The sequence below is a fragment of the Urocitellus parryii genome, chromosome 1 (assembly GCF_045843805.1).
Source record: "Urocitellus parryii isolate mUroPar1 chromosome 1, mUroPar1.hap1, whole genome shotgun sequence".
In the NCBI taxonomy this organism is placed as follows: domain Eukaryota; kingdom Metazoa; phylum Chordata; class Mammalia; order Rodentia; family Sciuridae; genus Urocitellus; species Urocitellus parryii.
Window position 1 is genome coordinate 102295499 of NC_135531.1, and position 67870 is coordinate 102363368.

The 67870-nt window shown below is 35.6% G+C and overlaps 1 protein-coding gene across 3 annotated transcripts; it reads left to right on the top strand.

The window, feature by feature from the left end:
• The first annotated feature begins 8656 nt into the window (after window positions 1-8656).
• Fbxo38 (F-box protein 38) lies at window positions 8657-58981 on the top strand. Of its 3 annotated transcripts, none has more exons than XM_026384377.2 (22): window positions 8657-8733; window positions 17555-17744; window positions 21791-21924; window positions 25376-25539; window positions 25682-25847; window positions 28624-28761; window positions 29927-30064; window positions 32562-32655; window positions 33541-33671; window positions 37157-37327; window positions 38953-39095; window positions 40060-40273; window positions 42939-43058; window positions 44459-44638; window positions 46316-47050; window positions 51429-51529; window positions 51736-51838; window positions 54647-54813; window positions 56003-56148; window positions 56763-56866; window positions 57207-57320; window positions 58167-58981. In XM_026384377.2, the coding sequence occupies exons 2-22, from the start codon at window positions 17617-17619 to the stop codon at window positions 58343-58345; spliced, it is 3570 nt and encodes a 1189-aa protein (XP_026240162.1). In that variant the 5' UTR covers window positions 8657-8733; window positions 17555-17616; the 3' UTR covers window positions 58346-58981. The 3 variants fall into 3 exon arrangements, with proteins under 3 accessions (XP_026240162.1, XP_026240164.1, XP_026240163.1); XM_026384379.2 differs by having other exon boundaries at window positions 46316-46825; XM_026384378.2 differs by lacking the exon at window positions 8657-8733 and having other exon boundaries at window positions 17674-17744; window positions 21807-21924.
• Window positions 58982-67870: the final 8889 nt, after the last annotated feature.

Genomic DNA, 67870 nt, shown 5'->3' on the forward strand with positions numbered 1-67870 from the left:
AATAATTAATACCTGTTGTTAGGTCTCACCTGGCTCTCTATCACTCTTTGCTAAGTACTCTTCATTCTCATCCCCATTCTCGATCCCTGTCCCCTCCCCCTTAGTAAAAAGCTCAGTCTGGTCTCAAAATCTAGAAAAACAAATCCTTATCTTCTCCTTGGTCTTAAAGGATTTAAGATACTTGAATTAAATACTCAGGTAAATCCAAGTTAAGCCATTCTTGATCCAACCTGAAGATTTTTGAGTGAAATGATACTATCCTTCTAAGGGGCATTTCAGGACCTGGAAGATAATGTCTAGAATGATACTTCAGTGGAGAAAGGCCTTTCTGTACACTGGATGATCCTGCTTAGTGAAGAACTGATCTGTCCAAAATGCCAACAGTGTTCCTAAAAGAAAAAACTCACCCTTTATGGTAAGAGTCAGTTATAGCCATCTTTCCTGTTTCTCCCCACGCCCACACAAGATGACAGTAATCAATGAACATGGCCTCAAAATGTTTCTCAACATCAAAATTCAGGCACTTTTTGCCATTAGATTTGGCATGGAAGAGAAAAATGTATTTTTCATTTCTACTCTTTCTTTATTTATTGGTATTGGGGGATTGAACTCAGGGGCGCTTCACCACTGAGCCAAATCCTCAGCCCTATTTTGAATTTTATTTAGAGACAGGGTCCCATTGAGTTGCTTAGCACCTCGCTTTTTCTGAGGCTGGCTTTGAACTTGCAATCCTCCTGCCTTAGTCTCCCAAACCGCTGGGATTACAGGTATGGGTCACTGGCCCGGCTACCTTTTCCTTTTTAAGTCTAAGGAAGCTTCATGATTCTTGAGATAAAGTCTCCATCTCTCATTTTGATATGGTTCCCTTTCCTATGCGTTTAGTCATGCTTGGCCATTTTATACTGTCCTAGAAATTGGGACCTGTATTATGCCAGTAGGCCTGGGTCATGCCTACCAACATTAACTGTGTCATTGCTTGCTTCTACCACAATGAGTGAGCTACACCCTCTAGTGGGGAAACAAGTGTAATATATTGAATTTCTTTGGAACTAGACCCTGGAAACTCTGGAATCACAATTTCATTTAAGAGACCTTTCCTTTATACATGACCTGGAGTCCATGCTGTCACCAAAGAAGGAAAAACACTTGATTAATATTATGATTTGACTACAGTCTGAATGAATGCCTTGGGTTGTCGAGAACCATCCGTGGGCTGTGTGTGGACTATTGTACATCACAACCTAATGAATAGGAGAATCTGGTGTCCGGGAACTTCCAGTAGACATTTCTTCTGGTTGACTGCCCAGATATACTGTGAGCCCTATTCAAGCTCTGCCAAAGGTCTCACATGGGATGATTTGCTACAACCACCCAGCCATATAGCCCCTCTGAGATGGGTGTGACCTGCCAAGATGCCAAACAACCTGCCAAGGCGATATATCATGAAGCAAGGCTCCACCCTTAAAACATTACCCATGCCTTTGATGTACCTTCTCAAAAAAAAAAAAAAACAAAAACAAAAACCACAGGAGCCATTTTCTAACTGTCTAGCTCCAGCTCCTGTGTGGACTGGACCTATTAGGTGCTTCAATTCTTTAAACCTAATTCTGACTTTGTCTTTTGTTCTTCACTAATTATTCTAGACTTTAATTTCTCAGGTGGCTTACATCCTCCTTGGCAGGAAGAAGAATCCCCTAACAAGGCACTGGCTGCCTCCCTATACTGGGTACCTTCTCCTGTATTGAGCTGGGTGTTGACTTCCTTAAGCCTAAAGATCCATGTAAACCCTATACAGTAGCCATTCATTGACAACCTTCTCAGGTCCCTTCTCAACCACAGGAGCTTTACTTCACCTTGTTTTAATAAATTCTTTTACTTTTCTTTCTAGGAGGGGGGAGGGAGAGAGAAAGAACTTTCCTTTTCCCAAAGGAAAAGGAAATTAATTAATTAAAGTTTTGAACCTACTATACTGGTTGGAATAAGAGGTTCATTTCTGAACTACTAGTCATAACTATACGCATGCTAAACTTCCATTGAAATGGGCTGATGGACTGAATTAAAATGCCCTGTGGGAATTGGAGAGCCCCTATGATATGGACTAGAACAGATTAAAAAAAAAATTGTTCCTCAAAGGAGTATTGAATTACTGCCAGAAGGATAAATGATGTGAGTCAAGAAACAACAGCTTCCACACTAACTTTCTACATGCTATCTTTTCCTCCAGAGTGTAGGATTGTCCCTAGGCCTGCCTCAGGCTCCCCTCCTGTGCTGTTTTTCCTCCCTTACTACAATTAATGATTTTTGCCTATTTTTATCATAATAAACTATGATGCTTCCAGGGTTGAAACACTTTATATCTTGGTAAAAAGCATGGAAAATGTCACTCAGAGATCGAGGCCTTCTAAGGAATATTCTTTTGTATACAAATAAAAGTACTGACCTCCCATTCTGCAAACCCCAATTTCAGAGGAGTCCATGGTAACTCTTGCTCTGCATCCCTAATTTTATGGAGTTCTCCATCACCCCCCCCCGCCACCCATTTCACCTTCTGAGGCTTCTGCCTCACTCCCCACCAGGTTTTAGTGCATGTTAGACCCCCCATCTTCCTTCATTCCTCAAGTAAGATTATTTGAAGTAATAAATGTTTTATGAATGTTTGGCGGTGATGGATGAGGATAATGGCTGTCACAGTATGGAAAAAAATTCAGAATTCTTTTATTTAAACATGAGGAAAATCGAAGTGAAACTTAGCTTAGGCCAAATAAGAAATATGTGGGCTTATGCAGTCAGGAGGATCTAGGGTGGATCTCAATTCAGGCACAGCTATATTCAAAGACTTAAGCATTGTAAGGAGTATTCCTCTATCTCTACTCTCTGTTTCTGAATTTCATTAAATGCTGGTTTCATTAAGTCCTGTGCAAACTCCATCTGTGTGATGAGGAAATTGGCAGCTACCAAGTCATTCATGTGTTGATACTTGAGGAATGAAGGGTAAGATGAAGAGAATCTTGGGGCTCAGTCAAACATCCTCCCAATTATTACACAACCGTAACCTCAGATATGGAAAACAATGATTTTTAAGGTAATAAGTGTCTTAAAGTGTAGGCCAAAAGATCAAATTCAAGCATTGAAAATTAGATGACATTAATGTTTTCATTTCATGAAAAGAAGAAACATTTTATGAGCTGTGCATGGTGGTGCACAAATGTAATTCCATTGGCCCATGAGGCTGAGGCAGGAGGATTGTAAGTTCAAAATCAGCCTCTGCAACTTAGGCCCTAAGCAACTTAGCAAGAACCTGTTTCAAAATAAATAACAGAAAGGGGTGAGGATGTGGCTCAGTGGTGGTTAAAGTCCCTGGATTCAATCCCTGGTAATGAAATGATAATAATAATAATAATATCTATGAATAATTTACATTTAAAATATTTGCCATATTTTAAGAAACTACTGCATATTAAAGAATCTAATGGATGAATCTGATGATTCAAATTTGAAGTTTTTGAGTACTGATTTAAACTTATAATGAAGTTGAAAACATAAGAACTTTATTAAGATCAAATATTACTGGCATTAGAAGAAGTTTTTTTGCCATATTTTTATGTTTGATTTAATAGAGTCCAAGATTTATTTAATTATTTAGGAAAGTCTTATTGTTTGACAATTAAAGTACTTAAAAGGAAAAAATGAGTATATTAGATTTATCTATTCATTCATTAATTCTTTCATTCAATAAAACTGTGTGCCTACTCCTCACTTCTTTATTATTGAGAAACTGAGATACTGATAACCTAATACTAAGTTGTTGTCTCTTATCAGCAAACCAAAGATAGGAACCTTCTCACCATAACTGTTTCCTTGTACCTAACAGTGCCTGTACCTAGAGCAAGCACTCTGAAAATACTTGTCAAATGATGTAAACAGATACGTCTCAAAAAAGAAAATACGAATGGCCATAAATATATATATATATATAAAATACTCAATATCACTAGCAAACAAGGAAATGCAAATCAAAACTATGATGAGATACTTTCTGACCCTAGTTAGAAAGGCTATTATCACACACACACAAAAAAAAAAACCACAAAAAAACAGTGCTCACTTTCAGGGCACACATACTAAAACTGGCATGGCCCCTACACAAAGATGTCACACAAATTTGTGAAGCCTTTTATATTTAAAAGAAAAACAGATGCTAATAAGGATGTGGAGAAAAAGGAACTTTTATACACTGCTGGGGGGAGATGTAAATTAGTACAGCCACTATTAGAACAGGATGGAAGTTCCTCAAAAAACTCATAATAGAACTATGCTGTATGATCCAGCTCTTCCACTTCTGGATCTATATCCAAAGGAAATGAAGTCAGCATTCAAAAAAGATACCTGCACACCTATGTTTGTTACAGCACTATTCACAACATCTAAAAGGTGACATAAGCTGAAGTTCCCATCAATAGATGAATGGATAAATAAAATATGGTACATATTACACAAATGGAGTATTATCCATAAAGAAAATTGAAATCCTGTCATTTGAAAATGGATGGAACTGGACAATATTACATTGAGTGAAACAAGCCAAATACAGAAAGATAAGGGATACAAGTTCTCATACGCAGAAACTAAAAAGAAAAGTTGACCTGAGATCAGAATGGTTATTACTAGCAATTGGGGGAAGGTGCTGGCTGGAGTGGGAGAACAGTGGTTGGATATAATCAATGCATGCTGCATGTATGTATGTGAGTATCACACTGATTCTCATTAATATGTACAATTAAAGCGTTAATAAAATAGAAAATACTGAATTATGGAATAAACCATGTGAGGCTCAAAAATGAGACGTGTTTGTAAAATGCACAACTTTTTCTTCCCTGTTAGACTTAGAACATAAGAACCATCAGATTCTATCTGATGATTGGGCTTACTTCGATGGACCTGGGTCACCAACATTTTCCTCTTCTTTTCTTTGAAGAGTAGAATGAGGCTGATTCAATTTCTTCTTATAGGGGCAACTTGTTCACTCATTCTGGAGTCACAGTGTATTTGAAGGGGAAATATTGAGTCCTGTATTCAGCTGAAACATGCTATTTGTGAAGGAAAATAAGATTGAAAGGCAGGCTAGAACTTGCACATATTCAGCCTGATAATTGATTAACAAGTTAAAATGTATTTTTATAGCTTAAAACTTAAGCAAAAGCATAATTGAAAGTTTCTCTTTTTTTAGAAAAACACTTTATAGAGGTATCATTGACACATAAAAGTTATACATGTTTGATATAACAGGATGAGTTTGGAGATGCATAGGCACTCATGAAATTATTGCTACAATCTATGCCATTAACCTATCTATCATCACCAGATGTCTGTCCTCCTTTTTTTGTCCATTATTATTATTGTTGTGATAATAACACTTGGCATAAGATCAACCCTCTTAGCAAAATTTTAAGTACATGATATAAAGCTATAAATTTAGCTCATATAACCAAAAGTTTGTAATACCTCCCAGTTTTCCCTATCTCCAGTCCCTGGCAGCTACTATTCCACTGTATGCCTTTAAATTTCCATATTTTAGATTTATCATATGTGGAATATTATGTAGCATTTTTTTCTGGGTCTAGCTTATTTCAGCTAGTATAATGTTCTCTAGATTCATTAATGTTGCTACAAATGATAAGCTGAATAATATTCCATTAAATATATACATCTATTTTTTAAAATTTATTCATCCTCTAACAAATATTTAGGTTGCTTCTATGTTTTGGCTATTGGAAATTAAGTTGAAGTGTACAATTAAAATACGTTTTTGAGAACCTTATTTTAATTGGTTTGGATCTATATCCAGAAATAGGATTGCTGGATCATATGGTAGTTCTATTTTTAATATTTTGAGGAACTTCCATATTATTTTATATGGTGAATGCATAAATTTACATTCCAACCAAAAGTGTAGATTCTCTAGATCTTTGCAAATATTTGCTATCACTTTTTTTAAGTAAATGGTGAGTATACAAAAAAAATACAAGAAACATCTAAAACTCACTAGTAAAAAACAAATGAACAGCCCAATTAAAACACCAAGCATCAGGTGTGGTGGTATGTTCCTGTGATCCTAGCAGCTTGGGAAGGTGAGACAGGAGGATTTCAAGTTCATAGTTAGCCTCAAGAACTTAAAAAGGCCCTAAGCAACATATGGAGATCTTGTCTCAATATATATATATAAATGAGCTGGAGATGTGGCTCAGTAGTAAAGCATTCCTGGGTTCAATCTCTCAATCTCTCGTATCAAAAAAATTAAAAAGATTAGACCAAGCAGTTGAAAAGATATTTCCCTAAAGAAATCATACAAATGACTAACATGAATATGGAAAGCTGTTCAATATCAGTAATCATCAGAGAAATGTAAATCAAAATCACTATATGTTGTCTCCTAACACCTGCTTAGACAGGCTATGCGTTTCAAACTTTTGAGGATTTGACTTGAGGATTGACTTGACCCATACTATGCATGAACAAGATTCATCAAATTGTCACTTAGAAGAAAATATTACAAAAAGCATAATTTAATAATTAGAATTCTGGGCTTTAAAGTCAACTATATCCCAGTTTTCACAATGATTCTGCACAATTGAATAGTGTATGAACTTTGATGAAAGACCAAACCTGAATGGAGCTAGGTGTAGCTCACAGTATTCATAGGAGTTAAATATGATGATGTATTTTAAATGACTGGTGGAGTTAATGATTTAATACCATGATTTAAAGAATGCAAAGGAAAAACATTTTTAAAAAACACTATGAAAATATGTTTTTCCTCTTACCCTACTGCCTTGAATTTGTTTTGAAATGGCAATTCTCCATGTTTTATACCTACATATAGCATCTTTTCACTGGATTTCATTATGCAATCTGGGAAAATTTAGGGCACTTTGAAAGTGAACTTCAGAAATATATGCCAAGAAATCAGCCCCTGACTCTTTAACTACCAGAAATAACTAAAAAAGGAGGAGGGAGGAGGAGGAAAGAAGGACAAGAGACTACTAAACAATCAAATAACTGCTAACCTTTGTAGACTGTTTGCTTCAATGGCAGGCACTGTTTTGAACGGATTATAAACATTAAGTCATATGAAACAAATGAGAAAGGATGCAGAGAAACTGGAAATTTTGTGTATTTTTCGTTATTGTAGAGAAAATATCTCTAATAAACATTTTTACAATGTTTTTTAAGATATGATTTAGTTTCCTTTACTGAACTAGGGAACTTACCTTATTCCTATGAGTATTTCTACCCCTGCCTCGGTGCTTTTAAAAAAGGAATAATGTTAATCAAAAGAAAATATTCAATTAAATAAAAAATTCAAAAATTCAACTGTGCTGAAATAAACTTTATGAAATACCTTCTATATATGCCAGCTTCTGCACTAGACACTTTCATATACCATTGCTATTTGTTTTTCATAACACTCTAGGAAACAGGAAAAAAACACCATTATATCTATATCTCATTTGTTAGAGTTTAAACACAATATTGACAAAAACCAGTATGAGAATAGAATTATATTCACTCAGAGGAAGAATCAATATGAAAGCTAGGATGAAATGAATACTATTTGAATATGATGACATTTTGCTCTTCTCTTTATCCTCCTATAGCCTGGAAACAAGCAAGGCATATAGTTTGGCACTGAACCTATAGCCAGAACTGTAACTGCCTAAGGCAAGCTGAAACCTCAGGCTACACACCTCATAGGGAAGGGAAAGAACCAAAAGGCTTGGTATCAATGAATAAAAGGATTAAAAAAAAAAAAAAAAAGCAGTTCCCTAAGCTATGTTTAGTCCTTTCTTCTCCAACTCCATGGACTATTTACTCTTGTATCGTCAAATTGTATCTTATATGGCTTCCATAAACACTAATTTCCCTTATGGTTATCTGTATCTACTTAAACCTAGGTATTTTAGCCCATATCAGTTACATGCATGTAAGGCCAAAACATAGATTTGGAAGGTAAAAATCAGGATTTCAGTTCTGCTGTGCGACATGGTGAAAGGCGATTGTCCTCTATGAAGGTAATTCCCTATCCATTAAATAAAGAAAAAAAAAGAATGATTGAACTGATCCTTGTCCATATGACTGAGGTAGAAAGTTTTTAATGAGACTCTGATGTGAAAGCCCTTTGAACTGTAAAATACTAGTAATTAAACTTAAGACAATGTCTCAAAATCACAAAGGGATCACTTAACATTAACCTCAAGTACCTCAGACCTCCTACCCCCCCAAAAAAAAAATTTCCATTAAAAAAAAAAAACACCACCAACAAAAAAACTCCATTAGGACCTTTTCATTTTGCAAATGACAAAGATGAGGTCCACCGGCTTATTGAAGGCCACAGCGATCAGACAAGTTGAAAATCAACCTAGCTGAAGAGCAACCACGACTCTGTCACATCTGACTCAGGGCGCTTCTGGCCAGGCATTTCAGGGTTAGGTGAAAACGACCAGTAGTAGGCTTTTGGGGAAAATGCCACGTTTAACATGGCTGTCTCACCAGGACGCAATAATCCACACCCAATATGGACACCAAGCAAGCCCAGCCCCAGCCCCGGATGACAACACTCCGGAATGCCGGAGCAGCGGCGGAAGCGGAAGCACCTAGGCGGTGGGGGCCGCGGGAAGTGTCTGTCGGGTTTCTCCCTCCCTCTCAACCACAATAACAGACTGAGGGCCGGCGTAGGTGAGGCGGCGGCCGAGGGGCTCGGGGAATGCTAGGCGGGAGGCAAAGCCGGGGATGCGTGAGGCAGGGCAGCGGCGGCCGGATGAGCGATTCCGGGGCTCCCAACTGCCTGGACTCTCGGTCTCTGGGCCCCTTAGGGCCTAGAGCTCCCGGGAGAGCTGGGGACGAACATAGGCCTTGCTTGCGGGGTTTGCACCTGGCCCAAGATTCCAGCTTGCGGAGCCTTATGTGGGCCTCAATTTCCTCCACTAAGTGGGAGACTTAGACTGGTCAACTTTTGCCCTCCCCCTTCCCCTGGGCATCACGAATTCCACGATTTTAATCTTAAATCGGTATTTAGGCTTGTAAATTGTGAAAGGCCTATCGTCAGTGTATTGAGGGGATGCACCTGAGCCGGATGCAAGGAATAAATCTTTGAGAGTCTGTCACGTCCGAGGTTCAGAAGCCCCGAGTTCTAGTTTTACCTGGTCCTCTTGCTCACTTTGTGACCTTGTCCAGGTCCATTACCACTGTTCGCTTATCTCTAAAAATGAATGCGTTGGGTGTCTGATGTCCCTGTCAGCTCTGAAAATCATATTCTCAGTTCCTCTTTCATGGAATTTTAGACCTGGAAAGCATCTCCTTCCTGCACCCGGCTGGCCAAAGAGTTAAAACTGATAAGAGATGTCTATAGCGTTTCTTTCCAGATTCCAAGGGGATAAAAGCTGCTGGGCATTTAAGAAGGATCACATGCATTGGGAAGCTCTGTCGTGTAAACCTAAACCAGCAATGTAATCACTACAGAGTGAAAAATAGGAGAACTTGGTTTTTGTCCTAAAGTTACTTTATATTTGATGGTTAACTTTGGTCAAATCCTTTCTCGACTTGAGATTTCTTATCTGTTAAAGGAAAGTGTTGGATAGGTCGCTGGTTCTTAACATTCCTTTCTCATTCCCTGTAGCACAACTGAAGAACAAAATAATGGCTTTATAAAGCTATGATTTTCTGGCGGATGGAGAAATTGGAGTGTGGAGGGAATGAATTATGTAGTTATAGATTGAAAAAGATCTGTGCTTGTAATTTTCAACTTTTATTTTGGGAATACTAGTTTAGGTGATCCATAAGTCTCCAACCTCTCTAAAAATTGTAATAGTGCACTTTTAATGTGCTCTTTGGTGAAGACTACAGATAATGTTTACTGACTGTGTTCAAAGTATATATTTTTATCTTTAGTCAAAAAGGAACTAATGCATAGTGTAAGAGAAAAAGAAAAAAAAGCTAGGTTTTGGTAAAGTTAGTTGGTATAATGAAGTGAAATAAAATTGAACTGGTGTTGAAGGCTTTTCTTCAGCAGTGATCCATTATGTCTCTGTGGCTTTGGATAAGTAGCCTCCACATCTCTGGCCTCACTTTCCTTATCTATAAAATGAAAGATTGAACTGGATGATTACTAGGCCTTTTCAGCACTATAATTCTGTGTTGTTGTTTGTTGTTCTTGTTGTTTGTTTTGTTTTTATTTCAGCAGCTCAATGAATGTGGTTTGGCTTTTCTGTAGGCAAAAGAGTATGCTCTAGGTAATACTTATGTAAGATATTCTGTTAATATTAATTCAGTAACATGCAAGATTACTTTGATATAATAAATTGAAGCTAAGAGAAACTAAAGAGAGACATTAGAAACCTGAAGGACTGGGAAGCCCCTCAAAGGGATCATTGAGGATACTGAAAAGTTTTACATGAGACATGTGTTTTTTTTGTTGTTGTTGTTGAGGATAATGAAAAGTAATTTTGGGTTGTAGTGAATTGAAATGACTGGTAGAATCTCTTCCCACTTTGAGGTTGTCACCTTCCTGGGGAGAAAGACTTTGTATGGGCTAGTACTTGATAGACAGTAAAAATTTAAATAAATAAATGAGTGAGGGGGTGAATAGATGATTAAATAATAGTAATCAAGAAAAGTTGCTCCCCCCCCCAATCGTCATTGATTACATACAAAATGAGAAATTGTGAAAATTTTACAAGAGATCCCTGAATTTCTGGTGCATTATAAGATAAGTTGCTTTAGTTCTTCTTTTGAAGTGCTAGTAAGAGACAAACATGGGTTTGTCTGAGGAAAGGAATAATTAATAGAATAAGTTAGGGATGGAGGTAGTTGTTGACAAGAGAACAGATATAGCAAGATTTTTAGTTGTAATGGTTTGGGGGAGTATAAGAGAAGAGACAGTGTTTTCATAGGAATCAAGAGATTTTCAGGATTATGAACCATAAGAGTTCTAACATTTTTTATGGAAATAGAGTTTTAAAAAGAGGAGATTGATTTTACAAGCCAGGAAATGTTGGGAGATAGCTTTAATCATGAAGGGGTAAAAGACATGTAATTTTGGGAGCAAACTAAGTGAATCTATAGGTGTATTATAGTTTTGAGATAAGGAAGATATTTGAACAGGCAAAATGGAAGGAGAAGAGCACTCTCTAGAAACATATTTTTTAAGAACCCTGGTTTAAAAAATATTTACCAACTTATGTGTAAGAATGTATTTGGGATACTAGGATAAAATTGAAGCTTTCTGTTGCTAAAGGCTGCTGAACAGGCAACCATGGAATGATTCTAGCCTATCCAGGTAGCAGAGGCTACTGAATGTGGGAGCCTAAATTAGATGGACCACAAACCCCAAGTTGGGAAGGAGGGTGTGGTCAGAGGTATTTCTATAAGAGCATCCTGAAGCCCATCTCCAAGCATTGGGACATAGCTCTGGAATGCTGGGAGACAACTATTGTGGCACAGGACTGACTTGATGATAGGGTGTGTAGTATAGGCTGGAAAGTTTGAATCCCAGCCTGTGTTCTGACATTTACTATGTGACCCTAGGCAAGTAACTTATTGACTTATCCTCTCTAGTTCTGTTTGTCCATTTGAAAATTTAGAGAACCAGTCTTGGATATAGATCTCTAGATGTCTGTGGATTGCCCGAAATTGTATTTGTAATTCTGCTTGCATTGAGCCTGGGGAGAGAGAGAATGTGCCACTTTTGTCATATTCTCACATGGGTTTGTAACCCATAAAAAATTAACTGTGTGCCTAAGTAAGGGTCCTTCAACTTTTAACATTTGGATTGACTATAATTCTTCAGAATGACATTTCTTTGAGGTTTAGAACCCAAGCCTCCAGAACTTGGCTTGCCCTACAAATAGCACTTGGTACTGCAAAACAGAATCTTCACCTATATATAGTCACCTGTTATTTCTACCCACCTGTTCCTTACCCTCCATAACTCCTCTACTAGCCTTCCTTCAACTCATCATCTATCTCTGCTGCTGGAATTTTCCTTCTTTACTCTTGTTCTTTTAACCTTTTACTGTGTTGATTCTTCCTTACTTACCTTGTTGAATTTAAGTGAGGACAGAATGGTTAGTGGTATGTTTTGGAAGAAGGGGTGGGAAGGAACGAACAGAGGGTTGTCATTGGCAGTTTTCTCCATTTACATGCCTCTTTATCCCTTTTCCCACTGACAGGAAAAGCTGTTAAGAGATAGGGTATACTTCTGAGAGACACTGTCACCACTTGGAACTTTGCAAGAGTTGCATGGTGTTTTCTTATACAGGAAAACCATACCCCTATTCCTCAGTACCTAGAATGAAATGCTCAGCATATCCTAGCTGGGAGTTTCACAGTAAAGGTGATTCTACTTTGGTGTTCATTTTAAGACTGAGTAAGGGTAGCAGAAAATAAACTATTTCTTTTATTTTCTGAACATTTTCAGAGACGCCTACCTGGAAGGTGTCTGAAGAGGGCTGGTGGTTTTCCTCCTGGTTATATAGGTCCTCACCTGTCAACCTCCTTAATTTTTGTGGCATAAAGATCTTATCCTTTACCCCTGTTTTCATCTTCACTGTCCTCTTCCCCATCAGAGGTTTACAACAGAGGAGTCCCTACTCTACCTGCCAACTATGTAGCTATAAGACCAAGCCTTCAGTTCTAGGCATAATACAGGAAATAGGAATGCTGTTTTACTTAAAATTTTATTAGTCCTGTTAAATTTAGGTTTTTTGGTAGTTAATGTAAATGCAGACTATAGGTTAAATAGACTTTTGTGGTTTTGCTGGAGACCTAATCTCCTAATGTTGTGTAACATGATTTCTGTGAGTGAATATTTTGAGTTCTAGAAAAACAAAATTTTGTAAATATAATGATATTTAAGATGGGGGCTATTTAATTTAAACATTTAAGTGTGGGTTGTACATTGGGGCTACTAAATATGACTCACAAAACTATAGTTTTGCAAAATTACAAGGAACAATCAAAGATTTATAATCTTAAGGGGGAAGGTGTGAGTTAAATGACATGGATTTGGTGAAGCAAAAGAAGAAGGGCTAACAAAGAATCAAGAGCATGGTCTCTGAAGGGTTAAGAGTCTTAAAGCTGAATCCTGTGCTAACTGGAGGATTGATCTGAACAAGTGGGTAATCCATAAGTGGATTGGTCTATGCTGGCTAGTAGTTGAGGCTTTTGCATGTTAAAGGGTAGCTGCAAGTTGTGCGTGTCCTTATTGGAGTAAAATCTGATTGTATTATCACCTGTGTTATAGGCTTGTTGCTGAGATCATCAAATGCTGTGGTAGCAAACAGTGCTCATAGGAGCGTGAAATAGTTCTTAGCAGCAGCCTTGGAGCTATTGTGGATGCATATGGAATACTGGAAAGACTGATGGATATTCATACACCAGACATATTTGAGGATTTATTATGAACAAAGACTTCGTTATTCCTAGAGGCAAGCCTGAGATAATTTTCCTGGCAGAAACATGGCTGATAAAACACTTCACAGATTATTATTGAAGTTTAAGTTAAGTTCCACAGGGAGCTCAGATGAAGGAGTATGTAGAAGTTTTCACAGAAGACAACAGTTAAGCTAGATTTTGACATCTGGCTAATAGTTTTCTAGACAGTAAGGGAAAGGAAAGGCATTCCAGCCAGAGTTAATAGCATACTGGAAAAGAAAGACCAATGTTTGGGGGAACTGAGAAGATACCAATTCTGCTGCAGTTGGGTATATATACACCAAGGAGCAAGTGTTGAGAGTTGGAAAGATGAGTTTGGGAAGGTGATTTGAAACTAGTTTAAGAGGATTTTATCCTCTAGGAACTCTAGGATTTCATGTAGACTGCTTCTTTGTTGTCATTAACGTTTTGTTTGTGTTTTAGGAAACATAATATTTGTAGCTAATCTGAAATTTTCGAAAAATGGAGGAGAATGTGGAGTTCAAAATAAAAGTTTCTTGGGCTGGGGATGTGGCTCAAGCGGTAGCGTGCTCGCCTGGCATGCGTGCGGCCCAGGTTCGATCCTCAGCACCACATACAAACAAAGATGTTGTGTCTGCCAAAAACTAAAAAAAATAAAAAATTTTAAAAAAATAAAATAAATAAATAAAAGTTTCTTTCCCACTTTTTCTAAACCTCTATTACTCCCCAGGGGTAATCTCTGTTAATATTTTGCCATGGATCCTTTCAAAAATGGCATGTACAAATATATCTTTTATATTTGTCTTTCTTTTATACAAATGGGATCATACTTTATATAATTTGATTTATATAGTCTTTATATAACTTGATTTTATTTTTCACTTTATGAAATCAGAGAAATGTTTTAAAAAGATAGCTCTAGCTTTGGTGTGGAATATGTCATGCTAAGCATTTACTTACTCAGTAAATTGCTTACTGCTTGTCTGATCTATGCTCGGCTTTTGGCTAGGATCTGGGGACACAGTAGTGGATATTATTTAAGAAGCCATCACAACAGCCTAGATGAGGGTTGATAGACTTCTGAAAGCCAGGGACAATGGATACAAGAACAGTATTGTGGTAAAATTGATAAGTATAACTCATCAAGTGGTAAATGGGAGATCAGAGTATATTTTTGATGATTTTAAAGTTTATAATTTAGAAATATAGTAAACTACATTATGGAAGAAAGGTTGTTTGTGTTGTGTTTGGGAGGGGAATTTGTGGTTGTGTAGAGCGTTCAGTTTAGATATGTATTTGAAGGATGTTCAAGGTACAAGTTGAACGTTTCTGATAGGTACAGGAAACATAAAGGTCATAGCTCAGAAGAAAAAGGAGGTAATGTTGGGAAAGGATACAGTTGGCCAGAAAGAAGAAGGCTTGTGGATAATTGTTAAAGGAGACTCGGGAGTACCATAGAAGAATAAAGAAGACCTGAGAGCCAAAGGATGAGAAAGAAGGAGTGGTTAGCAGCACCCCATTATGACAGGTCAGGTGAGGAGCACTGAAGAGGAAGTACTGACTTTGATAGCAAGTTTAAAATGACCACAGAGCAGTTCCAAAATCTCTCACAAGATGGGAAGATTAATTTGGAATAGGGAGGGCAGTAAACAGAAAGAGATGGGTTGTGATATAATCAAAAGCAAGTGAGTATATTTATAATGTTTTTGTAGGTAGTTTCTGAGTATAATCTTTTTTTTTTCTCCAGAGGTGTGTTAGCCAGAATGTGATAACATAAGTCAGTTTCTGAGAAGTGAAAATAGATGTCACAGATTCAGTGTATCATAACTTGTAAGCCTATTCCTTACAGAATTCTTTAGGCCCATATGCTGTTAGATGCCTAATGACACACATCTATACACAATTCTAAAATCTTATTTCTCTGACTTCTTAGGCCACAGCTCAATAGAAACAACAAATTAGAGGTGTTTGATTGAAGTAAGTATGGGATTCAGGAGAGGCAAGCACGTTGACACCTGTAAGAAGTAATAACACATAATCTTTCATTGAGAGAAGAAGAGATCAGGACACAGGCATGCTGGCAGGCACAAGAAATTTGAGTATTTACTTAGCTCATCAGTTTGCTCCACTTTCCTGCTGAAGCAAAGGAACCCCAGGAATCCATGTATTCAGTAATCCCTGCCCAGCTGGTGCCCTTTTCCCCTTTGAGGTGCTTGAGCTCTCTTGAGTGTAGCTCATTCCCCTCTCACTTCCAGAGCTCTTTAGTGGTTTTCCCTCCTTAAGGATCAAGAGTGCTTCTAGCAGGCTAGGGATGTGGCTCAAGCGATAGTGTGCTTGCCTGGCCTGGCATGCGCGGGGCACTGGGTTCGATCCTCAGAACCACATAAAAATAAAAAATAAAGATGTTGTGTCCACCGAAAACTAAAAAATAAATATTAAAAAATTCTCTCTCTCTCTCTCTCTCTCTCTCTCTCTCTCTCAAAAAAAAAAAAAAAAAGTGCTGCTAGCAATTCACCCTCCTCTTACTTCCTTTTTCTTATAACCCTCTGTACCCTAACACCTTTGGGTTCAAAGAGTTCCTTCTTACTGTCAGGCACCTGCTATTTGCACCTTCAAGAATGCTTTTCTTCCCTCTCTACTTCCTTTTTTTAGTGTTAATTCCTGCTCTTCCTTCAGATACCAGTTCCATTGTCCCTTAGAAATAGCATTAGTGACTCAGGCTTTCTTGTTGTATGCTGCTTTACAACTGTGTTTACTTTCTTTACAGCACTTATTTATAATTCCAGGTTCACTTGCATGGTTATTTGATTATTTGTTTTCATTTGTCTCCAGAGTCCTTTGTTCACAAAGCTAGACACATATAACAGGCATTCAAAATAAATGTCTTTAGACATGTTGAAGTCATGTCTGAATTAATGTGTATGTGAATGTACCTCCTTTCAGCTGTCAACCTGTGCCGTCATCTCTATGTACATTAATACTACAAAAATCAACATTTACTATAAACTGTTCTATACCTGGACCACCATTAGTAAAAACATTTGTTGACAAGACAGTTTGACAGGCTGTTACTCCCATGTGCTGATCAACAAACAAAACATCTGGGTGCTCATTCATCCTTCTCTCCTGCCCTCTATTTTCTCCCTTCCTTTCTTTTTCTTCTTCCTCTCTCACTAGGGCTTATTTTAAAGAGAGAGAAAGCCTACTCCAACCTCTGAAATTGTATACTTTTTGAGGAGAAGGTCTATAATTTTTATCAGATTACAAAGTGTTCTGTGACTGATTCGTGTAGTCTCACCCCCTCAGTTTATAGGTAGGAAAATGAAAAATTTAAAAGGTTCATTCACATTCATAGAAATAATATGTGACAAATCCAGAATGGGAGCCCCAGAGTCTCTCTGCATTCCTCCTGTTATTTTAGGGACAACTTTTACAAAATGTTGGTCTCCTTAGTACTGATGGCATTGTAGGTGGAGGATGTGGCATAGGTTTACAGCTGAAAGAAGGTTTATTAGCTTATTTATAAATTTAGACACACCCTCTCACATTTATTTTGAATGCATATTGATAATCACAAACTTACAGAGTTAGAAAGGGTTTTGTGTTTCCTAGTTTAATGATCTTACTGTGAAGAATTAGGTGCTTGAAGAAATTAGGTGAATTAGCTAGAGAACAACAGAATACAAATTCAAAAATGAGTCAATTTCTGGATTTTTGATTATTCTAAATAATGAATATTTATAATTTAATTTCTCTTTTAGAAAAAGATGTTCTGTACCTTTAGTATAAAACAGATTAATTTTCTTAATCTGAATATGGTGTATATCAGTATAGTAGGTTTGCCTGTTAGTATTTTAAAATAAATGTCATTTTATCTAGCTTTCTTTTTTTTTTTTTGTGGTTATAGATAGACAACATGCCTTTATTTATTTGGTAATTTTTTTGTGTGGTGCTAAGGATTGAACCTAGTGTTTCACACATGCTAGGTAAGTGCTCTGCCACTGAGCTACAGCCCTAGCCCTTACGTAGCTTTTAATAGGGATAATTCTGTGTCTGGATTTGGTATACTTCTTTAATCTACTCCTCTTCTCCGCTTGCTTTTCAGGTGCTTTGAATTTAAATAAACAAAAGGGGAGATTTATTTTTTGATACTGGGACAACATAGCAATGGGACCACGAAAGAAAAGTGTTAAAACATGTCTCATGGACAATGAAATCCCAGAGGAAACTATATCAGATGAAACAAAGGACTATATGAATCAACTTTCACATGAAGTACTTTGTCACATTTTTAGGTAAGATTTTATTTAGTTGACTTCCATGTACTTGGATATAAACGTTTAGCAAACCTTAGTGCTGTGTTGTTTAATATGATAGTTTCTAGCAACATGGGGCAAGTAGATTTAAATAAAGTGAAAATTCAGTTTCTCAGTTGCAGTAACTACATTTCAGGTGTTTAGTGGCTATATATGGCTAGTGGCTACTATATAGGACAGCACAGGACCACTAGCCACATAATAGAACTTTCCTAAGTTCTATTAGAAAACCTTTCCTTTTCTGGATTAACATGTCTAGGCTTCTAGGAATTTTTATTGACAGATTTATTGGCTTATGTAACCACCATGCATGTACAACATAAGGCAGTGTTTCTGACTTTGATTGTCACCTGCAGTGATACTGTGCCTTATGCTCAGTATACACATATATGTAAGTGATGAAAACAAAAGTTTTGTGAAAAAGTACCCATAATACTATATGCAGTACACACCTTAAAGTTGTTTTGTGATTAACATAACAAAGTTTTCTTTAACCAAAACTTTTTAACGTTTCAGATTATTACTCAGGCTACATCATAACAATAATCAAATAAACAAACATAAAAATGTCATTCCATTTCCATCACTTTCTTCTTTGAGGAATTGTACTTTTTACATTATTCAAATAAACAAATTTTAACATATTTCCTCTGTGGAGCTAGAGACTCAAGTTAGAATCCTAGGTCCATGATTTACTAACTGTGGACCATAATAGATATAAAGATGTTTACCGTAAGTATTTGGTGAAATAGTGATTTTAAAACACTCATTGCATTTTATGGCATAAACCCTTGGTCAGTGTAATGATTATTGTGTTCTGTCTTTTCATATAATGCTACATGATTTTTATTATTATTTTAGTCATTGCTTTCTATGCCTTCAAATGTATATTTGACATAAAATGATTTTTCTTATTGTCCAACATCTAGATTGTTTCCAATTTTCTCTTTTCTGCAAAAATAATTGCAATTAACTTTTCTAAGTAACTTGGTTTTCCTTTATATCACATTATTTACCTAGAAAAAAAAAATGTTCATATATGAAGGTCTAAGAAATGTTGTTGAATTTTTATAAATTACTGAATATTTGCAGATTACAAAGTTTTTAAATAATGATTTTAAGGAATTGTGTACTTTATTTTTCTTCTCTATTGTAAATTTGTATTAGTCTTTGAGTAAGCAGTTTGTTACTCTATGACACAATACAGCTTTTGTTAATTCTGTCTAGTATTAAAAGACCCAATTAAAATAATAGATTTTTTTTTTAATAAAGTAAAATGATACTAAGGTTCATCTGTTGGAGTAGCCAAAAATTTTAGAAAAATCTAGCCATATAAGATGTTTAAGTACATTCTAATATATATAATAGATTTGGTGCTGATGAATATAGCCAGACAGTTGGGCAAAACAGGCAAACATAGACTCTATATGTAGATTCAAATTCATGTGGAGAACTAATTTGTGATAAAATTAATATTCACATCAATGAGGAAAGACTAATAAGTATTATTCACTGATGTCACAACCTGTAAACTACCCTATTAACAGCCTATAAACCCTACACAAACCTATAAAATAAAAGCATATCCTGATCTCTCATATTTTAAAACAAATTCTAAATGGATCAAAGAATTAAACAATAAGCCATTAAAATTCTAAAGGAAAGCATAGATAAAATTATTTCTGGGGATGGATATTGGATTTGGTTGGATAAATATTACTATATATATGTGTCTCTCTCTCTCTCTCTCTCTCTCTCTCTCTCTCTCTCTCTATATATATATATATATATATATATATATATATAATTATCATATTGAATTCCATAAAGATACATAAATACTGTGTGTCAGGTGTAAAGTGCTAGAATGTATTATGAACAAATTAAATTATGTTTTAAATTATAAGTAAATAGGTAACATTTTGCATTTCAACAGACCCCTTTCAAATGAAGGGGTAGAATCAAGTAGAAGTATCTTACCCAGGTTCTGATGAAGAAAATACTTAGCAAATTGACTGAATGTAAGAAGAACCATGGACTGAGCTAAGTTCTTGAACTTGGTATGATATGTTTATTCTAAAAATAAATAGATTGTTTTGTTTTATTTTTAGGCTCCTATTTTTTTTTTTTTTTTTTTTAAATTTGAGGACTTCTGTTATAGTGGTGTGGTAACAACTTAACACATGTTCATGAAACAGGAAAACTTTTGGCCTTCCTTAAAAAAAAAAAAAAAAAAGCAAAACAAAACAAAAAGACCCCCTATGCTGTATCTGTTAACAGCATTTTTTCTAAAATGTGAAATGTAGTATTTATATGCCTTTTAATTCCTCTAGTTTTTTAAAGATCTGTGAAGAAAAAAAATATATTTTCTTTTTAGGGCAAATGTGATATTAAAACATTTTGATATTGATTTTTTTAGTACTGATCTGTTTTTTTTTTTTTTAAAGGGAGCATACAATTAACCCAGACAGGTATTTTTGATGACAATTATTTAGGAAAAAAGTATTGAGGTGGCAAAATTTGACATAGAAGAATGTTGTTTTTCATTATTTATAAAATGTGTAGTCATGTAGTTTCTTATAATTCTCCTTAGGTCTAAGTTATAGAGACTGTAAATTAAGTTGTGGCAAACTAATGTTTTATGGTAGGAAATTTGATTTGATATGATTCTCTTTATTTAAATAGCATTAAGGGGGAAGGGAGAGAGGCCAGATGTAGAGAGCAGTGGAACAGAGAAATATTCAGCTTACATATGTGCACTTTCCCTCTAGAATTGGCATAATTTTTAGAAATTAGAGTTTGATCAAACCATGTTGACATCCCTGCCCTTTCTCCTTCTTACCTAGTTCTGTAACTTTTTGCAGGTTTAACTTATTTGGGCCAATTTCATCACTTATAAAATGGCATAATAACAGCATTTACCAGATCAGTGAGGATTCCAGGAAATAGAAAAAGATATACTCAACTGATAGTTTAATGAATAATGAAGGTCATATTTATAGTGGTGTAGATAAGGTTGAAGGAACCAGTAAGGGATGTTGTAGAATTCAGCTAGCAGCAGCAGAAAGCCAGCTAGCACCTTGAATTGGCCAAAGGCATCTATTAGCCAGAGGACCAGAGAATATAGCAGGACAGAAAGGGGAAGAAAATGGCCTGTGGGGAGAGCCATGTAGCAAAGCCAGCTACTTAGCTTGTAAGATCATTGTGAAACAGTAATCAGAGCACAGTGTGTGTGACCCAGTATAATATTGACTCAATAGGATGACTTCCGCTTTTTAATAAATATTAATTAGGTGTGTAAGGGTGGTAAGAGAGAGTCATGAGATTTTCTGATCTGTCAAAATGTGTATTGGTTTTTGAAAACAGAAATAGAGGTTAGTTGAAAAGTTTCAGGAAGAAAGAGATAAGATTGGGAAAGAGGAAATTGTGATTAAGATGAGGTGTCCTCACTTAATATTCATGCAATACCCTTATCAATGTATGTCACCTTAAAGATAAAAGATCTAGGAAAAGAAATTGTATACAGGTAAATTAGTGTACATGTTTGTTTATAAAAAAAATAGAGTTCAATGAGTGGGGATAGTTGAAAGGGAACAGAGTAACTACATGAAATGGGTTTGTCAAAGTTGCCAAATAATATTGGCCTTGTTCAAGTTAATTGGTTCTTTATGATCTTTCCCTTCCCTTAGCATACCTTTAAATACACTGAGGTTTTTTTCTTGCATTCTTTCTTTTTTTGTTTGTTTATAAATATTTTTTGTATATAGAAACTTAAGAAGAAAGACAGGTTTTATCAAATGACCCATGGAGAGAGCTTAATACTTTATTTGCATACTTTAATATTTGCTGACTTACCTGTTTTTCAGTAAGAAGCTTTATGACTTTATGGATGTTAACCTCAGAGTCCTACAAATTTCCAATTATGTTTGAAGGGTAGGAGATTGGTGGAAGGAAAAAAGTTACTTTTTTCAAAGGAAGAAAATATTTACCTATTTGATAAAAGTGAGTTTCTTTCTCTCACAAAGGTACCTCCCTCTGCAGGATATTATGTGTATGGAATGTCTTTCCCGGAAGCTAAAGGAAGCAGTGACCCTATATCTGAGAGTTGTGAGGGTTGTGGATCTCTGTGCAGGGCGGTGGTGGGAATACATGCCAAGTGGTAAGTACATTTAGCTGTAGATACTGGAAAGTATAACAGTGATTCCATGAAATGTGACTTCTTGTCTTAAGAAAAGCAATTTAAGTAACCTTGTATATGGAGAGGTAGGATTTTATATAAATTATTTACATTTATTTTAGGTTTGTGAGATGCATTTGCCTGAAGTTTTACTGTTTTAGTGATCTGCTTTTTCATTTTCTGCTCCTTGAGGAACTATACCAGCCTGCTTCACACATGAATGGAGAACACATTACTGAGCTCTTAATAAGTATCATATGTGTTATGTTAGGTGATGTGTCATTTATTCTATATTGTAGGCTTTGGTGAGTGGTGACCTTCTCTATCGTCATTCCCCCCCCCCCCATCTTAACTGCACTCTCTAGTTAAGCAAATATTTATCTATTTTTACAAAACTGCTCAAGTAAGCCACAGAAATTATACTTCTGGAACGAACTTTCAGTTCTTTAGTAGTTTCAAAGGCCAATTCTAGGTTTTACAGATTCTCAAATCTGAGTTCTTCACGTGTAACTCAGAATTAGCAGCCTAACTATAATAAATTGATCTCAGATAGAGACAGCTGGAAAACAGCTGATGACTTTAGCTTAGCAAAGCATATCTAAAAAGAACGTATTAAAATGAAAGTCTAGTCAAGGCTCTTTTCAGTTAGCCCCAGTCCATTAATTAGTATACTTTACTGTTGTTTTGGTTTTGAAACTTTTCCTATGATAGCCAGATCATGAGACTTTGAAAATATGATGAGGCCGAGGAGAACAGCAACACAAAAAGCCATAATAGAAGTAAAGAGCTAATTGTCTTATTCTTTTCTGTGATACAGAGCAGGCTACCTCCGAAATGCTAGAATATTGTGCAATTTGGGATGCTTCAAGAGTCAACTGATACCTCTTATAAGTTGGCAGGAATAGTTATCAATATGCACCTTCTCGTGAAGAACATTACAAAGACCTGAGACTAGAACTTAGCTTGGTAGAGGCAAGCCATAGTTGTTTTCAAATACTCAAAAAAGCTATCCAAAGGGAAAAGGACTTACTCACTCCAGAGAATGATTATTTGTAATGAAAGAAAAAAAATAGGGCAGCATGAAAATGATTGTCTTATTCTTTTTAATATTTTTTAGGTGTTGATGGACTTTATTTTTATTTATTTTTATGTGGTGCTGAGGATCAAACCCAGTCCCTCACACATGCTAGGCAATTGCTCTAGCACTGAGCCACAACCCAGCCCCATGATTGTCTTATTCTTCTGTTAGATTTGTTTTTATAGGGATTAGGCCAGCAGGAATTCTAGAGATGAGATTAATGTGTTAATGGAGTTAGGATAGCAGAGCTGCCATTCTATGCAATCTTTGCATTAACCTCTATGCTTCTTATCAAATTAGAGAGGAATTTATGAGCAGGTTACTGTCTTTAAAGTGATGATAAATACCTGGGAGCTCAAGGTTTCTTATCTCTGCAGTGAGTATCAGAGAGAATGGAAGCAGTCTATAGCCTAGGATAAGTTCACCCCACCTGTTCTCACTATTGCCACTCTAGCTTATGTGAAATTTAAATTCTGATTCTTTATATAAGAATACTTTGTGGTTTCTAAATGAGATTTCTGTATAATATAGTCTTATACCATCTCTGTAAAGAAGATAGAACTTTCTTCATTTATGGAGTAAGTCATCATGTAATACATGACAAGAGGATAGGCATTGAGTTTTGAATTCCAGCACTGCCACTTGGTCACTCTTAAACTCAATTCAGTTTTTACATTTGTAAGTGGGATGATAGCTTTTTTTGTTGTGTTGTGAGAAAACATAAAATGGTTAACATGTTGAATGGTTAAATCAGTAAAAGTTACTTTATACGAGATTAATAAGAACTGTTGTAAGTGTAGACACCAAGTAATCTCCCAGGTCCCCCCTTAGTCTTCACTTTTGTGACTCTAAAATTAGCATATCTCAATTAGCCCTGAACAAGCAGAATAACTATTGACACCTGGTATTTGGAGCTTCATTTTATTTTATTTTTGTACTGTAGATTTAACTGAGGGGCACTTTACCATTGAGCTATATCCCCAGCCCTTTCTATTTTTTATTTTGAGAAGAGGTCTCATTAGTTGTTTAGGGCCTCACTAAATTGCTGAGGCTTGCCTCAAACTTGAAATTTTTCTGCCTTAGCCTCCTGAGTCACTGAAATTACAGGTGTGTTCCACCATGCCTTGTTTCATTTTATTTTTGAGAGTTAAAACTTTTATCATTAGTGAGTAGATAGTTGGCATTCACCCACCTTCCAAGGCTTAGTAATAAAACATCATCTTTATGTCACTGTCTCCCTACTATTGATCAATAACTTCTGCTATTGACTTCACTTACCTTTCTCTTTTCCTATATTGTTGATTCCTACTACAAAGCACAACTGGCTTCTCAGTTAGTTAGCTCAGGAACCTGTCAGTTTGGATCACTCTTATTCACATAGCCAACTTTCATCTGTCTTTTTATCCAAAGTACAGATATGAAGACACAAATTGGTGTGAATATACTACGTATACAACCAGAGATATGAAAAATTGTGCTCTATATATGTAATAAGAATTGTAATACATTCTGCTGTCATATATAAATTAAAAAAATTTCAGAAAACAAAAAGAATGAACTGTCTTAAATGGTAGGGGAGTGATAGTGATTATTAGAGTAAATAAGATAATCAAGTTTGAGATGGGAATTAGATTCAAACTGTGAACTTCCTAAAGGTGGGAATCTTATCCTATTTATTATATTTTTAGTGTTCTGAAGACCCCTGAGGGCTTGACAGACCAGAACACCTTGCAAGAAGGGGGAAGGAGGAGGGTAGTGGTGATCACGTAGTTGGACTCTTTCCTTCTACCAGTCAAATAGGTCCATGACATCAGAGTAAAATGTATTTTTACTTGAAGGTTTCTTTGCCTCATGCAGTGGCGTACGCCTGTAATCCCAGCAGCTTGGAAGGCAGAGGCAGGAGGATCTCCAGTTCAAAGCCAGCCTCAGCTAAAGTGAGGCACTAAGCAACTCAGTGAGACCCTGTCTCTAATAAAATACAAAAGTAGGGCTACGGTTGATATTCAGTTGTCGAGTGTCCCTGAGTACAATCCCTGATACCCCAAAACAAAAATTAAAAAAAAAAGAAAAGAAAAGGCACCCACAGATAAAAAAGGCAAGAAATGGAAAGCCTCAGCTACAAAGTATTCAATCAGATTAAGTGGACTGTCTGACACATTCACATTCCCTCTGTTACTCTAGGATTGCATCTTCTGTTGTAACCATTCATTTAGCTATACTATTAGTGTGTTAGCCTTAGGAAAATGTTAAAACCTTTTGTAAAAGTTTTGGTTTTTTTAATAAAAATTTAATCGCCTAATAAATATTCATGAACAGAAAGATGAACCTGACTCTAAATATTTCCTGATTTCTCAGGATTCACAGATTCCAGTTTTCTAACACTTTTAAAGAAGATGCCAGACGTTGAACAGCTATATGGCCTTCATCCTCGGTACCTTGAGAGGCGAAGAGTAAGGGGCCATGAGGCTTTTAGCATTCCAGGAGTTCTAGAAGCTTTACAGGCATGCCCAAACTTGGTGGTGAGTATATCTGGTCAAACATTCTATGTTCATGCAGTTTCATCTAAAAGTTCCAGTGCATAGTTGGTGTCTTGATACAAAAGGAAAAGTATTGTTATAAATTAAAAGCGTTTCTTGTGCTTGCTTTGACATTATCTTCTAGGGTGTGGAAACATCTCATCTGGAATTGGTAGAATCCATTTGGACATATATGCCACATGTTCATATTTTGGGGAAATTTCGTAATCGTAATGGAGCATTTCCAATTCCTCCTGAAAATAAACTGAAAATTCCCATAGGAGCCAAAATTCAGACTTTACATTTAGTTGGTAAGTACTTATAATTCATGGGTCATTTGTAACTCTTTGAAATTCCTTGTAACTGAATACTCATTGAAAGGAAATAATGAGAATTTTAGAGTTGCCTTTCTTGATTGATGATGGCAAATGAAATGCTTGTGAGACTTGTACAAAAATTCAAACTTCACATTGAAGATCCTTTGGGAGGAATACTACTCCATAAGTGATCTGTCCCCTTTTTAAAGATCTTTTGAATAGTTTTGAGAGTTTTGTTTTGTTTTAAATTTTTTTGCCATAGAGTCAGAACCCTGCTCTTGATCTCTCTAATATCTACCTGTGGTCCTGGTTTTGCTCTCTAGAGGAGGCCTTTACAATATAGCGTTTTGGAGAGGATGAATTTGTTCTATATTTGTATTGTCCCGGGGGTATGCAGTGTCTCTAGTGAAACTGAAGAACTGAATTTTTTATTTATTTTATGTTAGTTTATTTAAATTTAAACAGCCAAGTATAGCTAGTGGCTACTTTGTTACAGAGCTAAGTCACAAACATCACAAATAAAAAATTCTAGGTAGTCATTAGATTACCTGTGTCTTTTCCAAGCAGAAAATTACCATATATTCTTCAACAAAAGCAAAGGAAAACTCTGCTATTTATCTATTTCTCTGAAAAAATTGAAATGGATTTCTCTTTTTCCAATAGCACTGTATTTGCATTGGTCACACTATGCATTCCCCATCTAAATATTCTTTGAATTATAGTCCCATAATTTCAACCCAAATAAATAGTGGCAGGTGTTTTCTGAAATTTAATTTTCCATCTTTGGCTTAGTTAGAGTATTGAAAAGAATCTGGAGTGATCCCTGATAATATAGCCTGACCTTTAATATCTCATTTATAAAATTTTTATTTATTATATGCATATTGAATGTAAACTTGTGATAGACATTATTCTAAGTATTGGGGATGGTCCAAAGAACTAAAATTTCTGAAACTGGATCATATAGGAAGGGAAAGTAACAGATATGATTTGGAGTACAATTATGGAAGAAGGGTAAAGATCTTTAGCAGCTCTTTATTTTTGGGATCCAGGAGTGATTCTGATTAGGGATTTGCATATCTAATTTGAATTTGAGTTTTTAGATAATAAAATATTAATACCTGAATTTATGATATAAACTTCTTAAGGTCAAAGACTGTTTCTGTAACTTTGTATTTTTTTTGCAGTACCTGTCTCAGTATATTGCAAATATAGGTACTTTTGGTTTTATTTGAAATATATTAATTCATGTGATTCATTGACCAGGTTAAAACTGTATGGTGATATAATAGTGAATAAACATGAATGGGAAGTGGGTAATTGTGTCCTTTGTAGAGTGGGGTTGGGGAATAATGTGGATCAAGCCTAGGGTATCTGTCTAACCTTTGCTATATTGGGTTTCCTATGTAGTATAGCCAGTGTACTACCTTCATAGTAGATGCTAACCTCAACTTTATGAATTCTGATTCTAATTTCCTCTGCTTTTCTTCCTTTGGTCTCTTTCACAATTTTACTTCCCATCTGTGGCCATATATATACAGTTCAAGCTAAAGTCATGTTGTTTTAAGGGGACTTGGTTAAAAAGTAATCCTGGTAGGTGGGAACATTCTGTTACAGGTCAGCTTTTTCAAGAACCACACCATTCAAGTATTCTTAATTTTGCTTCTTCTAATTCTTCTTAACAAGGCTTTTACATCTCAAATTTGAAAGTTGTTATCAAGCTGGTTCTGCCACGTACTATTTATTAAATGCCATTTAATCCTAAATCCTTGGATTTGTGTCACAGACTTGTTCCTGGGCTTTTCTGTATCCTACGGGGTTTAGACACTTCAGGCAAGTTCCTCAATTGCTTCTCCTCATTTAGGATTTACAAGTAATTGATCCTTTTTTCTTTCATATCTTCTGAATTTCTCTCCTGTTTTATACTAATCTTTTTCCTAAATATAATCCTGTGTGGGTATGATTCTGATGTTAAGGATCAGAGGCATAAAATACCCTTGTCAATTTGAAATATTAAATAAAACACTGTTAGATTTCTCACTTTCCCAGAGCCATGCATTATTCAACTACATTATTTACAAATTCTTAAGATTCTTATATGTAGAAATGAATTTTCAAGCTTTGTATTGGCCCTCTTCTAGAAATGTAATATTTAAACCTAGCTAGCTAGACCTTGTGCTGAGAAATTTAGTTTTTTTTATTGGTGGGGCAGTTTAGGTATTGATAGTTGTATAACATGTAAATTAGTGTGTTTCATTTCTATCTTCACAATTTTGCTTTCAGGAACCTACTTTCATTTTTTATCTACTGGATAATCATTTCTTAGAAGAATTATAGGGTTATGAGAAAGATTTGCATATATTAAATGTGACAGTACTTTTAAAATCCTGTCTTTCTAAAAAATTAACAAAGAAATTTGTTTATGATTTGCGTAAATTTTTTCTTTACAAGCTGTTTTTAAGTAAGCCACATTTGATGGACTTTAATTATGTTATTTGTTCTGATAAAGATCCCTTTGAAGGATAAATTGTTGGTTTGAAAATAAACTCAGGGCTGGGGTTGTGGCTCAGTGGTAGAGTGCTTGCCTAGCACATGTGAGGCCCTGGGTTCGATCCTCAGCACCACATAAAAATAAATAAATAAAATAAAGGTATTGTGTCCAACTACAACTAAAAAATAAATATTTAATTTTAAAAAACTCAAACTTATGTATAGAGTACCAAGTATTTTTGTGATTTTTCTTGTTTTTTTTTTGGTATATGTGCTTTAGGGGTGAATGTTCCTGAAATTCCTTGTATCCCAATGTTAAGGCATCTTTATATGAAGTGGGTAAGACTCACTAAACCACAGCCGTTTAAAGACTTTCTTTGCATCAGCTTAAGAACTTTTGTCATGAGGAACTGTGCAGGTAATGATACACAGTTATGGTAGAAGTAAACATATGCTATTCTGAAAACATTCTATAGCAATTCATAGCTACATTTGTTATAAAATTATATGATGCTGTTACTGTTTGTTTTATTATTCATCTTCTGGAGAAATGTATTTCTTATTTTAACTACATTAGAGACAAGATTTGTGTTTGATTTTAGCAAAAACCAAAAGAGAAAACAGCAGCAAAAAAGGCGACTATCTCTGTGTATACCTTATAAGCACTTTTTACATTTGCTGTTTTATTTTAATAATTTCAATCTGCTTGCTTCGTCTCTCTCTCTCTGGTTCCCAATCATCTGCATGTAAAGAACTGTGTAACCTAGTCTACTTTAAGCCTTGTTTTTATATTACCTGAAGAGAATCCTGTGGTGTCCCTAGTGCCCTAGAATATCAAGTGGTAATTACTGTGCTTCAAAGTTCATAATAATCAGGGCCCCTTTTGATATCCTTTTCTAACTGTTTTTACATAACTTCCTTTCTGGTCATATCTGCCTATTCACTGTCCAACACAACTGTACAGCTTTCAGTGCCTGTTTGTTATCTGACCCAACTGTATGACTTTCACCTCAGTGTCTTTCTTTATACTATATTATTTTTTTTCAAACCTGAAGCATATACTACTTCTTTACTTACATATATCCTTCAGGGTTTGTCTTTTCCAGCCTAATTTTCTCCCCATTCTTTTTTTTTTTTTTTTTTTTTTTTTTAATGAAATGTAGCGGATCTTATTCTGGGACTTGATATTTTCTGCTTTTTGTACTTTTGTAATTTTCATGTTCTATTTCTCTGTCAATTTCAGGCTCTTTGATGGACAGGACCATGTCTTTTGTGGTCTTCCATAGTACCTAATATAAAACTAGTCACATGAAGAAATATTTAAATGGTTGAGCTCTTTACTTGAGGGAAGGATCAAGTTTTCATCTTGGTTTCTTCCTCTTTGTTATTTTGAGCTCAAAATTATTCAGAATTTGGGGTATTCACAAGAACTACTGCATATATCTCCATTGTTACTGAAAATCTTAATGCTTAATAAATATTTTTAACAGATTGACTTTGTAATAAGAACTACAGATTGCAGAACTATAGTTTGGCTTTCCTTTTAAGACATAGAATTTATAAGTTCATTTGTTTGTTTCTAGGGCCCACAAATTCCTTGAAATATGTCCCTTTAGTAACAGGCTTAGCATCTGCCCGAAACTTGGAACACTTAGAAATGGTTCGAGTTCCTTTCCTTGGAGGTCTTATCCAACATGTAGTTGAAGACAGTTGGAGATCAGGTATTCGTTTTCTTCAGTTACTCATTATTTTAAAAATGAATTTTGCTTTTTTTTTTTTTAAGCTTCTCTTACAAGTCTTTTGGAAAGAAAATACTTGTCACTAATTGCACTTTCTGGTGTATTTGATGGAGAATACATGTCTAGGAGCATTGGCTAATGTTCATTTCTTTTTAATGCATGTTCAGCTTTCTCAAACATTAGAGTGAAAGGGCATGTGTTTTTGACTTGTTATTATTTAGTTAATATATTTCCAGTTATATTTTCTTAGAATATTGAAAATATGGAATATTTTCTTAGAAATGTTGACAGGGGTTCTTGTGCTCTTTGGTTATGAGAGATATTTTATGAGTTGGACACCCTACGCCTACAAAAGTACTTGGGAATTACTGATGTTGATGTCCAATTTTTTTTTAGTACTTTATGATATGTAAAATGCTTCCATGCCTATCATTGGATATTATCAGATCCATCCATTATATGATTTTTTTTATTGTTAGAAGAAAATATACAGCATTTATATGTTTATTTTTCAGTGTAGGGAAGATCGCCTCAAACAAGATGCACATTCAGAAAGCATACTACTGAGACACTTGGTTTTATGGTAAACATTGTACAGAACATTAGAACACAAATAAAAACCTGACTCTAGTATATGATGGCTTTTAAAAGAAAAAAATTCACTCTTTAGATCCCTTAACTGCAGCTAAATAATGATAAGTAACAGAAATGCTTTATGCTAATCTTATCATTGCAAGAGAAAGAGATTTTTCTGGATAGATATATAATTAGAAACTAAAACTTCAAATATCTAAAATAAAATGGAAAGTCCTCAAGCACTATTGGTAACAAATACACATTGTAATTAATACCTCTAAAAATATAATGAAGAGTACCATATTACATGCATAGACATTCAGTCACTTAATAAAGTCCAGTATAAGTATACTTAGTTTCATTGAGTTAAAGGAATGGAATAGGTTCCCTTCAGACCAACAGCATTATTTTTATTCATGGTTAAAATTATTAGGGTAAAATTCAGAAGGGAAAAGAAGTCCATAGTCCATTCACTAGAGAAAAGTCCCAGAGAGAGATGTCAAAAGCTGAGCTTATATATAAAGCTTCTGAAAGAGAAGTAGACGTCTAGTTAGTATTTGAGGATGACCCTCCCTCTTATTTGCCCAGGAAGTTGGTACTTCTGTAATTCCATATGGATCATAGAACTGAATGTGAAAAGCCAAAACTTATATTTTTTAGAGTGTCATACTTAACTTCAGTAGGCAAAGATTTCTTAAACAGGATACCACAAAGCACATACCATTAAAAGAAAGTTGATCCTGGACCAAATTTAGATTAAAATTTTTTTGTATCAAAGGCATGATTAAGAGTAAAAAGCTAAGCTATAGATTGGGAAAAGCTTATCACAATACAGAGCACAGATAATGGATTTGTATTGAGAATAAATAAGGAAGTCCTGAAATTAATAAGAAAAAGGTGAGTAGCTCAATAGGATAGAAATAAGAAAAGACTTGAGTAGAAAATCCTTTACACTGAAAATATCTGTAAACATGAAAAAGTGGTAAATTACACTGAAAGTTAGAGAAATGCAAATTAAAACCACAATGTAGCTCACACTAAAAAAAAAAAAAAAAAGAGTAGTATTGTTACTGTAACAGGGCCTTTCATATATATAGCTGATGAAAGTGTAAATTGATACAGCTTCTTTATAACATATACTGTTTGGCAATTTCTAGTAACATTGATCCTACACATAACAACAGTTGTATTCCTGGCTTTAAACCTAATAGAAATGTATTCACTTGTTCATCAGAAGATATTTACAAGATTGTTCTTAGAACCACTGTTCCTAACAACTCAAATTCCTTGTAGCAGTAAAATGGGTAATTACAATATGGCCATAGAATACTATGCAGCGATACTAGTGAACAAACCCATAGCTACTGGCAAGAGATAACTTTCATGAACAAAATATTTAGTTAAAGAAACCAGACCAAAAAGTGTGCATACTTGCTGATTTTATTTATAAGAGTTCAAAATAGATAAATCATTGAGCTACACAATAATTTGTGTTCCCAACCCACCCCCACCCCCTTTTTTTTTTTGGTATGTTGATACGTTTTAAAAACGTGAAAAACAGTTGAAGGGCTCTTATTCCTTGATATATTAGATATTGAAAATTCAAACAGAAAATGTCAAAGTTACTTCTTATCTCATGAGCTTGTAGGTTTCTTAAAATTCTTACTCAGTTTAAATCTTTTGGAGTTTTCAGATGCCATCAGTTTTCAGATGTATCTTCTCTAAGATATGAGTATGTTTTAATTTCTTTTTAGGGAACAACTAGTAGTTGTAATTTATGTTGAGATACTAATTTGAATATAAAAACAAATGATTAATTATTGTGTAATATTTGTACAAAAGCTTTACTGAAAGTACTGTGTCAAAAGAAATGCTTATTTTGTTCTTTTTCTCCTTTAACTAGGTGGTTTTAGAAATTTGCACACTATTGTTTTGGGAGCTTGCAAAAATGCTCTTGAAGTAGATCTCGGTTACCTCATCATCACTGCTGCCCGTAGGTGTGTTTCCTGTTTCCTTTGTGTTTTTTGTCTTAGAATTATGTTTTTTTCTGTTTTTGGTGGTAGTGGGATATGAATGTATGCGTTGTGTATTAAGTGTAATAATGCCTTGTTTAGATTTAAAATATAAGAAGTTATTAATATAACAGATGATTATCCCTTAATTTTAGCTTAAATTATCCCTTAGTTTAGCCTTAATTTTAGAACTGTTGACTGGTTAATCCAGACCCAGCCAGCTCTGGGAAGGTGTGGTGTAATGGTCTCATATCGGAGTAGAGCAGTTAACTTATCTTGAAGTACCTGAGTCCAACAGAAGTTGGCACTGAAACTCTGGTGTCTGAAGCCCTCTCAGAACCATCAACTCAATCTGAGGATGGTTTTCTGAATTATTTATTTGGTAATAATATCTGCTATTCAGAAATCAGTGTTGTAATTGGCTTTTGAAATAAAATCTTCATGTTTTAAGTCACATCTTATATCACTTTATACTACATTTACTGTTTTCTATTTTTCAGATATCTACTTTGCTTTTAATTTTATATTTCCTTTAACTTGAATTAACTACTCTTTATTTTATAACATGTTCATTTTTCATCAATAGAATATTGATTATTAGTATAATGTTTCTAAATTTAAGTAGGTATTGTTGTCTGCTAGAGTAGTATATATAAATGAAACAGTAACAGCTAGCAGCATAAGAAAAAAAAAACTGTTAAAGAAATACCAGCACTATGTGCAAACTGTTACTTTAATTAGGCTTAAGAAATCACATAGAAAGTATATAGTTCATTGTTGTGTAATGTATAGTGTAATATACTGCCTCAGATGCCCTTAAACTTTGCAAATACTCTTATAATAGAAAATCTCTTGATCGTTTCTTTCTAGGTTACATGAAGTTCGGATCCAGCCCTCTCTAACCAAAGATGGTGTCTTTTCTGCCTTAAAGATGGCAGAATTGGAGTTTCCCCAGTTTGAAACACTTCATCTTGGATATGTAGATGAGTTTTTGCTGCAGAGTAAGACTCTCTCACTTTATCCCTAGGATTCCTATAGGAAACTTACTGGAAAATCTGAATAGGGATGTGCCAAGTTTTTTTGATATAACTTAAAATCTTAGGCACTTTAATTCTTAGAAAAGAAACTTTTAACTCAAAATATCAGTGATTTTTCTTCCATATTGTCTCAGATGTTAGCATATTATTGAAAATGTGGTGATTAACAGTACACCAAAATGATCTTTATCTAGATTATATATTGTCTCCACTTTACTGCCCAAGTTTCTTTTCCATTCTGCTTCATTTTTTTCACAGAATGTCATCCTTGGTTCCATTTGTTGAATTCGATCTGCCATGATTCTTAAAGCTTTTGATGGTCCTCTCAGACGAGGTCCCATTCCCTGCCCATACTCTTCATTTCCATAATAAGCCTTCTGTGGTTCTGGATTTTCCAGATAGTATGAACACATAATGGTCAGTATTCATTTAATGATAATTGCTGTTTGCTTGTTCACAGCATTTTTTAGTATGCTACAGTTGGGAAATCATTCCTTTGAGTTCAAATGTGTATCAGTCAATCCATTATTCAAACTTTTTTCCATATGATATTAATAAGACATGTAAAAAAATTTCCACCACCCAACATGTTTTTAGTTTTACAGGATTAGTTTCTTCTCCGTGTAATTAGCAACAATTCTTGGACTCTCAGTCATACCAGATGGTATTTTTTTCTTTTAATCTAATTGTATTATAGAAGAACATAAGAAGGCTTAATTTCTCTGATCAGGACAGTGCAGATCAAAAACATGACTTCTCATTTTTTACTTGTAATATATATCAAAGTAGTAGTTTGAGGGTTTTTTTCCTTTCTTTTTCTGTTTTGGTTTGGCTTTTTTGTCATTTGGTTGTTTCAGTGTGGCAGTTCTCATTAGTTTATTTGCAGATTATTTAAAAACATCCTGTTATCCTTTTGAAGCCAATGTAATACAGAAATCACATTAAATCTGTATAGCTTTGAAAGTAGTCAGCCTTTTTCAAAACAGCTTTAAAATGCTAAGAGCAGTTTCATAAAACATTTATGTATTTGATATGAAGTATTTTGGTTTATGAACAATGAAGGTAGTATTCCCTATATTTTCACAGTATCTGTGAAGTAACTTACAAATTAACTTAGGCATTAATAATTCTATAAATTTGTTTTCTGTTTTTTCAAAAGCTCAAAACTTGAAAAATTTTATACCCTCAGGGTGGCCACCTGTAGGTCTCCTGAAGGGTTATCTTTGAGTGGTATGTGTGTGGGCTTCCGGAGATAGGTACATATTTAATATCCAGATAATCAGTTGTTTCCCTGTAGTGTTTCTTTCCCCCTAATCACAAATTTTTAATAGCATGAAAACACTTTACCTGCTTGTCTACCATTATCTAATGCTTTTCAATATGACTTATTTCATAATCTCTTTCATATTTAGCAGTCTCTTAGTGTTAACCTTTTTTATAAGCCATTTTCTTCTTCCTCACTACAGTTCAGCTCTTTCTTCCATGTACCTGCTGACTTCTGTTCTACCAACGAATGCCTAGGGTTCTCTGTTTCAGATAGTTACTGGAGAAGAGGTCAGAGCTCACCCATTCTCATTTACTTCATCTTCCCCTTCTCAATAATTTTTTGAAACATCTCTTCAAGGGGTGCAGGGCATTGTAGCCTCTGTAAACCCTGAGCCACTGTCTCTGACAAAAATCTAAAAATCTCACCTTTCTCTCCTAACATGTATGAATGACAAGAAAAGGGAATGCTGTGTATCAGTAATAAAGAGAAATGACTGGGATAGCTGACTTGCTGACATGGGTTGAGATCCTGATGATAGTGTGGGAGAAAAATCATTGACCCAAAGATGAATAGTAGAGAAGGTTCTTTGTTTACATGGGTTTATTAACTCAGAGCTCCATATGAAGATGTTAAGGATGTAAAACTCAGTAAATACTTAAGAAGGAACATTTTCTTGAGTCCTAGGGCTGGAAGACAGATGGAGTTAGGACCTGCCAGTTATTAATCATGGGACCTCATCAAGTAACTTAAATCCATGTTTTTTTTTTTTTCATTTTTAAAATGGGAGATAAGAGTAGCTCTGAGAAATTAATGAAAAAAATGGTATATACGTTTACAACAATCTGCTGCCTAGGCATATTTAGTAAGTGTAGCTTTTACTTTTAGCTGTTCTTTTGAGCTGTAGAGAGAGAGGAAAAAACATAAATGAATTGCAGATGGTATTATTAGGGTTTGGAGGAATTGTGGTAAGCAGGAAACCTCATGAGTAGGAGAGGGTGATAATGGTAAAGGACTGAAGGCGTGACATGGATTTGTCTTGTTAGGCTGTAGCATTTATGTACATACTACTTGGGAACAGTGTCTGTTCAAGATTTATGCCATCTTAAGGAAAAAGGTAAATTTTATTTCAAGTCTAAAGGGCAGGAATAAGATCCTTATGAGGAGGTTAATGTTTGACTAAATTACAAAGAATGGATTAAGGTGAAATCTTTAAGAAATGCCAGCAGATACCAAAGTTGGCCACTAGTAGGAGAGAATATAAACTGTATGAAAGCAAAATAGGAAGAATTTGGAGTAAAGCATATTCCAAGCAAAAGGTATAAACCGTTTTTTAATACTCAAAGTGGCTTCACCACTGCAAGAGTTTTCTTTGGGCTGAGAGTCAGTTGACCATAAGGACTGGGGGAAGCATTTATTCAGCTCTTAGATCCGCAGCACAGTGTTGAACACTGAAGATATAACTGAACTAACTAAACAGTCCCATTTGTCCTTCAAGGAGCTCTCAAGTCATGTGAACCATCTTAGAGAGTGAAAGGAAGGCAGATGGAAGAAATGGTGATAAAAAGGCAAGGCCTTTTGTGATTACAAGTGGTATGATCTAGGATGGAGAATCCTTTTTTATTTACACCCACCCCTGCTTGTTTGTGACTCAGACCATACTAACTAGAGCCCAGCAATGTGTTCCTGAGTTAGAAGTCCACTTTAGGGAATATGTAGATATTTACTAACAGTGCTGTGGGCTCTTAAACTGAAACCAAATTCTCAAGAGTTTTTCCTTCTCAACACATGTATTCACCACACTCCACAAACATAATTCTTACAATTTGAGGGAATTTCAGTTTTAGGACTTTATTTCCCTTGTTACAATAAAACCAAAACTTCACAATGGTATGAACCAATACAGTTGTACTTTAAGAATTTTTGCTCTGTCTTCTAAACAATTTAAGATTTTTTTTTAACTACCTACCCTTGAATTGTAAAATCTAAATTCTTGTTTCGTATAAGAAAGGCTACCATATGCTCAGAATAGCTAATTTAAAGTTATACCTGAATCCAAACCTGATGATGAAAGTATGAAACAGAATGATGGAGACCAGTCACACTGAAGGCTGAGATACAAAACTAGCAGCAATCATGACATTTTCAAGAATTTTAACTTTCTCTGAAATTTCTCTCTCTCTAGGCAGAATGGCTAATGCAGATTTGGTGAAATATGGTTTGGCTGATGTGGTAGAAAATCCTGGCATCATCACTGATATAGGGATGAAGGCAGTCAATGAAGTGTTTTCCTGTATCAAGTATCTGGCAATTTACAATTGCCCTCATCTACATAACCCATTCAATTGGATCTCAGGTACTGTAGGCTTAGAAATGCTATATTGATAAGTGAAATAATATGTGACTTTGTTCTCTTTATGATTATATTCCTAATGTAAAAAATTTATATGAATTGTATATTCAAGATCTGGGAACCTTTGATAATTGAGTTGGAAATATATTCAATGCTTCTTTAAACTTTCTAAGTTCTTTTCCTTGAAATTTGCACTGTTCAGGTTATAAATTCAAGTTACCTAATCTTTAAATGCACTTCTTTGGTTGACACACATAAAAGTAAAGTTACAAATGATAACCTAGGATGTTAAAGTTTTTTTCTCTAAATTACTTTCAAAATGGCACATCATTTGAAAGGACAAAGTAGGTGTGGTGTGTATAGCTAAAAACTATAATTAGGTGACATCATCAACCTGAGGTAAAATTTTTTGTTGAGTAGAAATCCTATTCTTATTTCAGACCTCTGCTCCCCTGTCTGCAGAAGAGTGACTTTTCTATATATTTATTTCTAATGGCAGGAATTCATTTTCCTTTCTGAAAGTATGCTACTACTTGTTATTTTAGATGCCCTTCTTAAATACCTAAATTCACAAACCTTTAAATAAATTTAGAGCTAGAGAAAGTTTTTCTTGTGAAATCAACTTTAAGCAAACAAAGTACCTCACTGACACTTAGAAAAAAGCCTCCTCCTCTTCTGTGGAGTCAGTCACCTTGCAGGGATCTGTGTCTTCTCACAAAGCTACTGTCAAGCCTGTTTTGGGGTGGCCTCTTCTGAGAGTGTTCACTAGAACAACCTGTATGCACCTGCCAGAAGTTAAATTCTGTCAATGGCCCAGCTGGACCAAGAAGTTATTGGGAATATGAACTTTAGGATATAGCAAGTATAGATCACTTTAAAAAAATAACATTTATTGGGTTTTTGGTTTGTTTGTTTTCTTAAATACAGAAGAGTATAAAGAAGAAAACAAAACAAAAAAAATGGCCTATAATCCCATCACTCAGAACTTCTGTTAACACTTAAAAAATAAAAGTAATATATGCACTTGATAAATTTCAAACAGTACAGAAAGGTACAAAATGAAAAGTCACCTCTTCTCAAGGTAACCATCATCAACAGTTTCTTATATATGCTTCTGGGCAAGTTAGTTTGTACATATTACAGCCTAAATGTGTAAAGTTTTAGAAAATGACTTATGTATACAAAAGGATCTTACTATGTATACATTGTCCTCTACCTTATTTTTTGCATTAAGTATAATTCAGAGAGCTATCCATATGAGCAAGCATATTCAACTCTTTTTCAGTCTTTAGAAATAGCTGCATGATATTCTGTTAAACAAATGTGCCATGATTTCCTTATTTAGTGTCCTTTAGTGTCCTATCGTTGAAATGCATGTAGATTGTTAAGTGGGTCACAATTAAATTGGGGTTGACTTGGCTTCAAGTTAATACTTACCAGGCCATCAAGTTCTCAAAACAGAATTAGGTGCAGGAACATCATGATAATATGAGTTCTCGTATTTTAGGAATCATGAAATAAGGGAAAAGTTGGAAAAGAATTTGAAAGTCTTTGTGACCTCTCACAAAATTCATCAATAATCGGAAAAGTTACTTAAATTCTCTCTTGTCCTGTCATTTCTTCAACAGACCACTCAAGATGGACTCGACTGGTTGATATCAACCTTGTCCGGTGCCATGCTTTGAAGCTGGACTCCTTTGGCCAATTTATTGAATTGTTGCCTAGCCTGGAATTTATTTCACTAGACCAAATGTTTCGTGAACCACCCAAAGTAAGCACCTTTTTTAAAATATTTTTTCTTTTGGTTGTTAATCGAGCCCTGTGCCTCACACGTATTAGGCAAGTGCTCTACCACTGAGCCATAACCTCAGCCCCCAAATAAGCATCTTTTAAATTAGGGTTTTTATGTATTTATTTTAATACTCAAGGAAAAAAATAGAATAACTTGTGAATTTTTCTTTTAAACCTTTTTAATAAAATGCCCTTCTGTTGTTACTTTTCACTGTCAGCCTCAAAGAAGGCATAAAATTTATTATAATGTATGGCCTATTACTGTTCTTTTCATTGAATATTAAGTGTGTCTGGAGAAAGGAAAGAAAAAAAAATCAGTGTAAGCTATTTCTATCAGTTGTATGAACTAAAGGTAAAGAGAGGCTAGAAATTTAGGCTAAGATAGGTTTTATTACTTAGAGGTATTTGTTGGGAGATTAAATCAAGAATGCAAAGTCTAAAGGATTAAGAACTTATTTTGAAAATGTTTTACTTTGCTGCTATCTCTTCTATTAAGTTTCATATCCTGGGAAATCTGAAGTTGCTCAGTTGTTATTTTAAAACTGCTTAACAGAACTCTATACTTTTCACAGTAATACAAACATAATCCTCCAACAAATTCTGTTCTCCCCTGTCAGTTACTAATGGTTACAGTTCTGCTATTGAAACAGTGCAGTACAGTGGGGGAAATTCAAGATTTGAAGTCAGAATGCTCTAGCACTTAACTGCTCCGCTCCTAGGCTATAGTACAAATGTCCCATTGTGTACCTTGTCCTTTCAATCAGTCTAGGAATGCTTTATCTTGTTTGAAGTGTTGTGAGCCTTAAATGCATATGTGAAAGCATTTCATAAATGCATGCTACCTAAATGCTAGTACTTACATAAAGATGAAATGAAGGCATATTAGAAGTGAAGTGTTGTATATTAACCCAAATTGATAAACACGTGGTTTGGTTTTGCCTTAGGGCTGTGCTCGAGTTGGTCTGAGTGCAGGCACAGGAATTGGGGTTTCCTCAGCCCTTGTTAGCAACCAGAACTCCAATAATGACAATGATAATAATGCCCAAAACAACAATGCCAACATCCATGACAATAATCACCATCACCCAGATGACTCCGATGAGGAGAATGATTTTCGGCAAGACCTGCAGCCGGGGGAGCAGCAGTTTGCAGCCGACGGTAACCCAGATCTTTTGTGAGCTTCAGATAGAAATGATTTTTCCTTTGACTCCATCCCTTTCCCTTTTATCCCCTGTTTCAACTTGTCACTTTCCACATTGAGGGGAGCTAGCTAATAAGGAAGATGGGTGGTGGGGGTTGAATTTTTTCTATTTATCTGTTTTCAAATCTGGCCCTATCTGCAGAATCTAAGAGAATACTAACAGAATGGGAATGACTGGTTGGTGCCATAGGGGTTAGGATATACTGATAGCATTTTATGCTTGGTTTAACTAAGATAAAACTTTGAATATTTAGGCAAAGGAACCTCTCTTTAATATCTCCCTGACCAATGGATAAGTACATTTAGCATAAATGTAGAAGATATTTTTGGATATTCTGAGAACTCAAAAAAATAAATAACTATGTGTGCTAGATAAATTGGCATCTTTCACATACCTTTAATCAATAAGTGGTCACTACCACCTAGCAAATTAAGTACTTTAGCTAATAAAGACTTATTGGGTTTCAATTATGTAATACTCTGTCCACTTTTTAAATATTTACTGAACATCTGTTGCATTCCAACCCATGTGTTAACAGGCTCCATCTTGCCCTTCTATTGGTGAGTGAGCATGGAGTGAGATTATTTCCTTAACAGCTATTTCTGTTTCCCAGTTGACCCATAAGAATTCAAAAAGGAATTTTTTCTAGACATCTTTTTGTTGTTACCCCTTTGTAAACTGTGGTAGACCCAATAATTAATGAGATACAGGATTCCCTAATGTTAGGTAACTGCTTATGTAATGAAGGCAAACTGTGAATATACTGGTCCTGACCAAAGACTCACCGATAGGCATTGTCTTAAACCATTTATTTCTCTTCACATTTTCTCTATAGAACTGTTTTGGCTCTTATCAGAGTCACCACTACTGTTTTATCAAATCTGGTGGTCATTTCTCTACTTTTATTTTGTTTGGCATCTGAGCAGTATTGCACATTGTTGCCTACTTCTACCTTGAGATGCTTTTGTCTCTTGGCAGCTTTGGAACTATTTTTATGATTTTACCCTACTTGATTTGACATGTCTTTCCTTTGTTTGCACCACCTTCTCTATTACACTCTTGACCTTGATCTTTTTTTTTTTTTTTAATATTTACTTTTCAGTGTTAGGTGGACACATGTATTTATTTTATTTTTATGTGGTGCTGAGCATCTAACCCAGTGCCTCATGCATGCTAGGTGAGCACTCTACCACTGAGCCACATCCCCAGCCCTTTGATCTCTTTTTTTTTTTTCCTTTACATGTTTTCTCTTAGATTCATGGCATTTGTGCCAACTTTTTGCTGTTACATTTTACATGTTCATTTCCAGGCTTGACCTTTCTATATTAACTAAATGCAGCTGTGTCTACTTTCATATTTTCTTTTTTCCACATGAATTCTCTTAGACATTTCAAACTTGGGGTTAAATCTCTCCCTTGGCACTCACCCCAAAAGATAACAAAAGTGCAGAGCCAGCAGGTACTAGTGATGAGAGAAGAGGATGTGAAGTCCGATATTGTCTTTTTGTTCCAAATGTCGTTAGACAAGGTACACATAAAGATCCGAACTTTTGACAGCATAGCCCATTCTTGGAAGCTATTACATCAGATAAAATGCAGAACTACCCAATCCTGTAAACCCAGTTGTGTTTAGAGGGTATGTATTGGGCATTTACACTGGGAAGTTAGAAGGCTATAGGTTTTTTTTTTTTTTTTCAGTACAGAGTTCAGGGTACCTTTTATTTTGAAATCACATATTAAATATGAAGGATTAGCACTGGTATTATCCTGACTCAAATTGAGATCGGTCAGGTGCTTGGGAAGAAGGGACTAGATAGAGTGTCTGGAATATTGACTGAAAAGGTTAGGATTTAATTTTGTAAAAAGCTGATGAAGCCAAGTGCCATTTTATTTACTGTCCTTTGGAAAGTGATCATTTTTACCTTAAGAAGGTATAATAAATGATGTCTGAAATTTTCATGAAATTTACACTGTAGAATAAGGAGAATAAAATCACTGTTCTTATTTGTTGATTGCCAGTGAGAATAATATTGAAGACTTTGAAGCACATCAACCATTTAAATGATGTTAAAATGTTTAAAAAGGTACTTAGTATCAATCCTCATTACATATTAGTCAATAAATGATAACTTAACCTCTAAAAAGGAGGAAGAGAAAGGTACAATTTGAGCTTTCCTGCACAGTATATCCTGATATAGCTGGCAGATACCATGAGACTTGTTGCTTATAAGGTGATCATAGGTCTTCTAATAGCTGGCTTCCACCATCTTCAAGCAAATGGCTTAGAAGGGATAGATCAAACAGCTATACTTGGTAACATCTTCTGGGAGCAACATTGGTACTTTCTTTTTAGCTGTGCCACTTTCTCCCTACTTTGAATTTCCAGTGGTGTACTTCCTTCACCAAGTGATCTTTTCTCGTCTATGATTTCCTCTTCTATAAATTATCGGAACTTTTTGTTAATATGTCTATATTAAAGCATAGTTATAGGCTCTTTTTCTAGAGTGGACTAATGATCAATGACGCTGTTGAGTCCTCACAGCTGCCACAGTTTTGCCTACCATTGTGCTTTTTTTATGTTCCTTTTGGCATTTATTTTGACTCTCTTTATTTTTATTTAAGCATTGAATGAGATGGAAGACATGGTGCAAGAAGATGGAGAGGTAGTGGCTGAGAGTGGAAATGATACACCTGCTCACAATCAGGCAGTCATCCCTGTAGATGTCGATGAGGAGCAAGCAGGTAATCAATCATATGACTCTTCACTTGTCATCCTGAAACCTGGAGCCTAGATTGTAATGAAGAACAAGAAACTCCAAGAATGGTTGTTTTCTGCCCTTACAGCTTCTAGTGTATTGTTGTTTTGTGATGGAGGCCTATAACTTTGGCATCCTCCTCACTGCATGTATGTATCTCTTACCAAATATTTTTTTTATTAACTTTAATTACAGCAACAAATATGTGTAGTTGCACTCATTATGTGTGTACATGTGTATTAAAAAAGAAATCACTTGGATAGTTAATGGGAAAACAAACAACCTGGTTAAATTTTTTGCTTATACTCTCCTCATTTCAGTGGGGAAGAAGAGCAGACGTGAGTTTGACCTGGCTTAGTAAATAGATCAAAATCTTCTCTCTGTTAGTGGGTGACTGATGGCAGCCTTAGATTCATAGCCCTTTAAAGATTACCTAATACCAACCTTCATATTATAATTGGAGAATCTGATGGTGTTTCAAAAGTTTGAGTGATATGCTCAACACTACTGAGTCAGTGTGACAAATGAGATTAGAACTCATGTTCTTACTACTAATCTATTGGAAAGTTACTTTGTCTTTGAATTGGAAATACCTTTACCCTTGTTTTAAGTGTCTTACAGATGCAGTCATTTATTCAACAAATACTCATTGAATGCTGACTTTGTGCCAGGCATTGTACATTATAACAGGAAGAAGATAAAATTTTTTGAAGCTTACTTAATAATATTAATCACTTATCAGAGAAAATTGGGTCAGAAGAGCTAAAGATTTAATGGCTGTACTATCAAAACAAGGCATTTTTTACATGAATACACGTACTCATAACCAAAATGTAATATTCATCTAGCCTTTAAGACAGACCTGTAGTCAATTAAAGAATGCAGAGAATTGCTCACTGGTCCCATATATGTTTGAGATTTATCTTTACTTGCTTTGCCTTGACTTAGGCTACATATTTTCCCAGGTTTGTAAATGTATAAGTCAAGGCAAAGCAAGTAAAGATAAATCTCAAACATATATGGGACCATATTTTTTAAATGATTATAACTTATTTTGATTATTTTTATGATAATTTCTTCTACTTTTTGGAATAGTTAGGATCCTAGGGTAAGGGCCATATTATCTTCTATTTTAATTTTCCATTAGGAATGTGTAAGGTTTATTGACATACTAGTCGTATTTAATACATACATAGTGCTTTAGAGTTAAAACACTCCTCATGGTACCTCATCTAGGGGTATAGATAAGATCCACTAAAGTGAGTGACAGGTGAGGCTCCACAGAGCAAAAATGACATCTGTGACAATGATCCCTAGAAATAATACTTTGTGTGAGTTCTTTTTTTAGGCAAAGAGTAACTGTTAGTCCTGTGATTTTTGTTTTAGGACCCAGTGGTCTTCAGCGTGTAGTTAAACCAACCCCAATTACTGTTCATGATTCAGAGAGTGATGATGAGGAGGACAGTCTGGAACTCCAAGAAGTTTGGATTCCTAAGAGCGGACCTCGGCGTTACTCTGATCGCGAAGAAAAAACTGGAGAGCAGTTGCAGTCCAGGGAATTGTCAGGTGAGAGGTGATGTCTTACTCTGACCTGTCAGTGAGAGTCATCATCATAACTGACCAATTGGTCTTTGAATTTGTCCGTACCACAGCTTGTGGTGTATTTAACATAGTTTTTATGAATTGTGATAGGAAGCAAGAAAGGCAGTAGGCCAACTAAGAGGAGAATCTGGGTAGTGCTATTGTGAGCAAGTGCAGCACAGCAGAAATTGATGATGAGGGCTCAAGGAAGAGAAGAAGTAAGAATCCTGTGGAGGTTTTAGGTAGTTTATGGCATCAAAGTTATCAAGAATTGCCAGGAGGCCTGTGTCCCATTTAAGGATTAGCTCCTGAGTCATCCAAAGCTCCCCAGCTAATACTCTGTCCACTTGTACTTGGTGAATGTTGGTGGCTAGTTTAGTGCTTCAAGGAGCTCTAAAGTTTGTTTTAATAATCCCTTGCCTCCCTTTAAATAACTTTTAGGTTTATTATTTCTTTGTCTTGCCTTCCCTTTCATTTCTCAGAACTATATGCTCACCACTTTTAGCAGAGGGTGGTTTGTTTTTTATTTTTAATACTGAGAATTGAATCCAGGAGCACTCAATCACTGAGCCACATCCCCAGCCCTTTTCATTTTTAATTTTGAGACAGGGTCTCATTAAATTGCTTAGAGTTTTGCTAAGTAGTTGAGGCTCGTCTCAAACTTGCAATCCTCCTATCTCAGCCTTCCACGTTGCTGGGATTATAGGCATATGCCACATGCCCGTCACAAAGGGTATTTGTTATTATTGTTGTTGTTCTAATTGTCCACTTTTCATAAGGTGCCCTCCTCACTCCTTAATATGTTTAAATGTTATACATTTAACTCTGCACCTAAAATATGTGTACACATCTGTGTATGGAAAGCTTAGTTATTTTGGATTTTAAATAATTTACTAACTATTCACTGACTGTTCAATTTTTAGTTTATGCCTTTTATAAAGAAATTCAGATAACAATGTTGTGGTTGAAAAGAGCCTTTATGGAAATTAAAATTTAGGCAAAATAATGTGACCAGCTTACTAACCTAATGTTTCCTAGAGTTTGTTTTCTAAAAGTAGCAACTATAGTTTCCATTGATCAAACAAAACCTTATTTGTTAATTCCTTTCTGTATTTATTGAGCCTTACTATACCCCAGCTATAGCATTAGGCACCATTCGGGGTACAGAGATGAACAACTCATGGTCTCTTTGTCTTTATGGAACCTCTAATCTAGTCAAAGATCAGGTCAAAAACATAGATAACAGTATTGCCAGGCATATGCTACAGAAGTTTTTTGGGGAGCAAATGCAGAAGAGATTGTATAGAGGTCCCAGTCGGATGAATTGGGAAAAAGAAAGGCCCTGAAGTATACTAAGTGAAGCAGAGGTATACTGAGAGAAAAGGTTGGGGCTGGAGTGTAAAATACAGATAGAGGAGACTAAATGAAAAAACAATTTGGAATCATATCATGGCAAGTCTTGAAGGCTGAGCTAAAGAATATACAAGGTAGGCATGAGGAAGTCATAGAGATTTTATAGTAGTTCAATGATGTGATCACAGTTATACTTTAGGAAAACTAGTGTACATTGTTTCCTGTTCCAAATTTACTCTTGCCTTTTGTCCAGAATTTGTACTGAAATCTTTTCTTTTCCTCGGGCCATTCTTCTTTTTCTGTAAGCAGTAAGTGGAAAAGGCAAGACTCCACTTCGAAAGAGGTACAACTCCCATCAGATGGGCCAGTCGAAGCAGTTTCCCCTCGAGGAAAGCAGCTGTGAGAAAGGCTGTCAGGTCACCAGTGAGCAGATCAAAGCCGATATGAAAGCAGCTAGGGATATTCCTGAAAAGAAAAAAAACAAGGATGTTTATCCCAGCTGCAGCAGCACCACCGCCAGCACAGTGGGAAACTCCAGCTCTCACAACACTGCTTCTCAAAGCCCCGACTTTGTAAGGACGGTGAACAGCGGCGGCTCTTCCGAGCCTAGCCCTACAGAAGTGGATGTGTCCAGGCAGTGTGTCTGCTCCCCCGGTGGGTCAGAGGACTCTGAGGCCATGGAGGAGGGAGATGCAGAGAGTTCTGTCTGCCCCAGATGCTGCTGTCACAGGCCCCAGGAATCCCAAAGGAGAACTAGCAGGTGTTCTGATGAGGAACGTCCTTCAACCAGCCGAGCCTGTGTTGTGAATGGCCCGGATGGTACGAGATCCGCCTTTTCCTTTAGGACTCTGCCACAAGGGGGGTCTTCAGGCCCAGCACATGATGAGAGGACTAATGTGAGTGGCTCTGGGGCTACAGGTGAGGACAGGAGGGGGAGCTCCCAGCCTGAGAGCTGTGACGTGCAGTCTAATGAAGACTACCCTCGGAGGCCCCTTACCAGGGCCAGGAGCAGACTGTCCCATGTACCGCTGGTATCTGAGTCAGGTATGACAATGCTCCCAGGATTAGCAACTGCAGGGTAGGGCTGGAGAAAGGCATACTCTTGTTCATAAGTATCCTCACAAAAAGCCAATTTGGCAAATTAAATTCTGTTTGGGGGTTCTGTTAATCATACAGATTTTAAACTAATTTTCAGGAATGTTTTAGAGGGTGGGGGTATAAAACATTTTGTAAAATATTCAGCCCAGAAATCTCAAAATAGTTCAGCTTTAAAAAATATATGTAACTTTGTATTTGCCCTAAATCCAATATTGCTTCTGATGTCTAAGCCCCAGTAGATAAAACTCTGCTCCCACACTTAGGGAGGTCTTAGAAAATGTTATACCTTGGCCAAAAGTTGCCAGGGTTGTGGAAACACTGAGCTCAGGGCAGCTTCCTGGGTAGACCCCTTAAAAGGACCTACCTCTGCAGTATTTGGTCTTTTTTTTCTGAAATCTACTTTTGTTTCCAGTTATATTTGCCAGGAGTTAAGCAGGTAAGTAAGTAGTTTTGCTGGGAATTACTTGGGTGAAGGTATACTCAAAGCACGTATATGTTTAATTTCATTAATAGTTATAATATATATATATACCAAGACATTGGATTGAGCAAAAGTAAGCATGTTTCTTAATCACAATTCTGTTTTACTAAGTATCCTCCTTTACTATGTTATTAATACCTATCAGAGAATTATTTTATCCAAGTGTCCCTCTGTTTTAAAATCAGCCCTCCAGCATAGGCAGGGTCAGTGCTTTTTACATACTAATTAGAGCTAGTTGGATTGTGTGGAGTTAAACTAAGAAAAAGAAGCTTTCAGTAAGATAGATATGAGACCTTAATTATTTGTAAATCATCCTAGATTGTAACATAAACTTATATTAAAATACATGAGTTCTGAGTTCTCATTATGCTTTGCAAACACTAGCTCTGTCATATGGTGAAAATAAGTCTCCCTGCTTGAATTTTAAATGTCTTATGATACCTTTGTTTAAATTGTGGTAAAGTATACATAACAAAAATAATTTACCATTTTGAAGTGTGCAGTTCAATAGCATTAATGTTGTACAGCTGTCACCACCATCCAGCTGAACTTTTGCATCATCCCAAACTGATATTCTTAAACAAGTAACTCTTCATTATGAGACCTTTTGTTACTTTTGTTTTTCATATTTGAAAGTCAAATCTGCCTGTTTTCCTTTTTTTTACCTTTATGCCACAAAAGAGCTTCCATACTTTTTTCAGACAAATGTTCACATCTTCTCATTCTTTTATTCATTTATTTTATTTTACTTCTTTAGTTTAGTCAGTTCAGAATTGCATTAAATTGACAACTGAAAAGAAAATTTATCATTTTTATAGCACTGAATCCTCCCTTTTAGGAAATAATGCTAAAGTTCTATAGGGTTTTTTGTTGTTTTTATTTATTTATTGTAGTTGTAGATGAATAGCATATCTTTATTTTATTAGTTTCTTTTAATGCTGTGCTAAGGATTGAACCCAGTGCCTCACATGTGCTAGGCAAGTGCTCTGCCACTGAGCCACCACTCCAGCCCTCTACAGACGGCTTTTTTGATGGTTATTTTATTAACTATTGGGATTTTCACGTTTTAACTTTTTGCTTTGTGTTTTGCTTATACCCTTTACCATTTTGTTCTGACTTGTTTCATGACTAAAGTTTTTTTTTTTTTTTTTTTTTTTTTTTTAGGTTAAATAACTCCCTGGATTAACAAAGAAAATTTCATTTGTGTTATGCTTTTTACTGTTGACATTCTTTGCTTTGTTTTTGTTTTGTTTTTTAATTTGAGTAGACTCTTTATGTCTATGTGTTTTACTAGGTAAATTATTTCTTAATAATTTTTAAATACCATACACATGTATGTTTACTTTCAATAATACATTTTCTGGAGAAATGTCAAAGCACTGATAGTAATATTATTACTCAGGTTTCTTTTGGAAGGAGCAAGTTTCCTGAATGGTTTATAAATTATTTTTAATCTAGCATGTTTTTGATATCTATTAAAAGCCATTCTTCCTTAACAGTTTTAATGATAGAACTCTAATACAGGAAGACATTTGATTCTTGGGAATTGTTTAATCAGTTCAGAAATAACATTTGAGTTCTTTGATTTTTGATTTGTGACCTTGTAGAGTGTTGAAGTCATGTTAGAAGCGTGATTTCCAATTTGTGCGATTTCTAATTTGGGGAATAGAGACTTGTAAGTGTGCAGTTCAGTGGCATTCATGTTGTATAGCTGTCACCACCATCCAGCTGAACTTTTTCATCATCCCAAACTGATATTCTTAAACAAGTCGTTTTATCTGCGTATAATAATTTATAAAATAAGTATCACCAAAATATTTAGTTTGGTATTCAGAGAATAGCACTTAGGATTAATATAGTTCTCATAAATACTAAACTCTTTCTTTCCTGACACCCCAAGATCAGTTTCTGTAGCATCTTTGACACTAATATGAACCACACTATATTTAATTCTGTGTTTTATTACCTGTCTTTGCAGTTGCCTGACCTTTTGAGTGCAGGGACAGTGTCTACTTGTCTACTATATTCCTAGCTTCTAGCACCACGTATTTCACATGATATAGGGCTTAGTGAATAGTTGTGAACTTAATAAGGGTAGAAATCATATTTTTTTCAGTGTCCTTGAGAAAAGTGTGATCGGTAGAACTCCTTTTTGCCTTCAACCAAAGCAGCTCCTGTCAATTGTTTTTGCATAGAAGAATTTTACAAAAACTCCAGAGGATGTAGAAAAGGGTTCTAGTTTGTAAAATACCACCTGGACTAGATCTCTAGATTTTTGTCTAAAACCAAACCTTTGGGAATTGTCAGTATTTGCCTCTCACTTTTCTATCTTTCTTTGTAATCTTTGGTTTGAGTTTATAGGGGAGTGTTTATCACCTAACCATTGTATCTTAAGTGGGATGTATGATGGGGGTTTGTTTATAAAAGTCAACCATATTTCATTCAGTATATACTTTGCAACAGTATGATTTAAAAATGAATACAATCATATCTTTTCCTTAAATAGAATATAAGTGGTTTTAAGTTTGAGAAAACAAGTTTTAATAAGACTGGAATATTTTCATTTATAATTGTAATGTTTTAGAAAATGAAAAAGATTGCAAGTTTTCTAGCATAGCGACTGATGGCAGATTGCCCAAGTTTGCCTCCTGGTTCTCACTTCGTATATTGACAAGCCATTTTACCTTTCCATGTCTAGCTTCCTCATATATTAAATGAGGAGAATAATAAATCTAATTCAGGGGACTGCTTTAAGGATTAAATGAGTTAATACAAGTAAAACTTTTAGAACAGTGCCTGACACATAGTAAGTGGTTAGTATATTTACTGTTATGTACCTGTGATGTGTTCATTCATTCAAGTGCCATGTCATTCAGGAAATGTTCACGTTAGCTAATTGCTGGTGGCTGACATTAAAGCAAAGATGAAATAAGATGGTGCTTCAAGGATCTTTTACTTTAAATTTGGAAACAAAACAAGTATGTGGGGAACTACAGAATAGTATACCATGTTTGGGGGTCCAGGATAATTTTTAGCAAGTGGCAGTTGAGCTGAACCTTTCAGGGATGGGTAGTATTTCAAAAGGTAAATTCAGAAAAGATGTTCTGGGCAAAGGGAGCTAGAGTGATTAATGGCTTCAGAGACATTGGCAATGAGAGAGAACAAGGATATGGAGATAACTAGCAAATCCCCACCCCCACAACCCGCCAATGTCAGGCATTAAAACATATTCACTAAACAGCAGTCAGTAACTTGAAGTTTTTTTTCAAATGTTATTTTATTTTTGATACTGGGGATTGAACCCAGGGGCACTTTCCACTGAGCTATATCACCAGCTCTTTTTATTTTTTATTTTAAGAAAGAGTCTCTCTAAGTTGCTTAGGCCTCACTAAATTGCTGAGGCTGTCCTCAAAACTTGTGATCCTCCTACCTCAGCCTCCCAAGTCACTGGGTTACAGGTATGTGCCACCATCACTGAGCAGTAATTTGAATTTCTTTAGAAGGAAAGTCATAAGTTGTAAGTTAATCCATTGAAGTACTTAGGATGGGGTGAGTCAGAGAGACCATAGATTGGGGATGTTGATTATATTGTTGGAGTGGCCCAAGTATGGAAAACTCTTTTAAGTTTGATGTAGATATGTTTGAGATACTGGAGGGTACTACTAATTTACAGCAGTCCCTTAGACATACTAATCTATTGGATTCCATTGGGAAACAAATTGAGATTTGGGAGTTGCCTTGATGGAGTTTGTACATATGCATTTGAATGTTCTCTATTGAAGGAAAAAAAAAGCAAAGCTAATATTTGGGTTTTTTTTTTTTTTTTTTTTTTGCCTTTTCTAGAGGTTACCAAAACAAAGCCACGTCAGGCCATGAAACGGAAGCGGACAGCAGATAAGTCCACCAGTACCAGTGATCCTGTGATTGAGGATGACCATGTGCAGGTAAACAAAAAGCCTTCACTTACCTTTCATAATCCAACCCAGTTCTTGAGTAGTGCAAAGAAACTGAAATCCTTAGTTTCTTTACCTCAAAGAAAAAAATTAGTAACAGCTACTTCTCGGTTATACCCATGAAACATTTAAGCTCTAAAAATAAAAAGAACAGAAAAATCCACTTAAATGTAACTTATGTTTTTTTATCATTGTAGGTTCTTGTTTTGAAATCCAAAAATCTTGTTGGAGTCACTATGACCAATTGTGGAATCACAGATCTAGTACTGAAAGACTGTCCCAAGATGATGTTCATCCATGGTATGTATTTGATTATATAGTATAAGACCATCATGAATGACTTTAAAGAATTAAGAATTCATAAATACTACAATAACATTAGTACATTATTTGTTCTTTTAATGTCGGATTACCTTTAATTTTGTCCTTTTTTTTTCCTTTGGTTCTCAAATAATTTGTTCATAATAAGGATCCATGTGCCAAAACTTGGTTCATTTGGTAAATAGCATCTCCTCTGAAAGATAATTGCTTCCTGATCTCAAAGAGTGGATTGAAAGCATGGGTGGGTGCTAGAGTCAGATCCACGTTAGTTTGAATCCTAACTCAGCCATCTTTTGCTGTGTTCTTTCATATGTCTTATGTGTAAATGTTTTTGAAGAGAGCTTACCAGTTCTGCATTGACTGAGATCATCAGTCTTGTCCTCAGTCATAATTCATGACACAGTGTATTTAATCCAAGCCACTTTTTCTATCAGCCACATTTGTGTCTTGTTGCAACTACCTCTATTCCGTCCTCTATGCTCAGGTATTTTATGTGTTCTTCCTGTATACTTTTCATGTCTTTACTTATTTATAATGTCTGTCTCAAATATAAGATGTTGCTTTTTGTGAGCTTTTAAAATTTTAGGTACATAGTCTGTTTATTTTTTCCTTTTCACTCAAAATTATATTTTTGATATCCATACATGTAAAATTAAGCATATCTGACTTGTTCCTCGCCTTGCCTTGGGCGAGTTATATATTCTGTGTCCATTTTGCTTAGTCTATAAAATGTGCACAGTTATGCTTAACTCGTGAAGCATTCATGAAAGTTAAATGTAGTAACTGATGTATCCGGCATATGTGTGTGTGCGTGGTTACGTATCTATACATATCATGGTATGGGATCTGACCCCTAGTAAACATTAATCTAGTAAATATTAATCTGTGTTATATAAGTATTACAAAACACATTGGCTTTTCTTTGTATGTCTCTGACAATATTGATAGTAAACAAATTCCATGAAAAGATGCTTAGTAAACATTTTGTCAGAAATGAGGTGAATCCCAGAAAGGAGATTCATACACTACCTCTCCCTTGCATTCTATAAGACTCCAGACCCTGGGGACCCTAGGTTCTGTGTTCACTCTGAAGAGGTAGTACTTTTCTCTAACCCAACCAAAGAGTTTGTTGGTCCTAAAACATCTAATAAATCACTATTTTAATTTCTTATTAAAATAGAAAACGTGAGCTCTTCAAAAATCTCAGCTATCATACAACAAGATTCTTTTGAGCCATTCTGTCAGCATTTCACCCTCCAACTCTGAGCTTATCTAAGCATTCCTCTAAAAGGAATAAGAAAGTTTCTGAGAATCTGGTTGATTTCCACTTCTGCACTTGACTCTTGAGTCTTCTCTAACCTGTTAATGAGTCACATGGCCTCATCCCCAGCCTTTTGCTCCTTTAAGCAAGTTGTTTAGTTCAGTTTATCATGGGACAAAAGATGTTAAATAAATAGCTCAGTCTTTAGTTACTTGCTAAATTAGTGACAGGTGAGATTAACCTTAACCATGTTTGGTTTTATTGCAGAACCATTTGATCTTTATCACCATCTAATCCCCTTTCTCTATCCTCCCAGTCTTCAACACCAGTTCCCATTCTTTGCATCACATCACAGAGGAGAAAATGAGCCTAAAAGGCAGGGCACTGGCTCCGTGTTTAAATAGCAAAGTTAGTTACAGGGAAGACTTACAGGGGAATATGGTATTTGTGTCAGGTATCTTACACCTGTATTTATGGAATGTTAAAAACATCAGGCAAATCAATCTTCTGGTTTCATAATCTGTTTCATTTAATACTGTCTCTTGAGTTGGATCAGGCCGAAATTTGTGATTTAATAAAGGATATATGGCTGGGGATATATCTACAAGGGTAGAGTGCTTGCTTAGCATGTGCAAGCCCCGGAGTTTGATTCCCAGCACCATACACACACACAAACACAAAAAAGAAAGATGATACTTTCTTAAGTTGATGTACTAGTATAGTTAAGTGCATTTATTATATCAGTTATTTTTTTCTATTACCTCATGTTCCATATTATAAACAGGAACACTGCTTAATCATGTTGTAGACCAGCATTTTCAATAGTACTTTTTGTAATGTGTATATGTTCTGTGTCCAAACTGTTTAATGTGATAAACACTAGCACATGTGGCTGTTGAACACTTGAGCTCATGCTTGAAGAATTGTAGTTTAATTTTCTCATATTTTAGCTTATTTAAATTTAAATAGTTCCTGATAGCTGATGGTTACCAAATTGTACTATACAGCCTTAGACTAAACTACTCAGGTATTTCTGGGCCTTTTCTTCCCTTGACCCAAGGTTCTGTTTCTGTACTTGTGATGGAATTAAAACCAGCTTTGCTCTTACCTGTGAGTGAATGTAAGATAAGATGTGCTAATTCCAGATTTATTTGACCATTTACCACAAGATTGTATAAATTAATAGTTATAATTCATTCTATTCAATAAATATTTTCTTAACAATTCCTGTGTGGGCAAGTCATTTTTTAGTACTTGGTTTATTTGACAGTAAATTCATAGAAAAAAAAGGCACTTTAACATTGCCTCTAGTAGCTTGAGGGCAACCAGCTTCTTTTGAACTGAACACAGTGAACTTTCAAATCCTTTTGTTAACTGTTATTTGTACTCTATCATAATACTTGACTCATGTTAAAGATGTTTAGAACTGCAACATCATCTGCTAATAATATCTAGGCCAGTCCTCCAAAGATGCTAGATGTTTGTACAAATTACTTATAGAACTTGCCATTGTTTTCATTTTGTAGCTACCAGGTGCAGGGTACTGAAACATTTAAAAGTTGAAAATGCACCAATTGTAAACCGGTTTGACTATGCACAATGCAAGAAACTGAATATGGATCAGGTATTAGACCAGATACTAAGGATGCCTCCTGAGAGAAACCGTATCATATACCTCCGCCCAATGCAGCAGGTAACAAGCTATGCTCCTTTCTAATGATACATGTATTGTGGTTGACATTTTATTTATTTTATCTTCAACCTTTTGGACTCAGCATTTATTCATTTGCTCAACCCACAGTAATGGTTCTTGAGATTCTGCAGAGTTCTTTTAACCAATCTAGACTGTCTTTGCTAATCCTCATTAATGCTTCTCTACTAGATTTTTATAAAGTTTTTAGCAAGTTATATAGGGACATTGTCATTCAACAAGTTTGTATACTTATTAATAGTTACCTACGACTAAGAGCATAGACTCAGAGTTCAAACTGCCTGATTTATATTCTGGCTTTCTGACCTATAGCAGATTTCTTAACTTCTGTGTCTTAATTTCTTAATTTGTAAAATTAAAATACAAGAATATACCTAGAGTTATTGTTATATTTCAGCTAATATATGTGATATATTGTAACAGTTGCTTGTATATGGTAAGCAATAATGTGATAGCTACATTTATTATTTTTATTGTTATTAAAAGCAAATTTTTATATGAAATTATGCTTGATGCCAAAAGAGAGTTTAAAAAAAAAAAAAAAAAAACAGTTGAGAACCCCTGGGATCAGTGTGAGAGCTAGAGCCCAGAACAATCAATTCAACAAATAAATTTTTGAGTGACTCAGTATTAAAAATTTGCTGTATGCTATAAAATCCAGAGAACACTTCCTTCCCCAAAAGGAAATAAACTTGTGTACCACTGAGATGGCCAGGTGGGATTTCATATTAGAGATTGGTAAGAGGGTGTTCCATGAGAAGTAAACAATGTAAACAGAGGCTACAAGGTGGAGAAGTGTGTTCTATCCTTAAGAAGACTTGTGATTTAGGTCAAATGGGTGTGTGCATTCAGATATAGTCAGTACTAAAACCTGTAAAAGCCTTTCTCAGTAGTGACTTCTGGGTTGATTGAGATCAGTTACCCAAATCAGGATTCTCTGGCTTTCTGGGTACTTACATAACAGTGAGAGATAAATCCATGAGTCTGCTGATCAGAGACTTGCCCCCCATTGTAGCAGGCTGTGTTCAGATTCACATATGACTATTTGATTTTCAAATCAGCCGAAGATTTTGATACTGAGAGGACCCAAGGAAACTCATTCAAGCACTGGGACATAGATCCCTAAGACCTTCTTTCTTGGTCCAAGACCTCTTTATGATATCTCCCACAGGTGGACACACTAACTTTGGAGCAGAAGCTGTTTAGTGGTCCATATCCCTATCACATCTGTATTATTCATGAATTCAGTAACCCTCCCAATGTACGGAACAAAGTGCGCATTCGCAGCTGGATGGACACTATAGCAAACATCAATCAGTAAGTAACTCTGACTCTGAAAAGCCTTTTCAGTCATTTCTCATAGTGGAGGGTCCATGAAGCAAATCTCAATTATTCCTCCTTTTAAATCATTCCATCTGAGCTTTACAGGCAAGCATGTCATGAAATTAACATTTGTGAAAAACTGAGGGAAATGAGAACTTAAAACTAAAGAGCGTGCATGTATATATGTAGCTTTTTATTTTCAAACTTACAGTTATACAAGAACAGACTAATTGTATGTTTGACTATTTCTTTGGTTATGGGACATGCAAAAGAGATCAAGTTGAAGAAAATAATAAGACTGCTATTTTACATTATCAGAAAATTAGACTTTCTATGTATTTGCTATATAAATGTATTAAGCATTCTCTATACTCAAAATATTTGCTAAGAGAATGGTTTTCTTTCACCAGTAGGGCTTTGAAAATAGTAAAAAAGTAACTTTGACCTGATTAGACTTAACATTCTCTAGTTTGAGTGCTATTAGAGTCAATATTTTGTCTGAGTTGTTTGTAGAATCTGGCCTAGAACATTTTGATGGCTTCTTTCTACTCAACACCCTAACATTTTCAGTTTTCCAATTTTTGTTTAATTTTACCTGTTTCCTCTAGGGAGCTCATTAAGTATGAATTCTTCCCTGAAGCCACTCGAAGTGAAGAAGACTTGAAGAAATACCCCAAATACCCTTGGGGGAGAGAAATCTATACTTTAGAGGGTAATGTATTTACCAATGATTAGAAAGCTAAATAGCTGTGAGCTGGATGGAAGGACATGACTTGGAGAAAATATGAATGGGAATCTCTGAATACCTGCAAGAAGCAGGAACCAAATAAATATTGCTCTGTCCGTATAAGTCTTGCTATCTAGAACAAACAGAGTAATGATGAAAGACAGAAAGTGGTGAAAATTTAATGTGATTTGAGAGTTAGAAGTAACTTGAAGCACCTGGCTCAATCTCTGTTTTGCATTAAAATGCTACTTAAGGAAAGTACAGAGTTTAACCTTATCAGCACTTCCATACCAATAACACTTTTGCCTCTGTCTTCTAATTTTAGGTGTTGTGGACGGAGCTCCATATTCCATGATTTCTGACTTCCCTTGGCTAAGATCACTGAGGGCAGCAGAGCCCAACAGCTTTGCCAGATATGATTTTGAAGATGATGAAGAAAGTAATTATGACCTGACTTGATTTGCATTGTGTAGTTTGGGTATATCCTACTAAATAGTTAATATTTTGTTTGAAAAAGAACAGGGAAACTTTTAAATGGTTTTCCATATAAATATTTTATCCCTCATCTCCAAAAAATAACTCTGAATTTGTACATTATAGATGCTCAATAGACTCACTATGTGTATGTGACAGGGAAGATTCCTTCAGATAGATTTTCCTATTAGATTTCTTTGTATTATATAAATTTTTAATTTTGTTGTTGTTCTGGTTGAACCCAGGACCTTGTACATACATATGGTGCATACACTATAGCACTGAGCTCCATCCCCAGCAAATTACCTAAATATTTATAATCTTGTTACTCTTTATTGAAGTATTTATCAACAATACTGTTACAAAATTGTTCTCCTACAACTTATGAGCTCTTTGATGCATGGCACATGGGAACTATGATAATTTAGGTACAGAAATTTAGGGAGAAGTTTTTAATAGAGTCCCCAGGTATTAAGGCACTTGTATATTCATTTGTAGCTACATTTTTTAAAGAACTATTTTATAGGGGAATTAAGTTTTATGAACTACACATACATGTATATGACCTACCTGTCTGGTGTGTCATTAGTTGACCAGGGGGTTTCAAGCATATCTTCTCAGGCATCAAACATGGTATAAAACTAAAGCGATAAGGACTCATTCCATGAACTCTTCATACATCATTATGTTATATTGTCATGTGTAGGAGTATTTTCTGGACCAGCATATCAAATTGACTTTCTAAATGATTCTGATTCTGTTTATTGTATGTGTCTTCCCTTCTCTCTCTCTCTCTTTCTCTCATTTCCAGGTACTATCTATGCTCCTCGACGGAAAGGACAGCTATCTGCAGACATCTGTATGGAAACAATAGGGGAAGAAATCTCAGAGATGCGGCAGATGAAGAAGGGTGTGTTTCAGCGAGTAGTGGCAATTTTTATCCACTATTGTGATGTTAATGGAGAACCAGTTGAAGATGACTACATTTGATTGGTTCTTCCTCCTTTCCAACTATTCTGACAGAAAGCAGCTAGGGTCATCCAGTTGCCAGAATGCTTCACGGGGTCATGGGGCATGGAGGTTGGAGGCCCTGGCTCAGTTTGGTTTATAGGAAATGTATAACGAACATTGAAATTGTATACAAAGATTTGTAAATAGCAGAAATATACAGACACTTCCTAAAGTACCAACTTTATATCATATGTTTATACAATTTAATTTAAAAATTTACTTTAATGAAGGCAGATAATTTGAGAGTTCATTTTGTTCTTTTGTTTCCTGACTTAGTTCATTAAAGTGTCATTTTTTGACTGAGCCCCCATTTACTATATTCTTAATAATCACCGTCATCCCCTTAAATCTGTGCCTTTTTCTTCTCGAGCAATGCTGTTTGAGTAAATCTGTTGAAGAGTGTGTCTTGTGTGCTTTTTTTGTTATTAAAATACAACTAAACTGTATAGTCAAAAAGGCTATATGTTTCTGTACAAAAATGTGGTTCTTTTTTTCCCTTGATATTATAGTTGCCATGTTTCTTTAAATAAAGACTCATGTGCTTAAAAAAAATGAATTTGAGGGAGAAATGGAAAAGTTTCCAAAGCATTTCTAGTTATTTATTTCCACATTCAATTGTGTATATGCTTTATCTTGAATATAAAATAAAAGTTTATTAAAAACTTTTTTTTTTTTTTGCCTTGGACCTGAGTCCCTTTTTTTAAGGAAGAGTAGCAAATACTGCACAAAATAGTGATATATAGAGTTGTCTAAATAAGTTTCCACAGTTGTCCAGTTTGAATAGTGTTTGTGCCACCATGCCTGGCTGCAGTTCTTAATTCGTTTAAAGTTTCATGACTGCAAGAGCTTCAACTCAGAACTCTGTATAATACAATCTTGGGATCAGCAAAATTTCCCAGAATTCCTGGTCATCAGAAGATGGCCTTTGTCCTTTCCAAAGAACAGAAATTATCCTGATGTGGCATGATGTATATTGTATTATAGTGTCAGGAGTCAGAGCAAGAACTTTAGAGCAACACCTGTCTTCTAGGTATGGCTTTGCCACTTGGGAGCTGAGTAAAGTTAGCAAGGTACATCAGCTGAAGTTCTTCAGAAAAAATTTCAAAACCCTCCCCTGATGGAATCACAGTGAAACAAATTGTTTGTCATGAGTGACTGTCTTGTGGGAAGTAGCATACTGGAAAAAGGGTTATATTAGATCAAAGGAAGTTATGATTAAAAACATAATAACATGCTGCACATAGCAAAAACTTAGATCTGAGTTCTGCAAACAGAATATTCCAGAAAATTAGAACATACCCTGGGGGAGAAGTTATTAATTACAGAATAAAAACACTGTACTGATAAAATAGAATTCCTGCTTACTGGCATGTTAAGCTACTTGCTGATGAAAACAATATGAGGAGCCAAACTCAAGCAGCTCAGCTTGAGTATCTGTTTCAGATACTGGCGGTTGAGAAACAAACAGGAGCACACAGTGTCTCAGGATGTCTGTAGGACAGGTTACATTAAAACATTTGTATGGAATCAATGCCTATTAAATATCCAACCAATCCAAAATGGAGACATCAACTCTTACTCTCCTGTCTCCTGATAAACCACTTCCTTAAGCTTCTGAGTATGAGGAACCTAGATTAAATGAGGACATCCCCCTAACACCTTTGGGAGATTTCCCACTACCACCACCCTTTTTCTAATAACTTCTAAAAAGAGTGATTTTAAGTGGGAACCTGCACTATAATGTTGTATAGAGGAGGCCAAACAATTGGGTGAAATGCTGAAAATTTTTCCAGTGCTAAGACAAAATAACCATAATCTAGCACATGATGGCTTACCTTTTGCATCTTTTAAGGAGATGCAAAAGTCTGTAATGGAAAATGGGGTACAGTGCCATTTCTATCAGAGGTTTAACTGAAGGCATTGCCAAAGCATATGAAATGATTACACGGGATAGGAGACGCTAATGAGAACAATACTTAGAACTTCCTGATAGAACCTCTGGTTCCAAGAATGGCGAGATGACCTTAATATTTTTGCAGTTAATAATCTCAATAATGGGGTCCCCATAATTTTTGGTCAACTTACAGGCCAAAGGAACTCTAGTATTGTAGGCCAACCAGTAATGACTTGGGGCGCAGTCTTCTCAGGCTGCAGTTAGAACCTGGCATAGATGCCTGATATGAAAACTCCCACTGGCTCTTTTTCACAAATCTTCCAGGGAGCCACAGAGCCATATGTGGGTTTTGTCAACAAGATGCAAAATGGAGATTAAACAATGGAGAATGGAGGGAAGGAGATAGGAAAAGGAAAGGCAGTGGAATGAATCATATAATTTTCCCATGTATATATGTGAAAACAACAGTGAATTCCACCATCATAAATATCCATAAGAATGGGACCCTAACTAGAAAAAATATACATATTCCATACTTGCATAATTATATAAAAATGGATTCTGCTGTCATGTATAACCAAAAAGAACCAATTAAAAAAAAATTGAAAGCACTGAAGCTGCTAATGTGTTGGCCCTTACTGTGGCTTATGAGAATGCTAATCAAGATTGTAAGAAAGTTCTAGTTCCTCTTGCCTTTTGGAGAACTAGAATACATTCATGTACATTCTCTAATATCTAGGTGCATGCAACAGCTCAATCCAGAGAAATTTTGCACTGTTAGACAACACTTTCTGTCAGTATTTGCTACTATAGATGCCCTACTACTATTAGAACTAATAATGGCCCAGCCTACATTTCCACTGCTTTTCAATCCTTTTGTACTCAAGGGAACATCAATCTCAAACATGGTATTCCTTATAACCCTCAAGAACAAGCTATCATTGAAAGAACACAACAATCCTTAATAAATATGTCATTTAAGCTTAAGAAGGGGGGAATATACATCTACCATGTATACCTCAAGAGCAACTAATGCAAGCTTCATTAACTAAATTTTTTAAATCAAATGAACGGGCTAACTGCCACACAGTGACACTTCTTTTACACGTCCCTGTCTGTTTTGGAACAAATGCATCTTCGAGTTCTATATAGGTTACCCGAACAGGGTCTGAAATAATAGGATCCTGCTTTACTGATAACATGGGGATGAGGCTATGTGCTATTTCACTACCATCTGGTACTGTCTGGATTTCTTATCAAACCCTATTATGAGTTGACTCAATCAGAAGGATCCTTTTTTCCATCTTCAAGGTCATAATCAGCCTTCCTCCGTATATGACTCCTCCCCTGAGACCCTGTCCACTACCCTTTCCAGCCTTTTACGAATCATTCAACTTGGGGAGACTTTAAAGGCCGCTAAGACACCAAAAATCTTATTTTTTATTATGATCTCTATGATTACTATCAATTCATCTAAACAGGTAGTAATAATCAGGGAAGTTGGATACTTATAATTTTGCTCATTCTTTCCATTCCCATGGGGAAAGCCTATATATATTGGGCACGTGTTCTGAATTCACTTTATTTTAGTGCTGTAGATTCATCCTGAGTTTCCCATTAATGCCAATGATTACTGTTGGGCTAAATTTAAATCCAACTCAACTCTTTCAGGAACTCGCTACATCTATGGATAATTATTTGATTTGGCATAAAATGTCTAGAGATTGGAGTGTACGTAGTCCTAGTCTTCCCATCTACTATCAATAGTATACCATGTGCTCAAATAACAGAACAATGGTACATAAATCATACTTAACAAAATAAATCTCACATGAGTGACATGAAATATCAGAGGTTAATGAAAAAGATAGGGTTTACAGGGATGACCTAATTCCCAACACCATTACCACTCAAAATGCTCTATTCCTATTTGCCATGACCTAGATCTCCCAGACTTATCCAGGAGCATTTGCAGTTTCCCCCATTTTACTAAACAAAATTTAACTTCAGATTTAACTCTAGAAAACTGGAAAGCAGCAGATTTGGATTTACTGCCACTTAATGCTACCACATGGGCATTTTCATTGTCCTTTCATTATAATGGAAGTCACATTCAAGTTGTTGAGTCACATTTAAGTTGTTGTCTAGTCCATAAGTCTTCTTGATATTCTCCAAGCCATAAAACTGATGCTTTGAGAGCATGTAGCCTTTGTAATATCTGTTGATCAATATGAGTCTTTTTTTTGTAATTGTGATGTAACATTTGCATACAACTATTCAATTGATGAGCTGTTTGCAAGGAAGTGGCTAGCACCGTGGCTGGAACAACTAGAATCCAGGATTGGCAAGTGCCATGGGAGCATTATGTATAAATTCCACTAATTCATGTTCCCAGCCTCATACTATTATATGGTGGTTGGGATTAGCCTTTGTTCCCTGAGATCTCAGGCACAGGCATTGGGAACATTTTTCTATGCAATGGTTATGGAAATGGAATGAAATGGAAGCTTATATAATTGTGTGTACAACTAAACCTTATATTCCGGCATTAATTCAACTTAAAAACATTTGCAATACTAGTTATGAATCATAGCCCTATAAAGTAAACGAAATAAGATGTGGTTAACCCTTTGTTATTCTGCCCATAATATCACCACTTTAAATATTACTGAAATTGTAATTTTAAAACAATGAGCTCATGGATGGATGCCAGTTAATCCTACATAACTGTGGCATAATGGATTATCTATATAAAATTAATATTATATAGACCTAATTTTTTTTGCTACTCTCATAGTCATTATTATTGCTATTACTGTCACAGCAGCAACTGCTGCTACAGTAGCCACATGCTAGCCCCTTCCTTGCAAACAGCTCATCAATTGAATACTTATCTGCAAATTGTTACATCACAATTATAAAAACAGACTCATATTGACTGACAGATATTACAAAGGTTAGACACTCTCAAAGCATCAGTTTTATGGCTTGGGGAACATCAAGAAGACTTATGAACTAGACAATAACTTGAATGAGACTCAGGGTTTTGTCAATTTTGTGTCACATCTTTACCTTACAATGATACCTCTGGAAATTCATCAAATATTGAGCAATTGCTGTTATCTCCTTTTGCATTTCTTCTTGATAAAGATTTTAATGCACTTCAGAATGAACTAGTGGAACAATTCTCTCTTCTTACACCACAAGAACATAATAACACTATATAACGGTTAACACAATTTATCCATTCTCTTTCCCCTTCATCTTGGTTTGCAGTAATAAATCTTCAATAGTGGATTCTTCCCTTCCTAATTGGTCTGCTAGCTCTGATTCCAATTTACAACATACCCACTTTATCACCATGCCATAAGAAGAACCATCCTACGACACACACCACTACCATGATTACCATAGCACCTTCAACAAAACCAGCACCAGATTAAGATTTGATGGAACTATCTTTGTTTACAAAAAGGGGACTTTCCAAATAGACTCAAGGAACTGTGGTCTGTACAAGGTATAAAGTCCTTCAGAATTAGTCCAACCCCTTCATTTATAGGGGATATTGAAGCCCAGGGGACAATGGCTCACCCATGGTCAGGGCCTGGTGTGGGCTGGGTAGGACAAGCAGCCAAGTGTCTATTCCCACTACACTGCCTTCACTATGACTAACAGGAAGGCAGGTTGCCAGTAAGTTTTCCTAATACTAAAGTATTTGAGTGATTATCAGTCTCTTTTTTCAAAGGTCTCTTTTTGTTTTCTCGAGGCTTTTAAAATTCTACCTATCACCTTAGAAAGTATAAGTATTTCATTCCTTCACCTATTTATCACATTGTTTCTAACTCAGCTTTCCTTTTAATTAGAAAGGTGTAATTCAACTAGTCAAGTTATAACTAATAATCAGTAATAATCTGAATATCCCAGATATTTCAGAACAATATGGAATCCTCGGTTCCTTGGCAAAAATCCAATCTAATCCTGTTTTGTTTTGGGTAGCAGAGATTGAACCTAGGGGCACTCAACCACTGAGCCACAACCCCAGCACTTTTTATTTTTTATTTTGAGACATGGTCTTGCTATGGACCTTACTAGGTTGCTGAGGCTGGCCTTGAACTTGCTAATTTCCTGCCTCAGCCTCCTCATTTGCTGGGATTGCAGGCGTGTACCACTTCACCTGGCCTATTTTTGTTGCTGCTGTTGTTGTTGTTAACTGTCACAGGAACAATTAAATCCTCTAAATAATGCATACATTAGCCACAAGAGGCCGCTGCTTTTCAACTTTTCTTGATATATCCTTCTCATCTTTTTATCTTCTAACCCTGTTTGGTAAGGAAGTACAACAAGCACAGAAATGATTGTGAATATAACAAGACCAGACAACTGAACAACACAAACCTTGGAAGATGCCCACTTTTGTGGCATTTGGTAAATGTGTACAGACTAATTGTTTGGATAAAAATTGCCTTACAGCAAGTGTCAACAAACTTCCTGTACAGGGCCAGAGGGTAAGTATTAGGCTCAATGGACCACATTCTCTGGGAGATCTACTAAAGTCTTGAGTATATATGAATAGACATGGCTGTTACAATTAAACTTTATTTGGGAATACAAATTTGAATTCCACATAATTTTAACCAAATATTATGCTTGAGTTTTTTTTCCTCAGGCATTTAAAAAAAAGTAAAAGCCATCCTAAAGGCTTACCGACCAAATATGGTCTCAGGCCACAGTTTGCACAGACTTGCCATCAGGAACTGAGTTATCCTATTTTTCCAGTTATGTCACCAGCTTGTATAGTATCTGGTATGCTTTTTTTTTTTTTCCAAAGGCCTTAAGAAATATTTCATGGATGACAAATGACTGAATTAGTATCAATATTGATGATCTATGACTGAATTAATGTTGTTGATTTTGATGGTATGTAATTAAATATCAGTATCAGAAAGAGACTCTTGTATCTCATGCTGCCAGGTGTATGAGTCTAAAACTTTCTCTAAATAACAACTTGCACCACAATTCCTCATAACTGTGACTTCATATAAGGAATCAGAAGAATTGGATGCAGATTCTGACTTCCTCAAACAACTGCTTGATGGCCAAGAGAATAGTCACCACCTTGGCCCTTTAGCCTCATCTGTAAAATGGTAATAAGTAATATTACTCACCTGCTGGGCAGTGGTGAGGGTCCAATGAGAACCGGAAGTGAATTGGACAACATGATGCAAATGGAGGTAGTATTGCTTCTACTTTCATAATTCCCCTTATGAAAGGTAGGGGAGGTTTGGACTAATCTTTCTATAACCCGTTCTTTAGACCAGTCCCCGGGATGGATGGTAGGATACAAAACAACTGAGGCTGTCAAGAGGAGATAACAAAAGCATGAAATGAAAGCTCACATTTTTTAAAGTGATCACCAAGGGCTTTTTGTCTCCTTGTACTAACATTTTAGAATATGTATGATCATACTTTAGAGGAAGGTGGGGTTTAACAGGTTGAGAAAACACACATCTAAGAATTGGTGGAAGTGTCATATGTCTGACTCGAAAGCCTGTACAGCTGGGGCAATTTCTCAGTCCCTCAAAGTGGGAGGAGGTTTGGTGAGGTCCATTGCAGGACCTTCCCCAACAGCAAAGCTGCCAAACCAGAGCTGCTGTTGCTGCTGCTTAAATTTGAAACCACTCCAGCTACCCTTCATAGGGTTAGCACAGTCCCAGCAAAAGGAGGCTGCTGATTCTCTGATGCAGGATTTGGATCCCTGGCTCACACATAGATGTAACTAGAACTAAAAGAAACAACACTGCAAAGTATAAAATGTTTGAAACAGAAAATTCATACACAACAGTAGCAATAAAAAAGAATAACTTGTGTAAAGTGAAGTTTGGGGTTAAAAAGGAAAGTTGCAAATTATATACAGATTCATTAAATTACATATAAGAACAAAAAACCTCATATTTTTATTTGTACATTATAATTACTAGAAAAAAATCTTAAATTATTATTAACCAAATGATAAGAACGATTATTTCTGGGGAGGCAAGTGGGATTGAGTCGGGTCAAAGGGTATTTTGCTGCATCCATGTAATTAGAACTTTTTATAGTGGGAATGACTTGCATAAATGCATCATTTGTGTAAACCATAATTTATATAATCTAAAATGTTTCATTTTATATTTAGAAATAAATTTAAAGAAGATGAAAAAACAAAAGCACTTTGTTAGAATGAAGGGACCTAAAGTGTTTTCCATCCTGACTTCTGCCCTGTATAATAAGCTCTGTGTCCTCAGGAAGACACTTGCACCAAGAAGGTCCTTTTCCTCTTCAATAAAATGAAATCAATCATGCCTCCCCACAAGCTCCTGTAAGAGACTCAGAGACAGGATGTCAAGTACCTGCAGCGGAGAGTTGATATTTACTGGGACAAGTGTGATCATAGCCAAAGAATGTTCCAGGTTCCAACCAAGAAATGCAAGGAAGTCAAACAGCCTTCTGTAGGGGCCACTCCTGCTATGAGCAGTCCCTGTGAGAATCTGGAATATAGAGGACCCATGCTTTCTTTGCCTCACAGTCTCTGGTTGGTTGATCAATAACACCGGGCTACTATGTCTGTACTAGAAAGACTATGAAAGATCAGTGCAGAGATCCTTTCCTGCTGATTAGTCATAGACCTGAATCCCTCCACCATTCAAGTAGGTAAATTGAGGTCCAGAGAAGAGAGCAATTGAGTGGCAGAATTCAGACTGGAATAGGCACATCTGGAGATGCTCTTCAGGTCTGCAGGTGATGAAGAAGAAAAATACCCAGGCCACAGGTGAGAGCTGGTTTACAGTTCTCTCCTAGCTCAGGGTCTCATGCATGAATATGAGTTGAATTAATCCAACCAAATAAGAACAGTTGGGTATGTTTAGTACTATGGACTTTATGATCAGACTTCCCGAATTTGCATTCAAAAATCCATACTCCTCAGGGTTATTAACAGGTGTCTCAGTTGAGGTTGCTCATCTGTAAAGTGGGGGCAATTTTGGCACTTATCTAAGAATTTTATGAGGTTTAAATGACATAATTCATGTAAAGCATTAATCCACAGTGCCTAGCACCACGGAGCTCATTAATAACTTCTTTGCTTGGTACAATAGCATACACCTGTAACCCCAGGGACTCCAGAGGCAGAAGGAGGAGGATGGCAAATTCAAGACTAGTAACAGGAAGTTAGTGAGACCCTGTCTCAAAATTATAAAATAAAACTGGGTACAGTGGTGCACACCAGTAATCCCAGCAACTTGGGAGGCTGAGGCAGGAGGATCAGAAGTTCAAAGCCAGCCTCAGTAACTTAGTGAGGCCCTGTCTCAAAATAAACATAAATAAATAAATAAGAAGGGCTTTGAATGTGGTTCAGTGGTAAAGTTCCCCTAGGTTCAATACCCAGTACCAAAAAAATTTTCAAAGTAATTAATAAATAAAAAATATGAAATAAAAACAAAAAAGGCTGTGATGTAAATCAGTAGTGCAGCACATCTGGGTTCAAAATAAAAAAAATAGATAAATAAAATGTTAGTTTTTCTCACTTTTGCTGTTGTTGTTATTATTATTAAGATATTTTCTGGGGTGAGTCA

Coding starts and splice junctions, on each gene's coding strand:
- Fbxo38 (XM_026384377.2), top strand. CDS start 17,617: ATGGGACCACGAAAGAAAAGTGTTAAAACATGTCTCATGGACAATGAA. Junction 39,096..40,059: donor TGTTTCGTGAACCACCCAAA/GTAAGCACCTTT, acceptor GTTTTGCCTTAG/GGCTGTGCTCGAGTTGGTCT. Junction 51,839..54,646: donor CAAGATGATGTTCATCCATG/GTATGTATTTGA, acceptor TTCATTTTGTAG/CTACCAGGTGCAGGGTACTG.